Source organism: Brachionichthys hirsutus, unplaced genomic scaffold (genome assembly GCF_040956055.1).
Source record: "Brachionichthys hirsutus isolate HB-005 unplaced genomic scaffold, CSIRO-AGI_Bhir_v1 contig_206, whole genome shotgun sequence".
Lineage (NCBI taxonomy): Eukaryota > Metazoa > Chordata > Actinopteri > Lophiiformes > Brachionichthyidae > Brachionichthys > Brachionichthys hirsutus.
Genome location: NW_027180508.1, coordinates 1586 through 71931, shown reverse-complemented (window position 1 = coordinate 71931; position 70346 = coordinate 1586). Strand labels below are relative to the sequence as shown.

The 70346-nt window shown below is 41.6% G+C and overlaps 6 protein-coding genes across 8 annotated transcripts in view; 4 read left to right on the top strand and 2 right to left on the bottom strand.

Moving 5' to 3' along the window:
* LOC137915716 (angiotensin-converting enzyme 2-like) overlaps nt 1-9790 on the top strand; it is a 9897-nt gene extending 107 nt beyond the window's left edge. The window contains exons 1-18 of the mRNA XM_068758832.1: nt 1-82; nt 202-360; nt 560-653; nt 2721-2864; nt 3053-3168; nt 3260-3365; nt 4124-4218; nt 4348-4520; nt 5267-5493; nt 5618-5762; nt 5940-6038; nt 6549-6671; nt 6744-6922; nt 7473-7531; nt 7656-7753; nt 7863-7979; nt 8790-8984; nt 9068-9790. The exon at nt 1-82 is cut by the window's left edge and continues 107 nt beyond it. Of these exons, the coding sequence (XP_068614933.1) occupies nt 1-82; nt 202-360; nt 560-653; nt 2721-2864; nt 3053-3168; nt 3260-3365; nt 4124-4218; nt 4348-4520; nt 5267-5493; nt 5618-5762; nt 5940-6038; nt 6549-6671; nt 6744-6922; nt 7473-7531; nt 7656-7753; nt 7863-7979; nt 8790-8984; nt 9068-9170 (2314 nt within the window). The 3' untranslated portion in view covers nt 9171-9790. The remainder of the gene's footprint in view (nt 83-201; nt 361-559; nt 654-2720; nt 2865-3052; nt 3169-3259; nt 3366-4123; nt 4219-4347; nt 4521-5266; nt 5494-5617; nt 5763-5939; nt 6039-6548; nt 6672-6743; nt 6923-7472; nt 7532-7655; nt 7754-7862; nt 7980-8789; nt 8985-9067) is intronic.
* Nucleotides 9791-10164: 374 nt separating this feature from the next.
* Nucleotides 10165-13450, bottom strand: LOC137915722 (uncharacterized). Its single transcript, XM_068758840.1, has 7 exons — nt 13439-13450; nt 13231-13343; nt 12686-12779; nt 12001-12370; nt 11492-11617; nt 11245-11378; nt 10165-10576 (listed from the first exon to the last, which is right to left on the bottom strand). Exons 1-7 carry the CDS (start codon nt 13448-13450, stop codon nt 10358-10360), a joined length of 1068 nt encoding a protein of 355 aa, XP_068614941.1. The 3' UTR covers nt 10165-10357.
* A 2461-nt stretch (nt 13451-15911) lies between these two features.
* On the top strand, nt 15912-21647 carry LOC137915717 (uncharacterized). Of its 3 annotated transcripts, XM_068758835.1 has the most exons (11): nt 15912-16120; nt 16198-16423; nt 17493-17668; nt 17753-17968; nt 18978-19045; nt 19133-19380; nt 19497-19618; nt 19709-19948; nt 20087-20248; nt 20340-20429; nt 20526-21647. In XM_068758835.1, exons 2-11 carry the CDS (start codon nt 16216-16218, stop codon nt 20694-20696), a joined length of 1701 nt encoding a protein of 566 aa, XP_068614936.1. In that variant the 5' UTR covers nt 15912-16120; nt 16198-16215; the 3' UTR covers nt 20697-21647. The 3 variants fall into 3 exon arrangements, with proteins under 3 accessions (XP_068614936.1, XP_068614935.1, XP_068614934.1); XM_068758834.1 differs by having other exon boundaries at nt 16216-16423; nt 18978-19359; XM_068758833.1 differs by having other exon boundaries at nt 18978-19359.
* Nucleotides 21648-37725: 16078 nt separating this feature from the next.
* LOC137915721 (cilia- and flagella-associated protein 70-like) lies at nt 37726-48132 on the bottom strand (the record flags this gene model as incomplete). The annotated part of the gene is made up of 26 exons (XM_068758838.1): nt 37726-37803; nt 38179-38226; nt 38456-38557; nt 38811-38900; nt 39057-39218; nt 39684-39836; nt 40087-40229; nt 40340-40495; nt 40842-40957; nt 41053-41186; nt 41768-41896; nt 41968-42099; nt 42241-42423; nt 42534-42594; nt 42790-42881; nt 43030-43122; nt 43880-44017; nt 44162-44252; nt 44685-44779; nt 44980-45162; nt 45256-45447; nt 45534-45560; nt 46474-46556; nt 46675-46767; nt 47432-47618; nt 48079-48132. Coding segments are annotated over 26 exons (3015 nt in total), but the record flags the coding sequence as incomplete, so codon positions are not given.
* A 2920-nt stretch (nt 48133-51052) lies between these two features.
* LOC137915719 (cell surface A33 antigen-like) lies at nt 51053-56205 on the top strand. The gene is made up of 7 exons (XM_068758836.1): nt 51053-51185; nt 51690-51859; nt 52034-52250; nt 53067-53231; nt 53661-53777; nt 53873-53999; nt 54805-56205. Exons 1-7 carry the CDS (start codon nt 51053-51055, stop codon nt 55235-55237), a joined length of 1362 nt encoding a protein of 453 aa, XP_068614937.1. The 3' UTR covers nt 55238-56205.
* A 1669-nt stretch (nt 56206-57874) lies between these two features.
* Nucleotides 57875-69301, top strand: LOC137915723 (immunoglobulin-like domain-containing receptor 2). The gene is made up of 9 exons (XM_068758841.1): nt 57875-57920; nt 59844-60233; nt 61956-62075; nt 65707-65853; nt 65957-66124; nt 66470-66598; nt 66982-67294; nt 67382-68093; nt 69266-69301. Exons 1-9 carry the CDS (start codon nt 57875-57877, stop codon nt 69299-69301), a joined length of 2061 nt encoding a protein of 686 aa, XP_068614942.1.
* Nucleotides 69302-70346: the final 1045 nt, after the last annotated feature.

Genomic DNA, 70346 nt, shown 5'->3' with positions numbered 1-70346 from the left:
GGTCACGCCACAAATCTACAGGTACTCGCTGGCATCATGGGAATACAACACCAACATCACAAAGGAGAACTCAGACAAACTGGTAAGCCTTCAGAAACCTTTAAAATGCAGATCATGTAGTCTTCTTAGACTGGCTGGTGCTCACATAAACACAAGTAACTCATTTACATTGTTTGACATGTGTGTTTTCATTCTATCCAGGCAGAGGAAGGGAACATTTGGTCTGATTTCTATGCTCAAAAGTCGGACGACGCCCAGAAATTCCCTCTCGACAACATTACAGATGCAGAAATTAAATTACAGCTCATTACCTTACAAGACAAAGGTGCTAGTGTCCTGTCCCCGGAAAAATTTGCACACGTGAGGCCATATTAAAGTTTTTTCTCTTTTTGATTTCTGTTTTAAATTGTCTTCAAATATCAAATTCTAATATTGGAAAGAAAACAAAAACAAAAAAAACGTTAATATATAAGATTCATCTTCTGCTATAGTAATGTTCATTTTAATTGTCTCCCATGAACCCAAGCTTTGCAACTTTCTGCTTTTTCTCTACTTGCAGTTGAGTAAGATCACGAGTGATATGAGTACAATCTACAGCACAGCCACAGTGTGTCTCATCGACGAGCCCCTTAACTGCCAGACTTTGGAGCCAGGTAGGCCAACACTCTATTAAAAGAGGAGCAGTAATGGTGCAATGGTCAGATAAAGATGTTTATGATTAACACAGTCACTGAAAAAAGGAAAAAAATACTCTTTTAAATACACTTCCTGAACTGGAATGCACACATTCAGTTATTAAATTCAATAAAAAAAAGTGCTTTAAATACGCAAACTTTCAGTAGTTTTATTAAATGTATACATTTGAAATAGGTCGGCATGGTGGCGTAGTGTGTAGCGCTGTGTGGAGTTTGAATGTTATCCCTGTGTTCGTGTGGGCTTTCTCCGGGTACATCAAATAAACTGACTGAATTTTCCCTTCACAAAACAGCAAAAAAAGCAATAAAAAAAGAAAGAAAATGATTTAAACAAAAATGCGAGTAAGCAAACAAAATGCAAATTGAAAAAGAAAAATAGATTTCTGTGGCACCACTTTGGTTTCCTTTTCCTTTTCTTTTTTACACTTGATGATTCAGTACCCATCTCCACATGAAGCGATTAAGTAGTCAGCGGCACCTTGACCAGCGACAGCAGTAAAATGATTCTTGCACATTGTTGCATCAGAATTATAATCTAATAATTTCGTATTCTGTCGTAATATTAGGTACAGGACATATTTTTTAAACATTTACTGTGCTTACTTTTTATGGTCTGCGTTTTGTTAACTGATATGTTTCCACACCACTCTCATTTAGCTGTGGGAGAGTGCTAGTTTGAAATCGTAACTTAAATATAAAAAATATGTCATTTTTTTTATTTGATTTGTCTGTCTGTCTATCTGTTTGTTTGTCTGTTAGCAAGATAACTTGATGACGTTTTTGGGAAATGTTGGGATCTTACCAGGAAAAGTTGATTAAATTTTCGTGATGATCCAGAAGAGATCCTGGACTATGAATCACTGAAAACGTTTTTTTTTTAACATTGCAGTCAATGGAGCTTCAAAGGTCAGAAAATAATATTACATTTTACTGATTCAAAAATCAGTTAAAAATACACAGCAACAACGATTCACTTTTACTTTTCATGGTTGGTGTATAAAGATACCAAGAACAATTTCAAACATTTTGATGGTGATCCAGATCACCATGTGGACGGTGTAAATCTAATTATGAGGGGAATGAGCTGCTCGGTGGAGGTCTGTGCTCTCAGAGTGCTTTTCTCGTATTCGGTTTGGTTTCCTTCATAATGTTTTACTTACCCAGTACATATAAACAGTATAATATAAGGCATATTAATGCATAAGAAGTTACAGAATGTTATCTAAGCAGAGCTAAAATGTAATATCTTTATATATTTGTGTAAGTTATTTTTAAAAAGTTTAACTTAGTTGCATAGTTAGTCACTTACATCTCTGTGATAGGTGAGTAAGAAGTAGAATAGTTCCCTCTGAAATGCTGTTAATGTGATGGTTGTGTAGCTGCTAGATCCCAAGACGAAGAGACTAAAAATCACATAATACAGTCTTTATTATTCAAAATTTGTACCAAAACCAAAAACACTTCGAAACGTGCAGGAAAAACAGTAACTTAACCGGATGGCATTCCAAACGAAACGCACAGAAGCAAAAATACACAGCCAACAAAAAAAAAGAGGTATAAGATATGAAGTCCAACAGAAGCACTCAGGGTTAAAACTTCCTAAAGCAGCAAACGCTTAAACGAAAGGGCTTGAGAGCTTGAACAGAAGAGGGCAAATGGTCACCCCCAGAACACAGGAGGAGAGAACAGCAAAGTTTCCCAGGCGAGGACAAAAGCGTGCGCTGACAGAGGCTGTTCATAGAGCGCTGGTTAAATTCAGCTGAGATGAGTGTCAGCTGTCTTGTGGTGGAGAGGAGCCAAACTGCCCTCAGCTGTGCATGCTGCCAGGAAGAAACAGGGATAACCAATTAGGGCAAAAAATGGCAAAGGTGGCATGTCCAACCATAACGGTTACCAGTAAATACAAATATATTGTGAGATAATACATACGCAGTTGAGCAAATATAGCTACTGCTGCTCTATCATATATGTTTTGAGGCAGAATTTCACTTTTCCATCCATTTGATAATGACCTTCTCTTTTCAGGTCTCGAACATGTAATGGCTCACAGCAGAAATTACTCTGAGCGGCTGCATGTGTGGGAGGGCTGGAGGAGAGAGGTGGGAAAGAGGATGAGACCTCTGTATGAAGACTATGTGGACCTGAAGAATGAAGCTGCCAAACTCAATGGTGAAAAAGAGAACTGGATATTTGATGTAGACTATTGAAGATGTCTAATATGCTTAATGTGTGAATGCCAAAGAGACAAAACTACAGCCAGGCTGATGAGTTTTAACACTCATGTTGATTCTGTAAGGAAACTGGGTGTTCGCTGATGGATGAAGATAACTCCATCCGTTTCTGACACATGCTTACAGGTTTTGAAGACTATGGTGATTACTGGAGGTTTAACTATGAAACCATAGAAGAAGACCCAGAGTACAAGTACACCCGAGATAGGTTGATGGAGGATGTCCAGTCTATTTATTATGAAGTACGCCCAATAATTGTTTGACCCTCATGTGTCTTTATATCTCATTAGTTACCATACTTATTAACACCATTCATTTCTGCTCTGTTCATAGATCCTGCCTTTATACAGAGAGCTGCATGCCTATGTCAGATCCAGGCTCATAGAGGTCTACCCAGGACACATTGATCCAGAGGGCCCTATACCAGCCCACCTTCTGGGTAAGTTTTTGATCAGAACTGATAATCAATTGAGGAATCGAAGTAGAATCATCACCCTCATTCAACATTCCACACAATTCATTTTCTGCTCTGGTGTCTTTTGACTCATGTGAGTGAACACCTCATCATTGACTTCCATATTTTTTAGAGATTCAAGATTCAAAGACGTATTATCTTGCACAGAGACACAGTTGCATTGTACAGCAAAGACTTGCTGCACTCTCCTATTTTCAGACACATAATAAGATAAATATAAAACTTAAAGGTCTATAAGTTACCAAAAGAACAAGTGCATGAAAAAAGCAGAAATTACTGCTGATATAATTAAAAAAGAAAGGATGTAAAAGAAATCATTAAGTATGAACCCTCAAAACAGGTACTAATATTTATAAATGAGAATACTTGATTGGTAATCAATTACCAGTACTCAGTACCTCCAGATTTATGCCAAAGAATTCCTTGTCTGTGAACATGAGTATGCCTCCATCTGCTGGTCACATTGTATCACTATCAGCAACACTAATAAATACAACTCGTACGGTAAATAAAATGTTATTAGTTCTGTTGTTATAATACACATATTACAAATATAACATATGACATAGAAATACAAATACACATGGACACACACATGCATGAACGCAAAGACACACACACACCCAAGTACATCTGACGATGAAGCGCTGCTACACAGACAATATCCCAGTGTCTGCTTAAGGTACTGATGACCTTTTTTATTTATTTTTAATCTCTGTCAGGTGACATGTGGGGAAGATTCTGGACCTATCTATATCCTCTGACAGCCCCCTACCCTAATAAATATATCGATGTCAGCGAAACTATGGTGGAGATGGTACATTATAATTTATTATATTATATGTGTGTGTGTGTGTGTGTGTACTTTATTAATCCCAAGTGGAATTATTTTTTCCACTAGTATATTACACACTCATACCATCTTAAATGCCAACTTGTATTTCAGGGTTGGGATGAGGAGCGAATGTTCAAGGAAGCGGAGAAGTTTTTCGTGTCTGTGGGTCTATATGAGATGTTGCCAAATTTCTGGAATAACTCCATGATTCTGAAGCCTAAGGACGGAACAAAGGTGGTCTGTCACCCCACAGCCTGGGACATGGGCAACAGAGAGGACTTCAGGTGGGATAAATACACATATTTGCATATTATACATATTTTAATGTAATGTAAATATTATAAATATAGTAATTAAACTCTCATGCCATAAGACAATTTGAAGAAAGAAAACTTTGTATGGGTTAATGTGACTCACTGAGGAAGAAGCACTATTATTGTCATTACAGATTTAAATTTAGACTGCGTGGGCCAACCTTACCCAATGTTCCAAACATGCATATTTTTGATTACAAATATGTACTATATTGTATCTCTTAAAGTTTAAAAAAATTATATATTGTAGGACTTTTTGGACATAAAAGTCTTGCCATTATTTCATGATGATTTTGCATATGGACTTTTGTACTGTCCTGAGACAAGTAACAGATCTGTTGATCAGTATACAACATTATGGCATGTCATAAATATGTCTTGTTGGAACATTAAGATTAATCATAGATACATTATTTCCTGCTGATAAAGATAATCAAAGTCAAATATTAATCCATTTGATCTAAAATTGACTGTTTTGAGTGTTTAAAAGTTTGACTTCTGAACACTGTCCTTACAAAATATCAGCGATTCTCGCATGACTGGATAAAGTATCTTGTTTGATACGATACTATTTGACCTGTTTCCTCAGTTGTAACCAATCATTGGCTTGTTATAAAGATATAATTGCACTTTTATTGGTGTTTAAGATTATGCGATGTGTTTTTTGTCACACAATAAAACTGCTGACAGCAACTCTTCTCCCTCAATGTCCTCAGAATCAAAATGTGCACCAAGATCAACATGGATGACTTCCTCACAGTGCACCATGAGATGGGACACACCCAGTACCAAATGGCTTACCGTAACCTGCCCTACCTCCTGAGAGACGGAGCCAATGAGGGCTTTCATGAGGCCGTGGGAGAAATCATGTCCCTCTCTGCTGCAACTCCTGAACATCTGAAGAACCTGAACCTCCTGCCTGCTAACTTCACTTCTGATAATGGTATGGATGACCTGGTTAAGCCTAGACCAAAGGTGTCCAAAAAAATATAACTTTGTGTATTGTGTGTTTATATGTGTATATATGTATATTCATTAATTAAAAAAATAAAATAATTGTCTTGCAGATACAGAGATCAACTTCCTTCTGAAACAAGCACTCACCATTGTAGCAACACTGCCCTTCACCTACATGCTGGAGAAATGGAGGTGGCAGGTGTTTGCAGGGAACATTACCAAGGATAAATGGATGGAGAGCTGGTGGGAGATGAAGTAAGCCCTGAGACATTGATGTAGAATATGTTACTCATCCACGTATTTGTTTTTGTAGCATTTAGTAATTCACATACAACTTGCGCAAAAACCTCGTATCACAGTCATCACATGCAGACTTGCAGACTTTGCATGATGCGTGACAGCGTCCACTAGTGCTGACTGTTGTCATAACAGGAGGGAGCTGGTCGGGGTGGTGGAACCAGTGCCAAGAGATGAGACATACTGTGACCCACCTGCTCTGTTCCATGTTTCTGGGGACTATTCTTTCATCAGGTAAGCCCCCCCCCCCCCCACTGTACAACTGCACTTTAACATTAAAGCAAAGCTTTTTAACTCGAGTAAAATAGAAACTTGATCTGCTCTTAACATATGATTTAGTCAGTCCAATATATTTTAGTTTATGGTCAATATAGCGCTGTAGGTAGCGCTGTTGCCTCACAGCAAGAAGTTTAATTCTACTTATTCATGACATCCACATACATCACCAAATACTTTGCCCAACCAACCAAAGCTGGAGGGCAGAGCATGAACAACACGTGATACTGAAAGCCATGTCTTCTGACTGACATACAGCAGATGAAAAGACATGCTTCAAATATATTTTAGATTTGTTCATGTTGGCTGCAAACAAGAATCCCTCTTCCTGATGGAGGGTCAGAGTATGGAAATTGTCAGAGATTCAAAATAATGATTAATGATAGAAAAACAAGAGTTGGGTTGAACACAATTCAGCTATAAAAACTAAATCTGGTGTGTTTGTTCTTGTCTTGTCTCTTAATGCAGGTACTTCACTAGAACCATCTACCAGTTCCAGTTCCAGAAGGTGCTCTGTGATGAAGCCGGCCATAAGGGTGACTTGTTTACCTGTGACATTACTAATTCTACAGCAGCAGGTACCAAGCTGAGGTAAGGATGGCTTACTGCAGTATTCATGTAGAACTGATACAGTAATACATCATCATCTTTTTTCTCTATCAGGAATATGCTAGCGATGGGAAGGTCCCAGTCCTGGACCAGGGCTTTACAAAATATATCTGGTGATGTTAAGATGGACGCCCGCCCCCTGTTAGACTACTTTAATAAACTCCACGAGTGGCTGATTGCAGACAACAGGAAACACAACAGGATTGTAGAGTGGAGGACAGACATAAATCCATGTGAGTATGAGACATACAGGCACTAAAGTATGTACTTACCATGAAAGTAATTGTTTTAATGCTTTGTAATTCAGTGCATTAATATGCTTATTTGCCTTCATGTTGAACACTTTCTGATGGATGTAAAAAAAAAAAAAGCTGCCCTAGTGCTTTTTGCCATAGTGTGACATTTAATTACAAAGTCAAAAAGTCCCTGAAGGAGGCTTGAGGAAGTAGAACAAGTGCTGAATGAAGTCACTGGTGTCTTCATAGAAAGTACAGTCAACGTAAAGCCACTTCAATTTAGCAGGAAGTAAATTTCCAAAAGAGAAAACAAGACAAATATTCTAATTTATACATTTACTGTAGTGGCCCCACAAATATTTATTGATGTCTATGCTGTTTTTTGTGTATTTGGCCACAATAACAGATGCTATCCATAAACAAATACCAGTTGTTCCAGATCAGCCTAATATTTGATGTGCTACCTGAGAAGTGTATGTAACAGAAAGGTATACTGGTAAATAAATAAATGAAATTTGTGATTTGTGATTTTTTATATTTTTTACAGATTCAGGTAATGCCATTGGAGTGAGGATAAGTTTACGTGCAGCCATGGGTGAGAACGCTGTGAGTACTATCCATCATTATGGCTATTACTGATGCAAGGTTTCCAATATTAAATCAATGTTGCACATTTGAAGTGTTCTATCATCTGCCATTTCCCATAATAATCCATCAAAATATGTGTCAGTATCCCTGGAACGACAACGAGATGTACCTGTTCCAGGCCAACATTGCATACGCTTTGAGACAATACTACAGCCAAACGAACAAGACCCTCCTTTTCAAGTCAGTATCGTCTGCCTCACAAAGATGTGAAGACGCTTTAAGCTTTGCTATCTTCTGGCTATCTACGTCTTAACATTTACTTGAATGCTGTCTTTGTTTGCACTTATAGAGCAGAGAACGTCATCATTAGTAATGTGACTCCTAGAATCTCCTTCAACATTTTGGTCACTGACCCAACAACTCCCTCTAAATATGTTCCAAAGGATGATGTAAAGGCTGCCATAGAGTGAGTCTCTGGAGTCATTCAGAATACGAGCGTTTTGAATAATGGAAGTCGACATACATGCTTTACCCTGGCGCTTTAACCGCAGACTTCCTACCCAGAAAGCTCATTACCACTCCTAATCCTTTACCGATGTGCTACTAAATCGATAACATTGTAAGCGCACACCCTGACATACATCAGAATGTGTTGCTTGATCTGAAATGGTGTGAGATGTGGCAATTCATGAAACCATTTTTGCCTAAAATTGTAAAGAACTTGTGAAAACTGTCCCATGAGCAATGACCACAGCTCATGGCCAACCTTATTTGGGGACATGCTGGCCTGTTGCAGATCTTCTAAATGTGTGAACTGCCAAATAATTGTCAGTACAAATGAAAATAAGTAACGGCCAGATGCTATCTTAGTTCTTAGTCTGGTAACTCTTAACTCTTCCTGAAGTTCATCTGACTTGGTGTGATTAAGTGTTACATTCATTTTGTTTGAACAGTGAATTTCAGTGCAGATAAATTGTCCTTGTGGCAACTTCCTCTAACTTTATCTCTCAACATTTCCCCATCACAAAGGATGACTTCAATGAGTTCAGTGTTTTAGTCAATTATTAACTGCCTGTAAAAACAAAACAAAAAACATTGTCAGCATTAGTGCTAATTCTCATGTTAGTCTTCCGACATGGCAGACATGTTTAACTCAAGCCACAGATGTGCTGCCACATCTGTAGACTGACTCTATCTGTATTTATCATTTCTAATGTTTGGATGCTTTTCAGAAAGACTTCTTCCAGCTCAATAACTGTTTTAATATTGATTTCAGGTTATCTCGAAGTCGAATCAATGCGGCCTTCCATTTGAGTGATAGCACGCTGGAGTTCGAGGATATCATACCAACACTGGCCGCTCCTGTGCAGCAGCCAGTCGAGGTGTGGCTCGTGCTGTTCGGGGTGGTTATGGGAATCGTGCTGCTAGTGGGTATCTATCTCGTAGTTTCTGGAGTCAGAGACCGCAAAAAGTGAGTCCTGAGACAGAAAGCCACTTTCCACATGTTGGACGTTTAAAATTGTGAGACCTGTCATGTTTCATTTGTGTTTTCAGGAAATCTGCAGGTACGGGTTTGGTGAATCCCTATGATGAAAGCATTGATGGACAATCTAACAAAGCCTTTGAGGACCATGACGGTGAACAAACTGGATTCTGAATCCACCGCTGTTACTGGCGACCAACTGGATGGTGTCTCAAGGCCTATGAACAGGAGAGTCATTGTTCCAGAGAGGAAAGGTAAAAAAAGAAAATTCAAATAAAAGTAAAGCTGGATCCACACTGTTCATGTTCAATCAAACATGAACATAATTTTAATGTATGTGTATGTGATTTGTCAAGGGTTTTTGTCTTACCTTTAAAGACTATTGTATTATAAATTCCCTTGGGGAAAAAATCATTGTTATTAATTGTAAATGTTACAATATGAATTTATTTACAGAGTGCAATTTTGCATTTTTGATATTTAAATAGCTGAAAGATACATACATACTGGAACATTACATGCACTGACCTGCTCTTAATTTGATTTTAGGACTTTAAGTTCTACCTAAGTATATAAATGCAGTATAAGTAAATATATAAAGTAAAAGTTAATTAAAAGAGTAAAGTCTAAAGCACATAAGTGTTGTATTTTATTTTATTTTACTGGTTCTATATTGAATATTAAAACCTAACAGTGTATCATTTGATTTGATTTTGTGCTTTATATAGAGTCCTCTGTGGATTTGTTTATGTCCTCCCTTTTTCTGATGAATGGGTGATGGAAGATCCATTTGAAATGTGATTGGTTGTTTGTGTTATAGTTTTAAATTCAAGTTTATAGAACTGGTAAATAATTTTAACCGAGATAACACAATAGTAAGCAGCTGACCTATTTCTACTGAAATCCTTTTACTTATGTTTAAATTACTTGAGCTAATAAATTCAAATAATTTAAGGAAATCCTTTTCATTGATCTGAACTCACACACCAAGTCTTACAGTGAACATGTGAAATATAAGAGCTCAAACCTAATATGTAAATATTCTATCAATCAAACTTCATGTTGTCTTTCTGAGAAGGAACCGTAGCCTGCTGAACTAAGAAAGTGTCACAATTAACAGTTGTTTTACTCTCACCCTATTTTACACAATTTTAATAACAGCAGAAGAAACAGTTTGGACCATTTTGAACAACACCAGAATTGTTGTCCCATAAATTAGGATTACATACATGAACACATATTTTATTATACATAGATGTATGATACATAGCTACACTCTTCTGCAACTGCAGAGTCTCATTTCTTTAAGGTTAAATTGACTTGACAGAGAACTGGACATACTTCTGTCGGAGGCGTCTTCCTCAATTCTGGATGATGAAGAGAAGTGATTGCTCCTCCGTCCCTCCATCTAAGCGTGCCACCTCCACGAAGTCTGTGTTGATGATATGGATGAACCAGCCAGGATTCACCGCTGACTCGAACGTCCGCTGTTTCGAACGATCCGACTTCATGTAAAAGACGAAAGCGAGGGTGCTCTCGTCGCTCTTTGAGATATGTTTTAGCCTCTCCTTCTCGCATGACTGAAAACACAAGTGAATATTCACCCACTTTAAAGCTGGATGTCGAGCTTTCACATCAATCGGTGGATTTATTATAGGACTACTGAAACACAGCCGTTTCCTATCATAACATATTTAGTTTTTTTTAAAATGACAATTTTGTTTGTGGTGGGAATAAATGCATTCAATGTTACTTCAATCATGTTAGCATTTAGCTCACACCAGCAAAAATAGAGGTTATGTTTTCACCAGTGTTTTTGCTCGCTTATGTCTCGAAAAGTGGTCAGATGTAATTTTCTCCAATATGGTGTGATCGGGCTTGGTTTTTGCATTCATCCAATATCATGAAGTATTCACTCAATCACTTTTAGTTGATAAACTCACATACAAGCCGAGGACCACAGAATTCTAAACGGTCTGAGTAGAGTCCCAGAGTCCATTACTGCATTTGACTTGAGGCGGATCAGGGTAAAGCCAAGTATTTTGAGTTCTTATCAGACTCGGGTTATCTTTACCATACACTACTCGGAATGTATTAATTTCACCATATTAATATTATGTTAATACCTATATATGTATTCATATATTTATTGCAACACAGTGAAATTATTATTTTAAAATCCCGACCATTTTCAATCAGATTTACACTAATTCACACCAACATTAAAGATATGGTACGTCAGTGTCACCTGCACTTTTAGGAGAACCCTCTGTTCTTGTTTGCAGCATCTTAGGAAGCAGTTGGTCTTGCTTAAGTTGAGGACAACAGGCAGTCCTCTGAAATTATCCCCGGTTGATTTGTAGAAGTATATAGTCATCTTTTCTGTGCAAAAGAATCAAATGAGAGCAAAATGTAGAATGAAAGGAGAAAGATTATCTGCGATCATTCTGATATTGCAGGTATTTACATTGAGAATGTGTGTCTGAATAACGCACCTGGATTCGGTGACGCATAAAGGGACCGTTCCGAACAAATACCTCTGAGGTAGAGATCAGAGGCCACCTGTTTGATTTCATAGTCTGACGACTTCTCCAGCTTGAGGCTTCCACTTCCTCTCGAAACTAACAGTGAAACAAGAAACAGTCAAGTAGAAGGGATGTACTTCATAATCTACATCCTCTATGTAAGAAAAAAAAAAACCAGAACGCATGTCCATATCTTTTTTTTTTTTATATGCATAATTTGTTTTAAAAAAAACCTTTGGAGAAATACTTTTTCACAAGAACTAATGACTACCTCTTAAGTCTTCATCAGTACCTGCAGATCATAGAATTAAAGGAGGACATGAGTTTGAAGAGTGGCTCTAACATCTACGCAGCACATTAATCGCATTCAGCATGGAGAGGAAAACCACAAACTAAACGACCAATCTAATAGTTAAACCTGTACCACCTTAAGCCAAGTGAAGTTGTAAAGCTACGACAAAGAAACCAAACTCACTCACCAACCACCAGCGTGCTGGATTCTGTCACCAAGACAACATCATTCAAGCTGCATTCTGTCCCACGACATTCTTCACAGGGGCCATCATCACAGCCTCGCCCACTCACCAAGGAGATACTGGTTTTTGTCATTGAAACAATGAGGAGATCCGGCATGTCCTCTTTCTCCTCATCTTCTTTGCAAACTTCCTGCTCTAGAATCGGCCTCTCTTCCTCATCCACCTCATATTCATTCTTTTTCAAGTCGCCCTCCCTAATCATTTCCATACTGAAACAGAGCAGTGTGGACTCCTTTGAGACAGGAACTAACGTGTCCTCCGCTGGGGGGGACTGCTCTATGTGCTCCTCCTTCCGGTTGTCCTTGTGCACTGTCTGAGGACCGGAAGGATGGGTAAGATGTGGGGAAAGAGAAGAGCATTAGGGTTTATACTGGACATTGAGTCTCTGTCCCTAAGCGTTAAATATAAACATGTTTCTATACATTCAAATTCAATTTGCATTTCTAGATGGAAGGCTGAAAAGGAGAGGCATAGAGGCTTCCTTTTGGTGATCAATTCATGATCCAAGAGGTGTCTTACGCAAGAAACTCTAGGATGTGTTTTTGGGGACATCAGGGTCACAAAATTGTTAAGACTATAATACTGGACCTTGGAAACAGTTGGGACGCTGTGATTTCCATGAACTCACCAGTGTTGGACTTCCCATTGTTAACATTTTTGCCAAATCCTCAGGCATGATATTCTGCAGGTCCAAGCCATTTATTGCCATCAGTTTGTCTCCACTCAAAGATAGAAGAGACACAATTTATAAGGTTTTTTCATTCATATGGGAAACTCAGTTGCTATTTGGCTCATGTATCTTGTTTCATCTATCAGACATGTTTACAGTCTCCTCTCACTGTAGTTGCGTTCCAGGACCCACCACGAGATGGTTATTATATATATATAGTATATATTTACACTTTACGAAACATTTTAATTATGTGTCTATTGCAGCCTGTTTTTTAACCATGTTTATATATACATTTTTATTGGTTGATTTGTTTAATTTTACACTTTATATTACCTACACTGGAAGGTGATATTTTTGCTTGAATGTGGTACATAATTAAATGTTTTTATTCTAATAGTATGATAATATTACATTTTCTAAGTGCCTGCATTTATATTCTACACACTTCATTGAAATAAATGTATAATTAGCATCTGTTAGTGAAAGTGTCTGATGTGTACCTGGCAAATGAATTTAGTCCACTTGCTTTTTCGTACTTCAGCACATTTTCGACTCCATACTGGTGCGTTCCGTCTTGGACTTTGTGGACGATGAATACAGCTCCCTTCTGATTCTGATATGAGGAAATAAATAAATGTCATCTTAATTTGAGTCAGTAAACCTTCATAATTAAAGTTAATGACACACAAAGCGGTTTTGGTCACCCACCTTTGGCTCCATGGTGTGGGACATCTGTTAGCCGATTATACTGAAGACTACAGCTGGAACCAGTGAAAGAGCAAATTCTGAAATGCCCTCAAAAGATTTTTGCTTCTGGTTTATATGAACAGAAGGAGAAGTAAAAGTGACGGGTCATAGACAGGAAACTGTTTTCAGAGGTGCTGATGAGGAAGTCCGTCTAGTAAATAGAAAGGAGGCACAATGTGGCTTGAAAAAACAGAACATACAGAACAAATATGGAAGAATATGTGATAATCAATAAAAGGTAAAGAGCAGCAGCGTAACTAATGCCACCAGATTGGTGAACACAATGACCCCCCCGCCTCCTCCTCCTTCCGACATTTTATTCTGCAACACTACCAACATAGGCAGGACAGTTGAGCCTATACTGAACTACTGAAAGGATGTTACTTTTTCTGTGACAGTTTAACAGCAACAATATGATTGACTGATAACAAATCATGACTGTAATCTGGTTGGTTTATTTATAGGAGTAAAGAAAAACACGCAGCTGGTGAGGAAAGAATCAGAGACAGAGTTCATGAATGAATGAGTGTCAATGATAGAAAGTATGCTATGTATTATTGTGTTCTGTATATCTTTAATACAACAAATTATTCTGTAGCCTCTTCTATAGCTACTATAGAAGATATACTATATTCTATATCTATAACATCATCAGAACACTGACTCAGCCAAGCCTAAGTGCTGTGAAGTTTAACTCAGGTATTTGGTGTCATTGGTACCTAATGTTATTATAGGATTACTGTGTTTACTGTGTAAACGTTGTAAATGTTGTAAATGTTATGTGTGTTTTTTAATTGGACCATTAAAAAAATAAAGATTTGATTGATTGATATAGGCTTTTTAGTTTTATTATCTTAAACTGTGGTGAAGAAGATGAAGAGGACTAAGGCTGAGCAGAGGAAAAAGTGGTGGAGGCTAACGGACGACGAGAACAAGAAGAAAAAAACCCCCAGAAATTTACAGCGAATCACAGGAGCAAGAAAGTCAGAGTAGCTGGTGAAACGCGAGTTCATAATCCGGCAAGGTACAGAACTTTGGGAAAGGCTAGACCGAAGTCGATATAATGATGATGTGGGACAGGTGTGCCTCGTTCCAGTCAGTCCACCCTTCCACAGCTGTGCAAAATAAGCAAACACATAGTAAAGGGAGATGAGATGCAAGGCAAGGCAAAGGCCAAACAGAGGGCATATGATGACCTGTGTGACACGTAGTAAAGGGAGATGAGATGCAATTATTTTGAGGAATTAAAGAATGAGGAAGGAGAACAAAAGGGTAGTAGAGGCACCCGTTGTGTATCAGGAAGTGACAAAGATTAGTGAGGTTGAAGTTAGAAAGGCAATGAAGAGGATGAAGAATTGGAAGGCAGTTGGCCCGGATGACATACATGTGGAGGTGTGGACGTGTCTCGGAGAGGTGGCTGTAGAGTTTTTAGCGGGGTTGTTTAATACAATCCTAGAGGGGCAGAAGATGCCAGAGGAATGGAGGAGAGGAGAGGAGAACAGAGTTGTGGAAACTATAAGGAGATAAAACGAATGAGTCATATGATGATGTTAGAGGAAAAAGTAGGAGGCTAGATGAATGAGAGACAAAGGAAAATATTTCAAAGGCTTTGCAACGCTAATAAACCAAAAGGGGGTTGATTAAAGCAAATGCTTATTTGGAACCTGCCGCTTTTCTTACAATAACATCCCAAAAAAAAAACTAGTTTTCCCTTCTCCTGCTTAGGACTATAAATAATAATAACAAAGCGTTGGTCTTATATAGCGCTCTTCTGGACACTCAAAGATGCTTTACATTGTGCATTATCCATTCACTCCATACTTGATGGTGGTGAACTCCTGTTGTACCCAAAGCTGCCCTGGGGCAGACTGAGTCGACCCTCCCGACCACCACCAACATTCACTCGCTCACTACATTCACACAGGCAATGTGGGTGAAGTGTCTTTCCCAAGGACAATATATATATATATATATATAAATAACCTTTCTCTTTAGTAGCCCCTCGCGACCCACACCCACATAGCTGTTGATGATTCCCAGTGGGTTGCTGGTGCTATTCTCACAGGGTGTTGTGTGTTAGTGTTGAACTCCCAGGTGAGCTGGATTCTCTCATCCGCTCTGTGCTCATCGTCCATCTGTCTACACGTGAAGAACAATCCTTCTGACATGTCTGCTCATGTCTGCTCACAAACCCCCTTAAAGTGTGTATTAGTAGCAGGTGAGAGTGTGTGAACATGGCAGAGAAGGTGCGTGTTTATGACATCATTATTATTTCAAATAAATGTTCTTGATTATAAAGACAGGAAATTAGAACGCTCTAATCCAGTGTGTTGTGTTGTGATGCTGTCATTGGTCAAGCTCTTGCTCTCGCTCTTGCGCATGCACGTACGCATGCACGCGAACACTCGCGCGCACGCACCCCCTCACACACACACATACACAGAAGCTATTTCCAGCTTTCTCTGCCGGGCCAGTAACTCCAGCTAAATGTGTAGAGGCTTGAATTACATGAGAGACTCATGCCGCTGTTGCAAAATGTCCGTTCTATGACGGTATGTTGTCGGACGCCGGAGCTGAGAAAACAGCCACGTTTCCACCTCCATCTCATCTCAGCGGCTGACTGAGGTCGACCATCTAAACCAGGTACTGAACACCAGTCTCTGCATGAGGTGTGTGTCCGACTTTGGCGATTTCTCCACTAACCAACAACTCATAAACAGTCTCTGTCTTCCTGAAAGATGGTGATATTGGATGTGTTAATAGTAGGAGGTGGCCCTCATGCGCTGACCTTGGCCAGCTTACTATTGGGCCCTCCTTCAAACCCGATTCCTGGACATGACCAACTCCTCTCCCGCCCCTGCTCCATCTCTCCAAAGCCCCAGCCAAGACTGAAAACAATCAGCAAGAAATGCTACGACAGCAAGAAGAAGAGGCGGGCACCATCTGGTACAGAAGGAGTTAGATGGCTGATAAGTCATAAAATTAACTGACGAGTGTCTTAAAATCACCTTGAAAATTCCAAATCTGGGGAGACTTGGATGTTGTGGCAATTTATTCTTGAATTACCAAATGCAGAAGGCCACGGGCGACATAAGCAGCAACACAGAGAGCGCAAACCTTCATCAAGGCTGCTCTGTTTCCTGGTTATGTCGTTCCATGTAAGAAGATAGGTCACATGTGCTGTAGTTATTCTCAGGCTCGACATTAGTAACCTTTGAAGATACAATATGTTGAATGTTGCACCTGAATCAGCATGGTTTCAGGTACAATCTGGTAATGTTATCTTGCCATTAGTTGCCTCACATAGTAGTGAACCTTTCATAAGCCTTATCAATTTTACAATTCTGAAACTCCAGATCTGGAATATTACTTTGAGATCATAGTGATCTGTGGTTGATCTTATGCGGCTGGAGTGCTAAAATCGTTGTGAACATTATTGGAAGCAAAAAATGTTGTGAATGTTTCCATCTCATAATGGAAAGGAATCCTTTAAAACAAATCTGGAACAAGACAACCATCATCATGTTCTCTGGGTCCACCTGTTTAAAATTAAAAAAAGAAATAAACACTTGTAAAGGTTTTGAGTAATCCTGCTGACAGACACAGAGCCAGCCAAGCGTTTACTGGCAGAGGTAATAATTCTGACTTCCTTCACATGCAAGTTCTCATTTTGAGTGTACCAAATTAGATTTCTTATCAAATTATTTAAATTAACAAGTTTCAATGTTAAATAGGTTCGCATCTCATTTGGTCCATTATTATTCCAATTCTTATGGTTATGTATTTCCAAATATTTTGGGAATACTTTTTTTTTTCCTGGTCAGTCTTTAATATTACTGTAGGCATTGATATGGATGTCTGTAAGCAGACTTGCCTCAATTTACGGTACTGCCAAAATAAATGTAAAATCAATGGATGGTTCTCTGTCAACATTACCTGCTCGCTCGAGTTGTGCTGCAATCAATGTAGGCTTTGACCTCCTTTCTGTTCATTTGCTTGTGACTCTTCTCTGCAGGGGCGTTGTTGGAGGAGCTACTATCAACATCAGAGAGGGCCTCCTGCCCATTGCTGAGCCTCAGAGTTGTAGATTCATATGGCGAGTGGACCGCACTGTGGGAGAGTCAGTTCACAGCTCTGAACATCCCTCATCTGCGCTCACACGCGCTGGTGCACACAGATCCACACGATAAGGTATGAAGAGCAATAGCTATCCCTGCAGCAGAAATGTGCAAGGAGCTGATAGAAACCTGCACATGTCTGTGATGACCCTGACAGAGAGCGCTGCTGGAGTTTAGTCTGAAGCAGGAGCGTTCAGAGGAGCTCCACAGCCTTCCAGACCGGATTTGCATTCTGGATGAAAATGCATTTTTTAATGACATGAGGCTCGGCAAGAAGGAAAAGAAACGGCTCAACATCACAACAACATTAAAGAAGAGTTTATCCCTCAGTCTGCCAGGAACCAAACTGAGTGTGGATTTCTTCAAAGATCAGGTCGGACAGAGTCGGTTTGGGTGATTGTGTGTGGGGAATGCTATATCTAATATTATTATACTACCATGGCACGACAATAAAAGGCAAAGCATGTCTTTAAAGAGTGTTTGCTTGTCTTGTATGTAAATATGCATCTTAATTTCTAATAATTACAGCTGTATAAAACCATATTCTTGTCCTTGTATCATTTCTAAATAGTTCTTGAAATCAAAATGAATTCATTGAAAAAAGCACAAATCTTTGTTTTGTCTTGTGAACTTTGAAAAATATTTATCAACCACATCCCCAGTTCCAAGAAAGTCGACACTTTCTGTGAAACATTACAAGACGAATCTTGTTGAAAAAGGATGTGATGTAGTGCAATTTTCAATATGCCCATAGTCCAGCTTGATTAAAATTCAGTGTATGCTTTCAAAAAAACAAAGACGTTTATTGTTTTTATAATAGAAATCATGTTTTTGTGCTGTATACAATCATGCATTATTTAAGTCAATCCATTGAATTTGTACCTTGTACCGGATACATTGCAAAATGAAAAAAAAAATGCTTTCATGGAATTAGAGTTTCAGCATTTGAATATTTCAAACCATTATCTCCGTCAAGGTGGTTCTGTTTTTTGATGGCCTTTGTCTACCTGATTATTAGCAGGATTACTAAAAAACTGCTGAATGGATCTTGATTTTTTTATTCTGAAGATGCGTATTGGTCCAACTTAGATCCCATTAAATTTTGAGAGCGATCCGGATACCTGTCTGGATACAAAGCAATCCTGATTTTCCCATTTACTTATAATGGAGGTTTTTTCAAAAAGCATTCAATTCACTCGCCAAAAATCACAGTCATAAAGCGGTCCAATATGCACTATCATGCAAAATATATTCTGGATCTGATGTGTTGATGGTTTGGTCCTGATGGGAATAATGCCAACATTATGATTGAAGCGGCATGAGCACCTATATCTGAGAAATGTAAATGTCTTAATTGTTGAGTCGTGACTTTGAACATACAGGTGGAGAGATACGACCTGGACAAACTTCTGGTGAAGGGAACAGTGGAGAGCATCACTCCTGTGATCGAGCACCAGGAGGAGATGGACGAAGAGACGGATCAGATTAGGGAGCAGGAAATGTTGAGGGGGATGGGAAGGAAGCGGGATGGATCAAGAAAAAGCGTCAAATATTTTCAAGTCAAACTTCAAGAAGACATGATCCTGAAAGCCCTTCAAATCGTTATGGCAACGGGTCCTACACGGGCCCAGATGGCAAATATCCCTTCATGGGTGAAAAACATTGGAGAGAACTATCCAGAGGGGCGTTTGCAACACACGGTGAACCTCATGCACCACCTGGCATCTGCTCATCAGAGACAGCGAGAGAGCAATCCTGCTCACGGTGAGTCAGGTCTCTTCAGCGGTTTATGCAACATCACAATATTGCAGCAAAGCCTTGTGGGTGAAATACGTTCATCCTTTGTCTTCACCTGTGGTCCTGATGCTTCTGTAGACTTCTTCTTTTTGACGTGTGTGCAGTATGCGAGGCCGGGCAGAGAGTAATGGTCATAGGTGGAGGTCTCACCAGCGCTCACGTGGTTGCAGGTGCGCTGCAGGACGGTGCCAGCCACGTGACATGGGTCATGAGGAATCACCTGCAGGTCGAGTGAAAGTGTAACGCTGCCTGTAGGCCAACACTAAGTAATTATTTAAGATGCGACTGAGATGAGTCGTCATAATTTCTTCTCCAGTTAAAGCAGTTTGACGTGGGCGACGTGGAGGGCCTGGCGGGTCGCTACTCCCACACCGAGCACGGTATAAAGATGGATGGCCAAGCCTATCTACGGCAGTTCCACAACGAACGGAGTCTCCACAAACGACTGGCTATGATTTATCAAGCGAGGAAAGGAGGGGCCGTCACCCCGGAAGCCTACGTCCACCTCCAACCGTTCATCCTGTCTGGGCGGGTGGATGTGAAGACATTCTGTGAGGTTTGCATCCTGCAGGACACGCAGTCGATGATGTAGTGGACAGATGAAGTAGAACAAGATGAAGCTGTGTGAGATCATCTCATGACAGAGGATGGAAGCCTGAAACATGAAGTATGTGAAACCTGAACCTTTTTACAGGTGGGAGACACGAGCTGGTGCTACAGGAGACAGGCCTGGAGTCTGTCCCTCAGCACTGGGGACCGCTGGACAGGAGATATGATCTGGCTCGCCACCGGTTGCAAACTGGACGTCAGACAGGACCCGTTGCTTTCTGGGGTGATGAAGGAGTTTCCCATTCAGGTGGGCTGGGCATGTCAATATTTGTTGTTTACCTTTAGTACAAGCGTGCACTTGAACAAAGAAAATCTTTTTGGCTTGTTATTTGCTTAAGGTGATTGATGGTTGGCCTTGCATATCGGAAAGCTTGCGGTGGGCGGAGGAGTGCCCGCTCTATCTGATGGGGCAGTACTCAGCCCTCCAGGTTGGTCCTCTGGTGTTGGTGCAGAAAAATAGGCCTGAACAACAGCGTCAACAGAAACTTTACAGATGATGTGTCTCGTCTTTGTTCCCTGCACAGGTTGGACCTCATGCAGTCAACTTGGCTGGTGGACAGGCGGCCAGCATGCGAATCGCCAAGGACATCGTGCATCGCCAGCAGCCGGACGCTGCAGAGGCTTCTGAGCCAAGGGAGGGGAAGTCAAAGACTGAAGGGTACATCCAACAGATGCGAGGCCTGCTGTGGCTTTAACTTTAGGGTGGAAACAATTCAATTCAATCTGTGAGAAGTCACTTATTTTGCAATTCTGCTCTAAGGTTGCTTTAATAAAAGCCTTGATCAAATGTATTGAGCTAAAATAAATAAATTAGTATATCATGATCAGTTTTTTATCACTGTTTTTGAGTGATGTAAATAAATATTCTACTGAACTAAAAGGCAATTTTTAGATAAGTTGACTCAATAGTCTAAGATTTGAGGGTCTTAAAATCAGTGCTTTGTATTATAAATAAGAAATTATTTATAATACAAAGCACTGATTTTAATCTGGGAAAAACTGACCTGAGTTGACTTAAATCTTGTAGAAGTGATGGAGATTTTAGGTCACATTTGGACGACAGACTCGGCAACCTTTCTTTCAAAGTTGTGACCCTGTGTTAATATTCAACAAAAACAAAGGCATTAAAATCCACTTTCATTCAAATGTAATGTTTGTACTCCAACTTGCCATTTCAATTGTGTTTGTTTTTGTTTTTTCATTAAAATAATAGCAATAAAAAAAAAGTGCGGCAGTCACAGCTTGGCATGAAATAGTAAAAAATAAAACGGGACTGGACTTGTCCTTTTAAGCTTTCAGGTAGGTGAGTTTTCCCATTTTATGTTTTATTTTTATAGGCAAAGCATGGTGGAGTCTTTTATAAAGCAGCCCCCCCCCCCCCCCCCCTAGAGGAGAGAGAAGGAGGCACATGATCAGACGGGGTTTTCGGTGCATGATTAGTTGTTTGTGGTCATGTATAAAACTGGCAGCATCAGAAATCAGCTGGTTAACATCTGATGACTCAGGAGCTGCTGCCGGCCAGTCCCTGCTGTCATCGGTGGAAATATTTTATTGATGAAATCCGGGGAATCCCAGCAGCGATTGCGTAGATATTTGCCATGTTGCAGTATTCTGAACAATTTTCTTCGTGAATAAAACACTGCTATTCTTGAGTTGTCTTTGTCTAATATTTACTTTATTGTGTCCACAAACACATTTATTATTATTTTATAGTTGGTGAATGGACTACAGTTTAGCCTTGTTGTGTATGTATTTCAATAAGCAATGTGAGGCTGTCTGTATGTATGAGGGATACATGGAATCTTTCTGTCCTTTCAATTTGCATTTTTAAAAAAAGTTTGTTGCATCTGATTTCATGGAATCAGCTTTACTTTTATCTTTTACAAATTATTGTATTTTTAGCGACTGTGAAGTTGCTTAACAGACTGTTCAATATATTTGTGTATTTCTCAGAACATCCTGTTTATAATCCTAATAATGCTCAACCCCCTAGTGGTTTTTCTTCTGACTGAAGAAGGGAACGCTTCGTGTTGTTTCAAAGAGCTATCTGCCCAAGGTTGGAGTCTTCATGTCTGGGTGCACGTACACATTCTTATCTGCAGCCTGAGCAGAGATGAAGCCTTTGAATCTGCACTCCTCAAAGAGACAAAGGACTCTGTCATGACCATAGATCATTTTTAATTGTGTATGCCTGACTCCTCAGCAGCCTGTAGTTATCAAAACATTCTTCACTGGTGCTCATTAACTCACCAATCAGTAGCAGAAGTTAGGTCAGGGTTCCTTTGATGCCATTTATCCTTCTTAATTTTACTTTTCATGAAGTATGACACTGCCCCCAGGGTGCGGTGCAGACATGTTCACCATTTATAAACTGTGTGAATCCTGGGAGAGACGAGAGAGTTTCTAGAGCCATGCGTGAGCTAACTACTCGCGCCTCTCGGCCTCTCCCAGCTGCAGCTGTCTTAATAAATCTAATAATCTACAGTTTTGCCTCGTTTCCTCTCTTCGGTGCAAGGCCTCTCTGGGTTTATTCATTTTAGACCCAACATTAATTGGTGCCGAAACCCGGGACCCACATCTGGACGGACGACCGCCGCTGGACCGAGGACACCACGAAATCTGTATACAGCGTCTCCCCATTGAAGGGGACGGGCCTCCCCCTTCCGGCGCCGGCTGCCCGCCCGGACAACGGGTCCCAAGAACCAGGCTTGCATCGGGTGACTACAGGTATTGCTGGTATTTAATACGTAACATTTTTTCCAACTTACTTAAAAACAGGGAAGTGAAATTAAAGCAGGAAGTGTTGTGAGACTGTGCACAAACAGGAAGGGCAGAGGCCCATATGTAAGTCCATGGCTACTAAATAAATGATCCAGACGTTTAAGGAATTACAAGGTCTTATTAGGAGTAATTCAACATACTAAATGTTTTTAGTATAAATAAAGGGATCAAACGTCTGGGTAGAGTAAATTAAGGGATCGGTAAATAAATATTGTATTTGCTGGGATTATGTCCACACACTTCCAGTGGATCAGTGAATAAATATTATATTTACTATGATTATGTCCACACACTTCCAATGCAAATAAATAATCCAGACGTTTAAGGAATTACAAGGCCTTATTAGGAGTAATTCAATACACTAAATGTTTTTAGGTATAATTAAAGGGATCAAACGTCTGGGAAAGATCAATTAAGGGACCGGTCTTTAAAAAATCAAACCGTATTTGCAAAAACGTGCTTTTATTGTTTGAGCATGAATGGAGGTGCACCAGAATGAATGTATAAAGATATTGTGTTGGACTGCTTGGGAGTAATAAAACAGCGGGGTGTGTGTGTGTGTGGTGGTGAGTGAAGCTGATAAGGGCGCGGCCCTGGGATCATATGCTCGCTTGGGACGTGGTCCTGGAATAGTGCTTGTGTGGAGGTGATTTGGAGTTGACAATATGGGTCAATCATTGAGGAGAGAGATCCAGGATCATCCAGATTTAAAGTTTATTGGCGGATTTGACTCCAATGCATGTAAATGGGTGGAGTCATGGGTGAAAAAGTATGAATTCCATCCTTCCCTGAAGGATTTAGGAAATAAGGAGGAAGTGAAGCGTTGTTTAGTGGAAAAACGGAAGAAGTTGGTAAAGAAAGGAAAAAAGACTGAAGAGATTGAAAAACAACTTCGTGCCATTGACGTGTGGATTGCGCAAAGTGTGAAGAGAGCCAAAAGTCTACAAGAAAAAAAGGCAAAGCAAGTCTATCAACTGAAAGTGAAGAGCGATGAAGAGACTGGTGTGAAAATGAGAAAAGGTGAACAAGCGGCCGACCAAAGAGAAAATGACGGAAAAAAGGAAGTGATTGGAGCCCGACCGAGCGGAGGAGGAGCCTCAAGAGACACCCCCATAGACGAAGAGGAGGACGCGATTGGACCAGGAGCAAGCGGAGGAACCTCAAAAATCACTCCCATAGCGGGACACACAAGAATGCAGACAAAGAAAAAACAGACAGAGGCATACACACACACACAACTCTACCCACCCCTGCCTGAAACGGAAACATATCCTATGATTGCAGTAGCAAACCCTGCTTATGGAACGGTTGATGCTGACAATATGCCATATCCAGCCACACTTTTAGTCTACAGGCCTTGGACTGAAGATGAGAAAAGGGCAGCATGTGCCTCTATTCCACCAATCGAAGAAAATGTTGAAAGGTGGGCTGCAGCCGTAAGAGAAACAGTGTTGTCCTATCATCTGAACGGTACGGAAACATTGAGTGTTGTCCGTCTTACAGCTGGCCACCGAGTGGGCAGGTTCCAGGGTGCCTTCCAACCCATTTCTAATGGCATACCGATTCCACCAGGGGATGTGCTGAATAATTCACTGAACACCATGCTGGCAACAGCCATCACCATTTACACAAAACCCCCTGACCTGACAAAGGTCAGGCAAAGTCGGCAAGAAGAAGGAGAAAGTGCCCAAAGGTACCTGGACCGACTCCAGAATGTGATGAAGCAGAGCAGCGGCATGAACGAAGACCCTGCTCCGGGAAGTCCTTTCCAATCCCTACTAAGAGCCACTTTTCTAGATGGCCTCGCAGAGGGGACAACCAATTTTGTGAGGAAACACAACCCAACCTGGAGAACTGCAACTGTGGAGGACTTACTGGCATGGGCAATGCATGCTGAAGACATGAAGAAAAGGAGGGAAAGCACATCTGCAATTCACACACTGACCACCATGATGCAAGGGCTGACTGCATCGCAGACCTACAATTGGAGTGGAGTTGTTTGTTTAGATTGGATGAGTGATGGTGACGTCATTTCCGTTCTACGAATTTCAAACTTTGGCGCCATAGAGAGCTGCTCAGCTGCTCACCAAAAAAGACTTTTTGCAAATCATGCAGTAGTCTGTTGAATCCTGTTAACAACCTCTCCGATGCGCCGCATCAGCTGGAAAGATCCCGCAAAATAACGAAGAACCTGCGACATTCAAGGAAGTGCCGCCAAAAAAACGTCCTCATCTAAGATGCCGTCACTCACCTCTCCGTCCGGCTGCGATCGCTGCCACCATCTGAGTCAGACGATTGCTGAGCTGGAGGGTCGCATTTGCACTCTTTACCACATCCGAGAGAGTGAATCGTTCTTAGATTCACGAGTGACAGTTGGCGCCGCTGCCGCTGCCGACGCCGCTGCCGCGGCCGTCGGGCCAGACCTGGATTCTACCATCCCGGTCGTGTCCCCAGGCGCCGACGATCTCTGGCTCCGACAGGGAGCAAAACCAAGGCGGCCCGTAAAGGCCACATTCACGCCCAACCTATTGATCCATAGCTCCACTGTCAATCACGGGCTCTGGTCCGCTGCGCGCGGGCACAGCGGCAGGAAGAAGTCGCCGCCCGCGCCACCCTGCGACCTGGAGCTCTCAAACCGGTTCACCGTCCTGGATGAGGCGGACTTCCCCCCGCTGCCAGCTGCCTCACACCGCAGTTCCCCCTTACACCGGCGGCCCCGGAGGTCTCAGCCGTCCCCCGTCCCTCGGCCAAGCGACATGCCGAGACGCGCCGCCCGCCAGCCGAGACAAGCCGGCAAAAACATCTCAGCTGGCGGACCTGTCTCCTCCGTGACCCCGACGACGTCCCCTCCCCGCAGGTCCTCGGAGCAGCGTCCCACCTCACTGATCGTTGGGGACTCCGTCATCAAGCACATCAGGGCCAAGCACGCCGTGACCCACTCTCTGCCGGGGGCTCACGTCTCTGATGTGGCGCAACACATCCCGCAGATCCTCACGGATCACCCGCACATCAGGAACGTTATCGTCCATGTAGGAAGCAACGACACCAGCAAGCAGCAGTCGGAGGTTTTAAAACAGGATTTTAAGCGTCTTTTTAACGAACTGAAAGACAGCAGAAAGTCCGTTTTTATCTCTGGCCCCATCCCCACGCTGCACCGAGGCATTGGTCGCTTCAACCGGCTGCTGGCCCTCAACACCTGGCTGCAGTCGGCCTGTCCGGAACACAACCTGGTTTTTATTGACAATTTCAACCTTTTCTGGAATCGAGCTTCCTTCTTCAGCAGAGACGGTCTCCATCCCAGCTTCCAGGGGACACGTGCTCTCTCATTGAACATCTCCCATGCAGTCTCCACAGCTCCCCATCATTGACTGACCGCACCTCCTTATCCCACCACACCACCGACGGCACAGGTCACCACGCCGGCCTCTGATGGCCCCTCTTCCTCCTCAGGGACCTCTCCATCACCGGTCCTCATCGCCAGCTCCCCCTGCTGCCCAAACCCTGTAATCTCCACCATTATCTCCAACCACAGAACTTCAGCACGTGCTTCATCTCGCCCCTCTGCTGCCCATCAGGGCAATTTAATCCAAATCCCTCGGATACCTCCTCCATCTTCTGCTCCTCAAGCCACGCCTATAACCTGTGGTCTTTTAAATGAGGCTGTGACAATCAGTTCTATGAATGCCCCTTGTTTTGGGGAGGATGGATCACAACGGACTCTAAGGAGGCGTGACCAGGTAGCTGATCCTGAACAGAATGTAAACAAGACACGAGTAAACTCAGCAATCACGAAGAACCGTAAGTGGAAAGTCTTTCAGACTGTAAATCATTCAAGAACAGTTTGGGATCCTATAATGAAGCCGAAGGGTCTTTTAGGAGGGCATTTGAATATACGCAGCATTAAATCTAAAAGTGAGCAGGTGCATCATCTTTTGCTGGACTCGGACTTAGACTACCTTTGTTTGTCTGAGACCTGGCTCCAGGAATCTACCCCATCAGCAGCTCTTAATGTACCTAGCTTTAACATTTACAGGAGAGACAGGGTGAGCTCAAAGGGAGGCGGCGTTATGATCTACGTCAAAGATTGCATTCAGTGTCAGGAAATAGAATGGTCAAATGGCAAAGAATTAGAGTGCATTGGCATAAATATAGTTTTGTCACAACAAATGTCATTTGCTCTTATACTGATCTATCGCCCTCCCTCATCAAAGAGTAATTTCTATGAGAAATTTGAGAACTTACTTAGAGAATGTAATTTTAACAAAGAAGTAGTTATTATGGGAGATTTTAACATTAATTGGGAGGACAAAAAATCTAGAAAAAACCTTAAAAAGATTACAGATCAATTTGACCTGGTGCAGCTAGTCAATGGACCTACAAGAATAACCAATTCTTCTAGTACGCAAATCGATTTAGTATTTTGCAATAGACCGGATAGGATTCCTAAATCATTGAACATGTTAACTGGCATGTCTGACCATAACTTCATTATTGTTGTCAGGAAACTAACAAATAAAAGATTTAATCCATTAATAAAAAAACATGAATCATTCGGTATTCCTAAAACTAAAATGGAGACATTAACAAATGCTATTCTACATACTGAATGGGATGACATGTTGCAGGGGATAGACCTGGAAGAAGACAGCAATGCTTTCTCAAAAAGCTTAGAGAACACTATTATAAACCATACTTGTAAATTGAGGCATAGAAATAGGAAAAATAACGTCCCTTGGATAAATGTAGATATCTTAAAAATTATGAAAGAAAGGGACAGGGCCTTAAAAAAGTCAATCAGAACTAAACTTAGCCATGACAGACATCTTTTTGTAATGATGAGGAACAAAGTGATCAATAAAATTAGACAAGCAAAGGCAGATTATTTCATAACTATAATCGAAAAAGCAAGAGGTAATAGTAAAATTGTCTGGAAACATTTGAAATATTTAACAGGAAATCACAATAAAGTAAAGGAATTGGTTGAACTTGAAATAAATGGAAAAATCATAAATAATCCGTCTGAAATTACAGAGGTTCTCAACCATTACTTTGTTGACTCTGTGTCCACGATTGCTCAATGTTTTCCTGATGGCAAAACAAATATCAGAACACTAAGCACAAATGAACCAGCATTCAGTATAAGAAATGTTAGTGAAATGGAGGTTAGGAGAATTATTCAATCGTTAAATACGTCAAGAGCAAAAGATGTCTTTGGTTTGGACACAGTCATGCTCAAAGAGCTCAGTTCATCAATACTTTATCCATTAACCAAAATTATTAACCTTTCAATCTCCCAGGGAAAATTTCCAAGTATTTGGAAAAAGGCAGTTGTGACTCCTATATTTAAAGGTGGAAATCCTCTGCTGCCTAGCAACTATAGGCCTATTAGTATAATCCCGACACTGTCAAAGGGGGTAGAGAAATTGGTAGCAGAACAAATAACTTGCTATCTGAATACTGGCCCGTTTTCTCTGCATCCAATGCAATTTGGCTTTAGGGCCAAACACTCGACTGAAACGGCAAACTGTTTTTTTGTTGAAAGGATCAAATCTTTAATGGATAAAAGTGGTGTTGTCGGAGCAATATTTCTTGACCTGAAAAAGGCGTTTGATACTGTCAATCACAGAATCCTCCTGTCTAAACTGTCTACCTTTAATTTTTCACTGCGCACACTTGGATGGTTAGAATCATATCTATTACACCGTTCTCAGTGTGTTCAACTACAAAACCATCAATCAGCTGTTCTAGGTCAGTCTACAGGTGTTCCTCAAGGTTCTGTCCTGGGACCATTGCTGTTCTCTTTATATGTTAATGATTTACCTTCTGTTTGTCCTGACATCGACTTACAAATGTATGCTGACGATACGGTTATCTATGTTTTTGGTAGCAGTACTACACAAGTTGCTGAAGAACTCACAGACATCATGGTTCATGTAACAACTTGGCTGAAGCAGTGCTGTTTGCAATTAAATCTATCAAAAACGGTCTGCATGTTTTTCTCAAAGACAAAGTGCTCTGGTGCTGACCCAGATGTCTTTGTTTTGGGGGAAAGGCTGCAGATTGTTTCCGAATACAAGTACCTTGGAGTCCTTAAAATACTGGACAAAAAACCAGCATATTTTCATCACTGCCCAATATTAAATAAATACAAATTGTTAAACTGGGAAAATTTGATTAAATATATAAATTCATGTCTGATGTACAAAATTATTAATGGTTTAACATCTCCTCCGCTCGGACAGTTTGTGGATGTAAGAACTGCCACACATCGAGTTTCTAGAGGTGCTGCAAGAGGGGACTGCGTTATCCCACTCAGGAAAAGCAAATTTGGTCAATCTGCCTTTTCCTTTAAAGCTGCACATGAGTGGAATTCTATCCCAGTTATCGTCAGAAATCTTGAGAGCTGTAATGCATTTAAATTTCACCTTAAGGAATGGCTCATTAGCACACAGTTGTGTCGTCACTGAGAGAAACTGCTGTTTAATTTCTTGTTTTATAATGTCACCTGTTTTTATGATTTTAGTTGCTTTATAAAATTTTAGTTAATAGACATTAAGTTTTACTGTTACTTGAAATTGTTTTAGTTGATATAGTTTTTAATTATGTGGTTATTGTATATCTGTATTTTTATTAATTTTATTTCATAAGTATTTATATTTTGGGGCCATGGAATTTCTGTCCAGGGACAACAGATGAAAAATAGCCTTTTGGCTAATTCTGGCACATTGACAGAAATGTTTATTAATGTGCGCTGTCCCTGTTAAATAAATAAACGAATAAACGAATCTGCCCCACCTACTCAAGCATTCTATCAAAACCAACCCAACCGAGGGAGGGGCAGAGGAAGAGGTCGCGGACGAGGACGTCCGGCAAACAGACAAGATATGTGCTACAACTGTGGCAAATTTGGACATTTCTCCCGAGAATGCCGTGCACCTTCCAAACAAAAACCAGAACATCCTCAAAATAACTGGAACCAGGAAGGATGACTAGACTGTGAGACGTCCGAAGACTCCAGGAAGGAAGAAGGAGAACTGGAAGTTGAAGCCACAACTCCGGTCCTAGACCTGTCAGTACTGTTCGGACACACCTCATCCATCGATCCCCCAATTAGATATCTCGAGTTAGGTCCCCTTCATGCAAAACTAAAATTCATAGTAGACTCAGGAGCACAAACCTCAGTAATCAATCGTCTTCCAGAAGGAATTAAATTGTCAAAACGAACCATCATAGTGATAGGAGTGGGAGGCAGACCACAAGCACAGCTATTCACTGAGCCAATCACAGTGATTGATGAGGACAAAACAAAACACACTAAACTGTCTTTTGTTTATGTCCCCGCCTGTCCAGAAAATCTTTTAGGCCGAGACCTAATACACATTCTAAATCTAACCCTCACAGTAAGTGACAGCAAGCTAGTGGTAATCAAAAGAGGTCTAGAGACTCAAATGCTGGTTTTAGAAGGCAAGGGCGTACCTTCAGTATTCTATAGTCTTGACCCAACCACCAGGGGTCCTACCTCAGTAGTCACAGAGTTGAATGCACTGCCAGAAGAACTCTTAGAAGGTTCAGAGTGGGATCTCCAAGACAAATATCCACTCCACTCAACCATCAGATATGCCCCACACAAAACAGACACATCATTTTTTACCCAGTGGGCAAAGGTTCAACCCCTACGGCTCCAGATCAAAGCTATATATTGGAGCACAGATGAGAACTGGATGTTTGCAGCAGTGACAGCCCCGGACAAAGTCCTGGAACTCAGGCTCCTCCCACAATCATGGAACCCGCTGCATATTTCTCTAGCCAAACCAAGGAACTGGAGATGGAAGGATGTGGGAGAGAAAGCTCAAAGGGTGGCATGGAGTGAACAAAGTAAACCAGAGTGGACACCCCATCGGGGAATGTACAAAAGAAACTTCTCCCCTGGGGAGGTCATATGGAAGATGCCAGTCAACTGGACCACAACCTTTGTCCCCACCACCCATCTAAGTGAATGACGTCACGACAGAGAGACCCAGGTCTACCATCTGGAAGCAGACCTGAGTCGAATCCCCAAAACCCTTTGGTCCGCATCCAAAACAGATGTTGGCCTGATGACAACGGCAACAGAAGTAACAATTGAGCCAAAAACGAATTACAGACCACGCATTCGCCAGTATCCACTCAAACCGGATGCAAAAGAAGGTATCACCCCTGTCATCAACAACATGATCGCAGCTGGCATCCTCATTGAAGCACCGACAGTGGTTTGCAACACACCAATATTCCCTGTGAGAAAGGCAGACACATCAGCATGGAGGCTAGTTCATGACCTAAGGGCAGTGAACTCAGCAGTAAAACAGAGAGCCCCATGCGTTCCGGATCCACACACCTTGTTGAACGAGCTTAAACCACACCAACAGTACTTCACTGTTATTGATCTCAGCAATGCATTTTTTTCTATTCCATTACATTCTTCAGCACAACATTGGTTTGGTTTCACATTCAACAATAAGAAGTACACTTACACCAGACTGCCACAGGGTTATGCTGAAAGCCCCACCATTTTCTCACAAGAATTGAATAATTGCCTCAGCCAACATGAACACAAGCCAACCACACAAATACTGATCTATGTGGACGACATCCTGATAGCCAGTCCTACCAAATCAGAGAACCAGGAACAAGCAGTGAAACTCTGCCAACACCTGGCTAAAACAGGCAACAAGGCCTCCTTGAGCAAACTCCAATGGACACAGACGGAAGTGGTGTTCCTTGGACATAATGTGTCAGCAGAAGGAAGAAAACTCACTGCTGATCGCAAGTCAGCCATCCTGGCTGCCCCAAAGCCATCAACAAAGAAACAAATGATGGCCTTCTTAGGCCTCGTGAACTTCTGCAGAATGTGGGTAATTGATTATGCTGAAACCACACACTCCCTAGTAGACATGATCTACCAAGAAGACCTTGCCCTTTCGGATCCAATCAGTTGGACACAAGAAGCGGAAGAAAAATTTGAACAGATCAAACAGAAGATCACAGGTACAGGAGCCCTGGGCCTACCAGACTACAGTAAACCATTCACACAAACGGTGGACTGCAAAAATGGTTTTATGACATCTGTACTCCTACAACAGCAAGGAGCACAACAAAGACCAGTAGCCTACTACTCTAAGAAATTAGATTCAGTAGCCAGAACCTTACCCCAGTGTGTCCAAGCGGTGTGTGCAGCAGCCATGGCGGTTCAACAATCAGCAGAACTCGTACTGTACCATCCAACAACCTTGTTGGTAACACATTCGGTAGATATACTGTTAACACAAACTAAGATGTCATTCCTTTCACCTGCCAGACACTTAGGGTTAACAGCAGTTTTGCTGTCCCAACCCCACCTGACAGTAAAACGGTGCTGCACATTGAATCCGGCCAGCCTGCTCCCCACTGAAGATGATGGCACACCACACAACTGTGCAGAGGCCACAGAAGAAATCTGCAAACCAAGAATGGATCTGTTAGACACACCTCTGACAGAAGGACAAACAGTGTTTGTGGATGGCTCGTCCAGCAAAGATCAGTATGGAAACACAAATACAGGATATGCAGTAGTCACATCAACACAGACATTGAAAAAAGGAAGACTACCTGGCAACATGTCAGCCCAAGCAGCAGAACTTATTGCCCTCACAGAAGCATGCAAGTTGTTCGAAAAACAAGCAGTGACTGTATGGACAGACAGCCAGTATGCTCACTCAACTCTACACATTTTCGCAGCCATGTGGGCACGAAGAGGCATGAAGACATCAACAGGTCGCCCAGTCCAACATGCACAATTGCTCACAGACCTACTAGCAGCAGTGTTGCTCCCTGCCAAGATTGCTGTGTGTAAATGCAAAGCACACACGTCATCTAAAGACTCTGTCTCGTTAGGAAATGCCAGAGCAGACCAGGCAGCAAAACAGGCTGCCACCGAAAAAACTGCCCAACTGGTGGTTGACACAGACAACGACCAGCACCACATTCCAACACAAGTGCTCATAGATATGCAAAACGACGCCCCTGATAGAGAAAAAACATTGTGGTCCTCACAAGACATTGTCAAGACCCAAGTAGGACTCTATCACAAAAACAACAAACCTGTCATTCCCCGAAGCCTATTCCAAGCTGTGGCTACTTTGAGTCATGGGAAAGCCCATGTCTCAACAGGGGGGATGATGGCAGTGGTGGAACAGGCATTCACAGTACCACTGGGCCTACAAACCTATTTTAAAACTTTTTGTAGGTCTTGTATAGTGTGCAGTCGTCACAATGCACAAGGCAATATCAGGCCGCAGAGAGGGAAATGTCCCACTGGCACGTATCCATTTGAAGTTGTTCATATGGACTTTATTGAACTCAACAGGAGTGGCCAGTACAAGTACTGTTTGGTGTTAATCGATTCACTTACCAAGTGGGTAGAGATAGTGCCGTCCAAACATGCAAACGCACTCACAGTGGCCAAAACCATCTGCAAACACATCATACCAGAACATGGCATCCCTAGGATCCTGTGGAGTGATAATGGGAGCCATTTTGTTAATGATGTAGTACAAAACATGGCAACACATTTGGGTATCACACTTAAACATCATTGTGCATACCACCCACAGAGTGCAGGTTTGGTAGAAAGAACTAATGGCACAATCAAACTAAGGCTAAAAAAGACCATGGAAGAAACAAACAAATCATGGCCTGAATGTCTCTCATTGGTAAAAACATACATGAGAATCACACCAAACAACACAGGCATCACGCCGTTTGAAGCCGTACACGGCAGACCGTTCCATCTCCCCTTATGGGAAGGACAATCATGGTCAGACAAACCAGGAGTGGCAGACCCACTAACAGAGTGGCTCTGTACACTGTTTAGAGAAAAAATTGTCTCTAGAACAAATAATCTGCCTGTTGTTTCTGATTCTTCTGTGCAGGAGACGGTGACCCCCGGTGACTTGGTCCTGGTGAAAGTGGTGAAACGAAAGGCCTGGTTGAGCCCACGTTGGGAAGGCCCCTTCAAGGTCCTCATCACCACCCCCACAGCATTGAAAATCGCTGAAAGGGACACCTGGATTCACCAAAGTCATTGCAAAAAGGTCACCGAACTGAACTAAGGTCACACCAACTCCTGCACCCGCAAGGATGTCTCCTCTCCAGATTCTCTGGGGGATCAACCTGTGGCTAATCATCACCACGGACGCCACAAAGACCCAGATTTGGGGCCCAGAGACGGCAAGAAGCGAATGCCCAGCATGGCCCGTCCCCACCACAACACTACAAGCCTACACCTTCTGTGCCCCTCAAGGCCCTGGTACAGCTGACCTGGTCATCCCCTTACAGGGCCTCCAAACAAGGTGCAGTAGGTGTTACTACGACATACCCTCCGTCAGAGTCTTCAGACCCATTATTCATGGAGGAAAGTACAACATCTACCGGTGGTACGTCGGGATCCCCCCCAGCACCTGGACTGGAAACTCGTATGAGAATGGGTGGGACGACGTGTTCCTGATGGTAGGTCAAGGGGTGACGAACTGGAAACTGTCCTCCTTGGCCCAACAATATCTACAGGAAATTCCGGCCGTCACCGGAAATAAGACACACATTGTACTAACTGTGAACACTGCTACACAGGGATGTCTGCAGGTATCCCTCTGCCCGTGGGCGGACGGTCCTGATCCGGTCTTCCCTATTCAAGTTTGTATCCTTGAACCCAAATCAGCCCCCGCAGTCATTGGAGGTAACACTAACTTACCAGAGAAAGAACGCCATGTGACACCCAAAAACTCTAACCAACCGAGCCAGGTGTCACTGTCTGAAACTCCTATGTACACCTGAAACAATCATGCGGATGATGAAGGACATGCGCACCCGCTTGCAGCCAACACTTGGTGGCAGTATGCCAACATGACAGCACATGAAAATAATGTTTCCGGGTGCTACGTGTGTTCACTTTTACCCCACTCAGCGGGGCAACCAGCCCTATATGCCACACCCTTTTCCTACATGAATGCCTTGAATGCTGTAAATGAAACCTTTTCTCCAGCCAAAGATCTGACCCACAAACGCTTATCTGTACTTACAAAAGCCACAATCACAGGTTTTAGAGTAACATTGGACAAAACACACTTAGCTCAGTGTAATGACATTGGGGATGACACGTATTGCTTTCCACTTTGTGTTCACTTGACAGGAACTGGTAACACTCCCATTGCATCAGTAGACAGTAAACATTGTAACCTCACCACACATGTGCCACATGATCAGATTCCTGAACCATTGGATGGAATCTGGTGGATGTGTGGATGGAAAGCATATATGCAACTGCCGACTAACGTCACTGCCATATGTACACCTGTCGCAGTTTCAGATCATACTTACATTGTCACAGCCGTAGTACATCCCAACCTGCCTACACCTAGTAGAACCAAGCGCTTTGTTACCTTTGAAGAACATGATCCGATCTGGGGTAGCAATGTCCCCTACCAACACAGGTATTGGTCTCCAGGAGACCGAGTTACGCATGCTTTCTTCCCAAACATAGGGGTAGGAAAAATTGGCCTTCGACTTGAAACCATAGATTACAGATTCCAAAGTTTCGTCAATGCTTCCATTATCATGAGTGAAGCTCAGAATAAAGTTATTACGGCCACCCGTCTTATGGCCCTACAAACAAGGATGGCTGTTGATTTGGCCTTAGCCCCACAAGGAGGTGTGTGTGCTATGATTGGTGAACACTGTTGCACATATATCCCCGATGAGAACCAAACTATTGTAGACGTAATGCACACCATGAAAAACCTTAGGGACACTATGTCACGGGAAGACAAAGTTGAAGAAGGCTGGTTAGACTGGTTGTTTTCAGGGTCATGGTATCAGGTTCTCCTTAAAATGTTAGGCCCTTTCATTGCCATAGTGTTGATTTTTTTATTTCTCTGTGGTTTCTGTTCATGTTGTGTAATCCCCTTGTCCAAAAGGTTAATCTCACGTATGTTTGTTGCACAGATGTATCAGTATAACCTCATCCAAGTGGATGACTATAATGCTGTTGCTCCTGACGTACAGGCAGACACTGATGTTTAACTGTCTCTGTCTTTTCCCTAACTTCAGATTTGGTCCATTCTCAGACCATGAGGTTCTTGCTACCAAGCGGTAGGGGAGTTGTGGAATTTTTCCTTATTGGAAGGTTTTCGCCACATCCTGATAATGGACAAACTGTTGTTGATTTATTAATGAAGTGTGTACTGAAAGCCATTTGGTGTTGTATTCACGGATGTCTTCCAAATCCACAACAGGGGGGAAATGTGAAGTTGCTTAACAGACTGTTCAATATATTTGTGTATTTCTCAGAACATCCTGTTTATAATCCTAATAATGCTCAACCCCCTAGTGGTTTTTCTTCTGACTGAAGAAGGGAACGCTTCGTGTTGTTTCAAAGAGCTATCTGCCCAAGGTTGGAGTCTTCATGTCTGGGTGCACGTACACATTCTTATCTGCAGCCTGAGCAGAGATGAAGCCTTTGAATCTGCACTCCTCAAAGAGACAAAGGACTCTGTCATGACCATAGATCATTTTTAATTGTGTATGCCTGACTCCTCAGCAGCCTGTAGTTATCAAAACATTCTTCACTGGTGCTCATTAACTCACCAATCAGTAGCAGAAGTTAGGTCAGGGTTCCTTTGATGCCATTTATCCTTCTTAATTTTACTTTTCATGAAGTATGACACCGCCCCCAGGGTGCGGTGCAGACATGTTCACCATTTATAAACTGTGTGAATCCTGGGAGAGACGAGAGAGTTTCTAGAGCCGTGCGTGAGCTAACTACTCGCGCCTCTCGGCCTCTCCCAGCTGCAGCTGTCTTAATAAATCTAATAATCTACAGTTTTTGCCTCGTTTCCTCTCTTCGGTGCAAGGCCTCTCTGGGTTTATTCATTTTAGACCCAACAGCGACTCCAACAGCCTTTAATTCATACATACATTCCTCGAGAGGTGTTCTGTCAGGTGGCTGGAAAGGGTATTTCTAATCTCAGAACATTTTGCTCTTTAAAGCAAAATACTGTACTGACCTATTTTACTTGTTTAATTCAGTTGTATAATTCTCTTTTACATGAGGGTTACCGGTATATACTGAACTAAGTGCCTAGCGCCAGCTGTTTCCTCGCATGTCCAACCAAAGCGCTGATTGTTGAGCAAACACACTTTGACACAAAGCCCCATGTTTATACTAAGTAAACATGTTGGAGGCTGGCATTTATTACCCCCCCCCCCCCCCCCCCCCCGGACACATCTGGGTTGGATTTCCTCATGTCTTGAGCTTTCAAGACTTTCAAAGAATTCAGTGGGAAAAAGTTCTGTGACGTCTCTTTTCTGGGTTTCTATCTATCATTTGGTTTCAGCTCAATGCGTCATCAACCAGTTGAAACATTACAGTAACGACAACCAAAACAACAGGACAGACAGTTACAGATGAATCATCAGTGGTGAGTTGCATCATCGCAAACTTTGAAAATAGGAACCAACACCTGACCGAGTGGAGAAGCAGAAGCTGTTAAAGCAAATGTTTTTTCACCTGCATTCTTTGATCAAGATAACAACATATTTTACCATTTATTCTTTCTATTATTATACATATCTGTTGTGTGTAGTGGACCTCAGCATATCTAAGTGATTCCACTGCAAAAGAACACTTGATGCCCCAGAAAGTTTGTATGTTATAATAGCACCATTAAAAAAATGCTCACAATTAAAGCTAAGATTTTTCAGAGAGAATTGTGTTTACAATGTTAAAAACAAATGAGGAGTAAAATGGCAGACTTCAAGAAAGTTTATTTGAAATGTATTGGAAATTGAATGAGCACATAATCACAACATCATTATGCCAGAATGAAATGCACATGCTCTTTAAAGCCTTGAATCCGCGCTTTCTGCAGAGCTTCATGCCAGATGAGTGCAGGACAACCGGGTCTTCAGCTCATTGAACTCTGTGAGGAGTGACTTCTTCTGCAGGTTGAACTGGATCACAAGAAAAGACAGGTTTTCTTACAGGAGAGGTTTTTTTTATAAGAAATTTAGATATGACTTTCGATTAAATGTTGTATGAGGAGAATATGTTCAATTAAATTAATATGCAGAAGCCAAATGATAAATACTGAAGCCTAGACTTGTTTGTGTGACAAAAAACAAACAAGCTGGGACATCTGTGTGAAATAATATCTCTTCCGTTAAAAACTGATCAAATTGTGCAAACAAATGGTTTTTTGACTCAAGAAATAAAATAAAAAAACATTTGTAGAATAGACATTGCAGCCTTGTTGACTGTAAGAATAATATGCAATTGGCTTTAGTCCCATTATAAATAACTGTAACAAGGACACCAGACCAACTCACCCTCGTTGCACATTTAAAAAACTCCTCTGCATCCTTTCTTCTGCCAGACTGAAAACAAACATTTCATTGCATGGTTAGATCAGCCTCCTCTGTCCTCCTTCAAATATTCCAGGTATGAAAAATATGTCTGTGTTTAACAGAGTCCTGACTGAGGCTTACTTCCCTGAAGGGACGAAGGCCACAAACACGTCGTGTGACTCTCGGTGTTACATCCTTTCATGAATTACTGACTTTTATGGCAGCAGAACAGATTGTGTGTTTTCAGTGCATCGCTTACCCTGAGGTAGATCAGAGACAGGTAAGCCCACACCTCTGGGTTCTGGTTGTTCAAACGGTTAGCCTCAATCATAGCATTCTCTGCAGTGGACAGCTCTCCCAGCTACATGGACAGACACAAATGAACACAACCTATCATGCCCCCAACAAATCCACAGCTGTCAGTAAAGAGTAAGCTGCTATTTGTAAAAATCACAATTTTGACAGTATTTGCCCCAAAGGTTTTCCGATTCAGAAATGAAATAACTGAGCAGGGCAGTTTGGGTGAGCATAGAGCCCCAATATTAATAGTCTCCAACACTATAAGTCACACTCGTGTACTGTAATCTTAATAAGGAGAATTAAATTCATTTTACCTGATAACAAGCAGTTCCCAGGCCCAGCCAGGTCAGGCAGGATGGAGACTGCTCACAAGCCTTCAGGTAGACAGCTGTGGCTTGCTCAACCTCAAATAGAATAATAATAAAAAAGAAAAGTTTAGATACACTCAAAGTGGTTCGAAAGAATACTAAAAATATGACACAGTAATTTAGGATTAGCTGTATTTCTGCCTGCTTCTTAAAGTACCACGCTCTTTTGAGAAGTTGGTCTCAATGTCAAACCTTTCTCTGCTCGAGGTAGATGAATCCCAGGCGGAGGAGGATAAGGTGAGAGTCTGGGGGCTGCTTCAGAAAGTTCAGGCTCTGTTCATAGCATTCCTCTGCATCACCCAAAGCCCCTTGCAGGTAGTGACAGTGACCACTCAGAGCCCAGATGGCTGGATCCTGCACAGGGTGGACACCACAGCAGATCAGAGGAGATCCTGCCTAAATCAGGTTTATTATTATTATTATCATTATTATTATTATTATTAAGCATTCACTTAAACAACCGAAGACAATATGACTTCTTTCAAAATGTCCTTTTCAAAAAACCTGATTCTATACAGCTTGATGGACATAATGGAGGTCTCCAGAGACCCTTTTTTTAATGAAACTAAACAAACTTAGAAAACACATTTTAAACTAGTTTACCAAATCCACTGAAGACAATTGTTCAAATTATTCAAAATGGAATGCATGGCTTACTTTCTGAAGGCAAAAGCACTTTAGATAAACCATTCTGCTGCCACTGTTTGATTTATAAATTATAAATATGCATTAATTGTATACGAATAGCTATACTTTTGTTATACTGTATACAGTACTAGTCAACATGTTGCCACCCGGCAAGAAGACCAGTGCAAGTACCTGCTTGTTATGAAACAGCGCCTCCTTGAGGCTGGTGGCAGCGCTGCAATAGTCAGCCCGAAGAATCTGTAATTGAGCCACGTGATGAAGATAGGAGGCGCTGCGACCCCCATCAGACGCCATCAGCTCCTGGGACAGAGCCTCCTCTGCCATCTGACAACAGAATACTTGTTGATTTATTTTAGCGTGCTCCGGCATCTTAGGTTTTAGAAAGCAAATAAAGCTTTGTCTAAAATGTGTTTTTACTTTTATAATATATATATATATATATATATATATATAATACAATAAAAGGATGTTGGCAAAATGGTGCAACAGCCATATTTTAGACTACAGGTTGCTTTGATTCATATTTAATGAGCACCGGTACGGCGAGCTGCCCGGCCACTGCATGTGCTTTTACCTGCAGGGCACTGTTCTGCAGCAGGAACTGAACCGTCTCTGAGTAAATGCTGGAGGAGAGTTTCACTGGAATTGATCTGGGGCTGATATTCTGTCCTGGATTCACTTCTTTTGCTCCTGAGTCCTGCTTTCCACGCTGTGTATCTAGGAAACAATAATGATAGTCAGATGGTATCAACTGCTCCAGTCACCCAAAAAAAACGAAACCCAAATTAAACACTGCTTTGCAGCCACTTTGGCAGTGGGAGACTGACATGTAGGTATGGCCATGTCTTCTTCTTGCTGGTCTTTCTCCTTCTCCTCTTCCCTCTGTGTTTGCTCCATTGCTTCTCTTGCCCTCAGCTGACGCCCAGCCTCCAGAAAAGCCCTTTCAGCCAGTATGGATTCCTTTAGACTCTTATGAAGTAAACCTAGACAGCACAACAACTACTGTTAAATGACACTGCACATTTTTCCAGTGATGGATCTTCCTGGTTTAATCTCAGGGTAATTTAGGGTGTTTTTGTTATTGATGTCTCAGACGTAACACAGCCCTAACACAAATCTTTACTGAAATCAGATGAGTAAATTATCAGTTATGAAGAAAAATAACCATCCAACTTGTAAATTTGAACTATGGGACACAGTAATGTTTTTTAAATTAATAATGTAGGAAAATTGTGATCAAAAACAACAATTTTGGTGTTAGTAGTCAGTTTGGTGGCAGGAAGACAGCATGCAAATCAGCAGTGAGTTTAAATTTAACTTTAATCTCACCAAGGAGTGTCCAGGCCGCCACATTGGATGGGTCTATGCTGGCAGTTCGCTCATAAAAGCTCTGGGCCTCCTCGTAGTGCTCAAACATCGCTGCCAGGACGCCACACATCATCAGACTGGTGAAACAGAAGGATACAGGACATCCAGCTTCACAGACAAGTGGAAGGTTTATGCTGCATTGACATTTTAAATGTAGACGGGGTGTTCGCACCTAGGTTGGTGTGTCTGCTGGATGGACACAGCATCATGGAAACAGTTTTTAGCTTTCTCATAGTCTCCCGTCAGCATGTAGAGGCCTCCCGACTCAAACACGTGGGAGGGATCACTAGAGCACCGTCCCACCAGCTACAGGACCAAAAATACACAAGTCAATTTTAGTTATGTTGGTAGTCAGATTTTAGTAGTGCATAGAGATTGACACATATCTGTGTGCTAATGCTACTGTGTAAGGCTATGAAGGGGCCCAGTGACCAGAGATATGCACTCTGCCTTGTAACATAATGACAGCATAGTCATGACAACAACTCAAAAAAACGATGTGCAAATAGAGTGAATATACAATGAGTGGAACCTCGGTTCTTGAACGACTCGGTTCTAGATCAACTTGGTTCTCGAACAAGAAAATGGTTTTCGGAATTGGAACACACATGTGTTATCTGTTGTTTAGATAAATGTAGGTACATATTAATATAACTGTAGGCATGTAAATGGAAATTTATCTGATGCATAGACAAATTAATCTAGTTAGCATTATTTCTTATGGGGGAAAAGAAATTGGTTTTCGAACAATATTACGGAAATAATTATGTTTCGAGAACCGAGGTTCCACTCTACTGATATCTGTTATCAGTTGTCAACCCTACTCTCTTTCATTAATGTAAATCAATCAAGTTATGACAAATCAAAATGAATTTTATGCTTTTTACCTCTTGGCGGAACTGAGCAGCCTGCTGGTAATCCCCAGTAAAATGAGCCTCTCTGGCAAAATGTATGAGCTGAGAACAACTTAGCTGGATCTCAAATGGGGGATCATCATCAATGTCATCAGAATAAATCTGGTGAGACGAGGCTATGGATTAACATTAATACACACAGAGTGGATAAATACATATGTGTGGTGTGTTACCTTGTTGAGAGCGACATGCATTTCATCCACCAGGTAGGCATAGAGCTTGCTGACAAATGCCCTGTGTTTTTGAGGGTCTGTAAACGGCTCTCTCTGTTGCATCTTGTCACGTACAACCCTCACGACTGCATGCTGTACACCAAATCACACACACATTAAACACAAATTCAGACAAATAATGGCAGAAGAGCCACCGCCACCACTTAAAGATAAGCCATTGGGGGGTTCCTTAAGTTTTATTAATCTATAAGTGATGCGTGTCTTTGGTCTTACCTTCATTCGTTCCTTGAACACAAGGTATCTCCCAGATTCCTTCAGTGCTCCTATTAATTGAACCCTTATTTGCTCATCGTGACAGTTTTCAATTGGCTTGCTACTCGTTCCAAATATTTCCTCATGCTGGTCTGAAACATGCATCACCACGTTGCCTACTTGCCTGTGAAAATCGAGCACTGCCTGCAGAAGCACACAACCATGAAGATCATTTATCATCTTTTCTCTGGTGTAGGATCATTTTCCATGCGTGCATTTGTGTCTGTGTATTTGTGCAGAGCTGTGCATTTTACTCTGTCTGCTCTACAAGGTCCTGCAGTAAGTGGAGGTCTCGGTGGGACCAACTCCCTCACCCTGCAGGAAAAGGAAACACATCAATGTATATTCATACACATTCCTATTCCAGGCCATTAGAAACAAAAGAGACCCTGATCACTATCTTATTAGCCAGTGGATGCTATTTAGGGCCACATTCTAGTCAGGCAGTGCTGTCAGTGCTACAGGGTCACATTTGTTACCATACGTCCCACAGTCTTTATGACATCATACCTATGGGCCAGCTGTGCTGCAGAAGTTTTGGGTACCAGCGGCTTCTCCAAGGCGATCTCAATCAGAATGTAGGTTCGGGCTTCCACATATATCTGCCATTAATACAAATGAAGATTTCCATAACTACAGCATGACAGCATGCTTTGAAATGTGATGCACAGTGTGTTCGTCATAGTATATTACAGTACTGAAGATGCACATTAAATGTTGCCTGCAGTGTTAATATGAATGTACGCTTACATTTCCCTCTCTATTATTGTGTGAGAGCTCAGTTTCGGACATGCTTTCTGCCCCGCTGCTGGTTGTAGATGCGTTCATTTGATTTCCACGTTGCTAGCAGGATGAAAAACAGGTTAGATCTTAGTCCAAACATCACAGGAACAAGTTCAGACTTCAGAGAGTACATTTCGGAGAAAAAAGAAAAAGAAATACTGTTTTTATACTCAAAAAACCCCAAATATTTTATGAGAAACATAAACAAAATCATGGTTTTGCTCAACTTGGAGAGGGTTTAAAATATTTAAGGTCTTGGTTCACAGTTTGTCTTAACTAATTTTCATAGCTCTTGGAAATTCTGTTCATTAAACATCTGCTCTCTCTCATGTCTGCTCTTCTTGCTGACCTTTTTGGTCATCTCCTTGGAATCCTTCTTTCCTTTGATGCTTACATCCAGGTTCTTCAGCGCCTCTCCCTTGTAAGAGCTTGAAGGTGAGCCAACACGAACTTTGGCCTGCTCCTTTAACACGCTGACGCTTCGTTTACCCTTTAAAATTAATGGAAGACACACTTTGACAAAGGCTTGACAGCAGACACATCACAGAACCAGCATTAGGTTTATTTTTGGGCTTCTATGAGTAAAATCTTTGTGTTACACATGACGCACGGCGGTCTGTGCAGTACATGTGCATCCTATTGTCTATGAGCACTGTTGGATACAGTAGATGAAACTGATATTGATCATTTCATCAGACTGGTAAGAAAACCAACATTTCTGTAAGGCTCTAATCTGGTAGTATTTATACATTGCTTGATTCAAAAGTCAAAAATAAATGAATAAAACTGATTTGGGTGATGTGTGTATTTAGGGGACCTTTTTCTGTAACACAGCCTCGGAGAAGGCTTGGATGCTATATGCTCCTCTGATCCGGCTGATTCCAGGATACAGGAGCCGTGCCATGTCCACAAATGCCACACCATGGAGGGGGATCTCTAAGTTTTCCTCTGAAAACTACAGACACAAAAACACATTTAAATCAAACTATCAAGGAATCACATCAGCTTTGGTTAAAAATAGCTGCAATCTTGTATTTGACAGTCGTGGATGTTGTGTCAAATTTCTGTGTATATAATTTCCTCTGAGAAATTGTCTCACCAGTTTGGTTTCTGATACTTTTGACTGTGGAGCAGACGCCCTCATGATCTCCACTGGCCAGAATCTGCTCTCAGTGATTTTCTGCTGTAGTCTGAAATAAAAGTTTGATGGATAAACAATGTAAACAATCATATATGTCTCATAAGTTCATTTTCTCCTTCCGTTTTGCTGTAACTCCTATTTTCCATATTTGGAACGACTGTGGGTTTGATTCGTATTTTTTGCATGAAAATGGTTTACTTCAGTGTTAACAAAGATCAAGGAATACCAGCACAATCTGAGATTAAATCAGTGAAAAGATCAAGAAATTTTATTTTCATTCCATTTAGACTGAAATGTAACCAACAAAGACAAACAACAAACAACAAACAAAACGTCACGCGCTATTAGTTCCTGAAAAAGAACTTATAAAGTCCAGATATTGCTCCAAGAAATGTTTATCTGCCTTTTCCTTTCAAATAATCGTAAATGCAGGACAAGCAGATAGTACAGTGCTCCAATGGGAGGAGTGAGTTGTGTGCACCTGGTGGTTCCTCCTTCATCCATGAAGCAGTGAGCCTCTGTGTCCCAGCTCAGCCTGCTCTTCGTGGTCTCTGCCTCATTGCGGAACTCCCTGTCCTGTGGGAACATTTGACCTTTAGCCTCAAAACTGATTTATTTACTCATTTTGCCTCCATGCTGTAATTACTTTGGATCATCCAGTCTTCCGTGAGACGAGCTACTACTTCACACCCTCTTTTTTTTTCCTGCATTTTGCCTTTAAAGGGAAGACACATTCAAGCTAACGTAACTGCTGTTACAGTTGGAACTACAGTTACCTTCAAGCTAGTCAGCTCACCGTCCTCCTCTTCAATCGACTCTGCCTGGAAAAAGACACCAGGCAGGAAGTGGTTCCGGGGGACCAGTTTAGCCTGATGTGGTCTCTTCTTCTGCCTACACCTTTCCTCCCTCTGCGACCCCGCCTTCAGCTTGCCTTCACCGAACACCAGCAGCTGATCTTTCTGAGAGCCAGAAAAATGGCAGCATCATTTTTATTCAACACTGTGAGCACCATTGTTAAACATACACGTGTTGTCTGTTTTTTTTACACTAACCTCTGCAGTAAGTGGGACCTGCAGAGCAGCAGTACCGGTATATGTGCAGGGTGCAGAGCCAGACTGCAGCATCCATGCCTCAGGGACGGAGTAGGCTGTCTCCACAGTTACCTTCAGCAGGTTGGAGGTTGAGACTTCTGCCTCAGACAACACTGGATCCGACACACTGACACACACATCCAGGGTTGATTGCTACAAGGGACCAACTCTGGTTAAGTGCACTGTCTGGAAACACTGTTAGATTATCAATGCTGTAAAAGTTGTCAGGTGTGTCTTACCTGAAGTTCCGGATGCCTTTCCAACATCTGGCAGGAAAATATTGAGTTGTTTTATTATTGAAATGTCAAATTTGATTTACAAAGAAAATGTAACTGACTTTCAGACAGAATAAATAACATGAGTTAATAAAATTAAATGTTGAACTCAGCAAAATCAGTAAAAAAACAAAACTAGGAACAGCAATTATTACATTAAGAACATTTATGTATGTACAATTATGTGGACAAGATTTATTAACTTCACTTCCTGATTCCAATGTGAACAAAATGTAGCTCAGCTTGATCTTGATGAGCATTTTAAAAGGAGCAAGCTGAAGTAAAGCAGGGCCCTGCAGAAAGCTTTGACAACACAGACTGGAACACCTCTGTGTAGGTTCTCATTCATCCAGGTCGAGATAAATCAAGAAAAACAACAACAACAACAACAAAAGAATAAACAGGACTTTAGTTTGAAACATTTCAACTCTCATCCAAGAGGCTTCTTCAGTTCAAAATGACCGGTAGAGAGTCCCGACACGGAAAACAACAAACAAGCGAAGCCACCAAGACGAAAGGGCTCCGTTGGGGGCTGGAACATAATTTGACCCACCTGATCCCCCCATGTGGATACAACCTCATGCTATATTATATCTGAGCGGATGCAATTACACCTTGTAATTAAACATTAAAGCATACTCCTACCAGCTTCTCACTTAGTTGTTTCAGATTCACAAAAATATATATGATATGCTGGAAGTCTCTGGAGCAACATTTTCTTTTAAATACTTTTTTAGACTATTCACACACTTTCAGCCGAGTCTACAGAGTTACATTAACCAACTGCAGCTTTTTTAGAAATTGCCCATGGAAAGAAGAGGTCGCTCACTATTGTGCATCAGCTAGCGGGACAGCTCTGCAACTTCCAAAATGATTTGCTCCAAGTTATTTGCTTTGAACCAACCTTGCTGCTGGAGGCATGGCTCTCTTTGGCTGGGGATCTGGTCACTACATTGACCGGGACTGTGAACAAAAAGCTGCACTGACCTAAAGACAACAAAGGAAATCATTCTGGCCTACGAGGAAACGTAGCAGCTGACACTTGTGGAGAGAAACAGATTAGATTTCAGTATAACAACACAAATTTTAACAGAACCAGTTGTACCTTGCAGCAAAGGAAGCAGGTCTACCACAGCTTGACCCTGTACCGTCTTCGCATCGACTTTCTTCTCCTCGGGCAGGACCTCTGTCACTGTCACTGGCCACCACAAAACCCATTCACAACAAACAGTGCTGTGAAAACTGAAGGCTAGTAAAGCAGTGAGCAAATTAACAATATAGTGTGTACAATGAATGATAACTGTCTTGTAGGCAGTAGACTTCACTAGATATACTGTATATATATATATATATTAGCCAATGTAATAACTTACACTGAGGTCACTGTGATATTGCTACATAGTTTAGATAATACATCTAAAGTATATTACTGGTATACAGTACTACAAAACGTTCATGTAAGCCCTCTCTTTTTTTTTTTGGAATGGAGCAACCCTCAGCTTAGTAAACATTTCACAGATATTTATGGTTCACTTTATGTCAGACCAAAAATAGGTAACATCAACTTCATTTTAAATTAACAATATACACATCCGGGGTGTTCCCCACCTCTGCCCATATAGCAAGCTGAGATAGGCTTCAGCAATTCCCGTGACCCGCAGGGCGTATAAGCGTTAGGGAAAGGAATGTTTGTACACGTTAAGCTTTATTAATCCCTGCTGGTGTATCAACCAGCCAAGATACGTGTTGTAACACAGATATATGAGAGCCCAAATAAAAAAACCCAGACAGACAGAAATGAAATGTTCAGAAGGAGCTGGTTAGCTTGAGAACATTGAAACAACATTTAAAACCGAGCTCACATATGACTGGTTTTTGGGCCATGTTACTCAGAGCCTGAGCATCCTTGCTGCAGTGGAAGCTGCAGGTGAAGCTGTAGTCAACACACTCCCTCAGGGGGTCAGCCTGCTTCTTGTCTGACTCTCCCACAACAGCTCCATCATATTCAACCTGCAGGACACTCTGGAAGCTGTCTGCCTTCTTCTCTGTCTGAAAGAAAAGAAATGACAACATGCGAGGTAATCTCTCTCTCTCTCTCTCTCTCTCTCACACACAAACAAATACACAAATCATTCTGCTATAATGTTTACATCAAACAATACAACAAATATTGTATTACATTACAGTATTCTAACCAAAGAATTTAACATATGTCTTTTTTGGGGGGGCTACAAATTAGTACCATTAATGCCCCCCCCCCCCCCCCCCACACACACACACACACACACACACTGGTGAATCATCACAACTGTATTAAACTTCAGCAGACCTTTGAGTCCTGCCTGCAGACAGCAGTGACCAGATTTAGGCTGTGGAATCTCACGGAATGCGGAGCTAACATTTGTTTCGTGTTTTGCTTTGTAGCTTTGCTAGCGCGCACATGAAGTCATGACAGATCAAACACAGGGTTAATTTAACGCCATGTTTTATTCCATCTGCATGAGCTCACCAGGACATTTCCACGGGTGACAGTCACATCTATCGTCAATTCGTTCTCCATGGTTTAAAGTAAATGACGGCCCGAGCAGGCCGCTGTTCGGGAACGGAGGCTCGTTGGGTTCGTGTCTCGTTTCCAGGGCAACGCTGTTGTCTTTTGTGGTGCGTTCAGGAACAATCTGAAATCATTCAGTCGAAAGAGTAAAAGCTCCGTCGTGCAGAATCAACATAATATAATATTTTGCCTAACTAGGCAATGCGTTTGGGAGTCCCTGCAAACTGGTTCAAATGTTCAGCTCCTCATTAAGCTCTCAAGACGTGTCATAATAGTCTATTCCTATGAAGTGGTGTTGGAGCTGGGACACATCAAAACCATGGGGGGGGGCATGATTTCAAATAATGAGAGCCAAGCCAACTCATAATTCTTGCCAGCTAAAAGCACTTCTCTCAGTGGCTCAACAGCAATTTAAATGTTATATTCAGTGAATCAGGCAAACTTGGTCCAGCTATTTCTACTAAATTATTCTGCTGTATTTTTTATTTTATTTCCCCTTCTAATATTTTTAATATTTGCCTTTTTCGACCTCTTCAATTTCCTCATCAGTTACCAGCTCTGCTTTATGTTTCTGTTCCAAAATAGTTAGGTAAATGAAAATAACCCAACAATGATCGATCTTTTTGTGTGTGTGTGTTTGATCACCTTGTACAAAAGCTATTTTCGGATTCATACATGTACACAAGCTACACAGATGTGATGTGGTTTAAATTTGAGTCCTGTATTACAATTCACCCTGAGGGGGGAACAATGGCAATGAATGTTTAATGACAAGCTCTTAAACAGTTGACAGATGCCGTCCACATCAAAATATTTTAAGGATAAAAATCTACTGCCAAATAAAATGTTTGTCTTCAATATGAATAAAGTTGCTCCAGATGAAGTACAATAATTTTGTAAATATTACTGCCACAAGAAGAAAATCTAAATTTGATTAAACTGCATTTGATCTGCTCGAGGTTTCTGCCTGTGAAAAGACGGTTTTTCCTCACCACTGTCACCAAGCTTGTTCATGGTAGAACTGTTAGTTCACTCTTGAAAAAAGTTGTGATGGTTCAAATGTTGGCATTTCATTTTATCAAACTGTAAATGTAAAAAAGGTATCTTTAATACAAAGTCAAAACAAGATGAATCATCTCTATTTTCTGTTTGGATTTACACATTTATATTTCTCTTTCATGTTGGGTAACAAATACAATCTAGACAACAATAATAAAATGACTGCTATAATGTTATTTTCCCAATTCTTGAAGAATCAGTGTATTTTGGACTAAACTGTTTCCATCATCACAGATTAAATACCAGTATGATAAATCATGTGTATTTAAATATCAACGAAAAAAAGACACTTAAAAAACTGCAAACAATAATCGCCATTGGGAAAGTGTTGACACATTTCAGAAAGAGTTCCATTGTTACACAAACTGTAAAACCAGATTAATTAGTGATGTTTCTTTACACCAAAGGAAGAGACAGCGGAACACACGTCACACAAGGCATGTGAACTACCTCTGGACACTATCAGTGCAGCATCACACAAGCCTTTGGTGCTAAATATATTTTCCCATATAAAATGGTGCCTGGCAAAAATCTTGAATACAACAGGAAACTGTTCAGATCTACAGAAAAAAATAATTCTATAGTGTGTAAACACCACTAAATGCCTTAAAATTTGAAAGGATTTTTGGAGGCGGCTTATCTTCTATAAGTAGAAAAATCTTATATTTTCCTGATCTGCATCATCATCAGAATATAATCCCTTCTAGGATATATATGCAAATCTGTTTTTGTGTAATTCTCTTAACCAAACCACTCTTAGAGCCGCTCTTCCTGTTCTTTGAATCACTTGAACTTCTGCAAACAAAAATGCACTCATATGTTGCTATATGTTTTAATTTAGAGTTGGAGCTGCAACTGCATCATTTCTAAGACATATGCATTGTAAAAAAAATAATAATAACATTTTCATTTATACTGTGTGCCATCTTAATTTACTCTGTGCCAGTGACCTGATATTTACACGTGAACAAACGTCAGAAGTGTTCTCTTTATTAAGACACCAAAAATATTCAAATCGAACTCGTATACTTGCAAAGATATTATCTGTTCATTTTATTTATGTCAATTTATTTATGTTATTTTTGAGCAGAGGCCTAGAAAGGAGACTGGGGCTTTATTTTTAAATAGTTAAGATATTATATTATAATAAGAAAATATAAAGCTCCCAAGTATTGACAGTACTTTCTGGCATTTCAATAAAAGTAAGGCACTTCCTGTGACTCGTGGTGGAAGCGATAGAAGGTGCTTTCATTACTCAGGAGTCAGGAACACATTCTGTGTTTTCCTTCAACTGCAGGCAAAGCGATACGCTTTTGTTTTGTTTGTGCGCGCGCGTGTGTGCGTGTGTGTGTGTGTGTGTGTGTGTGTGTGCGCGCGCGCCTCCAGGTGATAAATCCTTGTCAGACCTGTTTAACAGGAAAGGTTCGTCTGTTCCAACAGTGTTTCACGACACCGCCCAAACACTGCTCGGATTTATCAACCGTTCATCTCTCTCTCTCTCTCTCTCTCTCACGCACGCACACACACGCATTAATTAATAGTTTAAAAAAATATTGTAATTTTTTCCTTGGCTTTTTTTTTGTCACCATGAACTTTATGTAGGCGAAAGAGCAAATGTAAAGTACGGGCCATGTAAATAAGAGGATGAGAGGACAAGCCGAAACACGCCAGGTGAGAACATCAAGAATGTTAACGCAACTGCGGAAGCGGCGCTGATTGGTGGGGACTGGTGTCTGTCAGTCATCCCAGGTGCGGCGGCCACGCCCATAGGTGCATCCCGACCAAAGGACCGCCATCAGGCAGGCGCTGGTTCGGCGTTTCATAATTCAGACGGAAACAGGCCTTTGCAGAACAATCAATTCCAGCCTCTGCTATGGAGTTCAGGATTTCCACTTTGATTCTGCTCAGTCTCGGTGAGTCCTGCTGCTTCTCTACGTTTCCTTGCTTGGAGCTGCCACACCTGTTGGCGCAACTTGAGACGGGGGCCAAAGAACCTCGCTGTCTGGGTGACGCTATTTGTCTTTAGGTAGAGCATTTTCCTCTAAACGTAGGATAAGCAGGACAAAGCAGCTGTTTAAGAATTATTTTTAAAGCGATAAACTAAACTTGAGTTTAAATTCACCATGATTTTTCCGTTTCACTATCGCTGAATCTATTTTCATTAGACGAGCTTTAATTTAAGTCTTAGAATATCTTAATTTATTTAAAAAAGAAAAAAAAATACATATATTTGCTATTGCATTACAAAACTCTTGTTTTTCAATCATTGATTGATTCATTTGTTCAAACCGTGGTGTTGTTTTCTGTCCTGTGGGTGAGTGTATGTTGGTTGGAGGGTGTGGTTAAACTTGTTGAAATCTTTGCTACGAAATCAAATTACACATTTTACACGCAGTCTATAATACCAACCGATTGACGCCCTGAGCATTGTGACTACAGTATAAGTGTTTTCCAAATGATAAGCCTTTACAGCCAAATTCTACTCGGTTTTTTCTTTAAATCTCTTACAGCATTGTCAGGAGTTGCTGGCCTCACAGTGAAAATAAGCGATGACGGACTGTTTGAGGCTGCCAGGGGTGACAACATCACACTGCCCTGCACCTTCACATCAACAATACCAAATCCCAAGTTGGTTATCGTTGCCTGGTCTGTGGAGGCGGCAAGCGCAGATGTCGAAGATGTCAGACTTCTGCTATTTGTTAATGTGTTAATTTATTGTATTTTTGATTCTGTATAACTGTCTTACAATAATCTGCATAGACTGCATTAATTATGAATACGAACAATGAGATGTTGACAGACCGTCCGTGTCTTCCTCTTTCAATGTTCCTCTGACGCTTGTGCTCTTTAACAGCTCCGGATCCTGACTTATTTTTCCAATGATGGAGCTCTTGACATCAAATCTCAGTATGAGGGTCGAGTGTCCCTGGAAGTAAATGTTGCAACAGGAAAGGCCAACTTGAAACTGTCCTCCATAACACTTGAGGACAACAAGGTGTTTGTGTGTCGTGTTACGATCCGTGGCGATGATGAGGGAACGCCGGTTGCCTCGGCACGCTTGGTAGTTCTAGGTAAGGATTTGTTTGCTTTCAAACTCATATTCTCCTTTTGAAAGTATCAGGAGGTGGTCAAAGAATCAAGGAGGGCCTCTTGCACGGTTCCATCCAGCACACCAACAGACATTATACAGAAGGTATTTGACATAAAAAAAATTCAAAAACGGTGCACATTTTCTTTTTCAAAAAAGATGTAGATTTCACCATTGGCTTGATAGCTTTTAGCAAGTACACACATCATTGAATATAGCATATTTGAAAATGTGCCTGATTAAGCAGAGGGAGATTTGTCTGCTCAGCCAACAATGGTATATAGCGCTGGACTGATTACACGAACATCCAGTTGGAAATTACAGAAGGACAGACATGAAGCTGGGAAAAGGGAAACACGGACCGGGCAAAATTCCTGATGGATTTTGGCTTGACTGAGTCGTTAATGGTCAGGATGTATTAGCTTTCTGCTACATGCATGTCAACAATTGTATGTTCAGAAAATGCTCCTTCATATGTTCACACAATCTAATGTGGGGAGTCATAAGTTAGGCAGATTTTTTTTTTTTTAAATGATCCTCATACACACCGATTCACAAACAACTGAAACACTGTAGTATTCATGCTCGGGCAGTGATTCACGGGCAAACATTCAACCGCCACAGAATAAGGTCACAGTAGCAGCGCGACAAATATGCATCGGAGGACCATTAATAAGCTTAAAGGTCTCCAGCCCCCCCAAAAAGAGGAACAGTCTGCCATTATCTTCTTGTTGTTGCTCAGTCTGGAGTATGCTGGATCCGTAATGGGCAGGCACAAACATTTTGACTTGTTTTCTAGTTGCTCCGTCCGTACCCGTCTGTAAGATCCAGGGAAAAGCACAGTACGGCCAGAACATCAATCTGACATGCAAGTCTGATGAAGGCTCACCTCCACCTGCTTATACGTGGGTAGAACGCGATGTCAAGAACTTGCCTCGTGCTCCAAGTCCCAGAACAACAGACAGTAAGTACAGATGACATTATTACATAGAAGTGTACCTTCTGCAAAAGACCTATTGTCATGATAATAATCACTTCACTTTCTGCCTCAAGATGTCAATTGTCTTAATATTCATAAAATGACTAGTTTCTAAGTTATTTTTTTCTAGCTCTAGCCAGCTTTAGATAGTTTAGATAATTTCTTTAAGTTTTAAGCAGCCTGATTGGTCAAACTTGGATCGAATTGATCTACCACAGCAAACGGCAGTGGTTTCACAGGACCAGCAGTGTTCATGGTGCTGAACAGAGCTGACTATCAAACATATGAAGAATATATAGTAATCTGAAAAAGCAAATACTGCAATTTATTTGAATTGCATCAAAATAGAAGGAAATTTAAGCACGATTAAAAACAATGAATGTGTATGTGTCTTTCTGCTTACCTGTATTTCAGAAAATGGCGTCCTTTCACTGTTCAATATCTCCAGAGATACTTCAGGATTCTACATCTGTACCTCATCGAACAAGATCCGCTCAGCTTCCTGCAACCTCACCCTCGCAGTCATGCCACGTGAGCTAACTTTTAGTTAACAATATGAAAGTTCTCCTGTTTTCTCATTAAATGTAAACTTACAATATATATCAATTTCATCTTCCTTCCTTCAGCCTCCGTTAACATTGGGAGCACTGCAGGAATCATTGCTGGAGTTGTCGCTGCCTTAGTCGTACTTGTTATTGTCATTTATTGTTGCTGCTGCCGGAAGAAGAAGCAACAGGAGGAATACGCCATGGGGTAAAAAGTTTTTACTTCAAGAAAGACGTGTCAATCTATTCACACACCGAATGAGAAACAAAGTCCTTTTAAAATGATTAAGAGCAGGCAGTCTGTCGTAACAGTGCCTTTAAGTTCATAGACAAAGACATCGACAGTATTCCATCCACCATGGCTCAGACTATATGGCAAACAAAAAAACGGCTGTTTTTTTACTTGCAAGGTGAAAGAGTTCGTCATAACCTTAAAAAAAAGTGACGTTGTTTTTTTGTAAAGCAGTTGAAAATGGAAGCTCATTAGAGAACAGCTCTTCATTAATATTATCAAAGATGTTGAAAGTTAGATATTTTATGTACATCTCAACTTCTCAGAATGCATGCAAAGCAACTTCAGTGGGAAACAAAACATCAGAAGGTATCTCAAAAGCTTCTCTACATGACATTACATCTTCATGTAATGAAATGGATCACTTGGGCACCCGCAAAAAAAGAAAAAAATTGACAGAGGCAGCTAGTCAACGTTGTACATGAGCATTTACAGTATAATTAGTTTCTTCTGCACAGCCATAATTGCTCCTGAAAAATGTGAGTGTTATAGAGCCAAGCCAAGAACAATTAATGTCATTGCATCGTACTTACAAGATTACCGTTAATATCATGACTCCCATAGTTAGAACTATTTAAGCAAGACCTCAATATTCCCAGAACAGTAACAGCGCTGAAGTGGTTTTGCAGCATGGTAAAAAGTTTTGTTCACTGAAAATGCTCTAAAAGGAAACCAATGAAGTGAAAATGAATTCAAAAGATTTTTTTGTGTTGCATTTCAGAGTTCGGGAGGAAGAGTACCATGACAAAGAGCCGGCTCGAAATGGTGACAGTCGCCAGGTTGAGGGCCAAGAGGACAGGGAAAATCCTGACGACTCCAGCGTGAGGAACACGTCTGACCGCTATGAGGATCGGAGTGAGCGCGATTACGACCGCCGCAGGGATCACGATGATCGGCGCAGCGATCACGATGACCACCACAGGGAGGATCGTCCACGCAGCGACTATGATGACCCTCATCGCGACTACGATGACCGCCGCAGTGACTACTCTGCTCGCCGTGACCGATACGATGATCGCTATGACGGAAACGACGACGACCGCCGAGACCGTCGTCACGATGACCGCTACGATGAGCCCTATGATGACCGCCGTGAGCGAGACAGGCCACGTGCGCCAGCCAGTAATCCTCCAAGAAGTGACGATGACTACTAAGACATCCAACCTGCATCGATTCTCATCTTGCATAGCCTGTTTTCACTCCTAGGAGTTTAGTCCTTCATTTTTTTTAAATGCAGATCTGGCATTATCAGGGAATATTCAAACCTTACAACAAAATATGTCAAGCAACTCCTGAAATGATCTCAGAAACAACTAACCATCGGCCAGTAGAGCGTCCGCCTCAGGTTTCATGTGACAAATGTTATGGATCAGTCACAGTTTGGTTAATTTTAGGGACAAAAACTACTTGGTCATGTTTAGAAAAACATTGTGGTTTGAATTCACTTAAATGCGGTAATTTATTAGTCATTAGTCAAGTTGCGCTACGAGCATAATGTAAGTTAAGAGAACTCCAATGTTTTAGTATCAAAATGGCAGTCACCTAGGTCATATGTCCAGAGGGGGAAATTAGTGCAGGATAAAGTGTTGTGAAAGTTTTCTTTGTACTTTTTTTTTAATTTTAAGTCAATACTGAAAGGCCTTGTGTGTACGTGTGCATGCGCTTTTCTTCTATTGTTGGTAGCTGGTGGTAGTTTTTAGGGAGTTACATCCACACTAAATGGGCCTTCTAGAATTGTTTTGATGACTTTATTTAGATGCTGTTTTAGACATGCACATTGAACCAGTCATGTCCTGTTTAATGAGCGCTTGTGTGTTTCTTTTAATTTGCTTTGCACCGTACACTATATAAGAAAACTAGTACAACTGTTATGATTGATAAAGTGCAGCTTTTTTTTTTTTGCGCTTTTAAAATCTTGAATCAGAATTTAGATTTTAATACATGGCCATGATGTTCCCAAATATATTTAGATAGTATATAAAGATTTCTCTGAAATGCATTGAAACAGAACAATTTGCATACTATATTTCAGCAATGGTAGTATTGTAGTTATTCAAATGGATCTATCTCAATTGTGTTATTGAAGTGTCATGAAATACAGTGCAAATAATAAAGTTGATATAAGGAAATTGTTTAGTGTCTACATGATCAAATGATCATGATGCGTACAAAATATTATGGGCTTGACACCATGAACCTATAGTGGAGCATGAGGAGGTTTCATTGTGTAGTTTGGAAAATATCAGCATACAGTATGGTGGGAGTGGTAGGTGTGTCCTCGGCAAGGCAGTCCTGCTGGATAAGTCAGTACATGTCAGGTGAGAACATCTAGGATTTTATTGATTCTGCATGATCTGTTGAGATTTCTGTGCCATCTTAGAGGGAACGCCACAGAGGCAGCAAGGATTATGTTGAGACAGTGAAAGCAAAGTTATGGGTGGTAGGGTTTCTACCTTGACTCTGCTGTGTCTGGGTGAGTGTTGTAAATTGTTCTTTATTTCCTTAAGTGCAATACTTGTGTTGTGGCACACATTCAGAATAGCGTCAATGCAGCTATATTTCATGAAAAATGGTTTCAGCAAATAATTATCAGAAAAATGGGAAGCTTTTTATTCAAATCATCAAAACAAAGGGGCTTTTGACTCAACCAGCTTCCCTTTGCACAAACACAATAGAATGGTTTTGGTTTTGGTTTTGTTAAAAAGTCATATGACACCAATCAAGCTTAACGCTCCAGGAAGCAGTTTGAACATACACAATGCAAAAACCTTCCTCCTTTCTCTTGCCGATTTTATGTCACTTCACAAAGACTTTCCGAGCAAACTCAAGTTGGAACAAGTGCAGAAGAACTTAGTTGCCCTGAGACATGACTTGCTTCATGTGGTCTGCTCATAAAGGTACAACATTATGTAATAGGAGTATAATTTTATCACAGGTATACATAGACATCAGCAATGTGTTGGGTTTATTAATGGATATAAGTTAACACCTTCTTTCATTGTGAACAGTATTTAGTACAGTATTTTTTTCTGTATTCATTTTGTTTCTTTTTATTGTTATTGTGAAACAATTAGGTTCAATTCATTTTTATATATATATTAATATGCTATATTAAAATAAATTTAATAAGAATAATAAAATGATTTCAGTCTCGTGTGCAGATTTATGTTTTTTTAACACTAGATGGCAACATTACAACTGATACGATCACATGAAAGGTCTATGTGCTGTAAAGATTAAAATAGGTTATAGCCAATTAATTATGTTATTAATATCCCTAAATATTTTTTTTAACATTTGGAGGCTTCACACACTGTCTGTGAGTGAAGCCTCCCCGCTCCCATCTATTGTTTTTTAACAAATCCAATATCCAATAGTAAAAGATTCTAATAATAAATAGTCCAATATCGGCTCTTCACTTGTTATAAATTTCAATAATTTTCACCAGTCTCCATTGACATTCTATTAAACGTATTAATTGTGAAATGCTCAATAAAATGAATGCTAATAATATATTCAAACAGCAGTGTAATAAATAAAAACCTAATCTTTCAAACCCCAGACTAAAATATTCGCGTTATGCGTACTGTATTTTTTAAGCTCTTACCGGAAGTATGTACTTTTATTTTGTAAAGGAGAGGATGCTGGTCTCACCGCTGAAGCTCCCGGTCCCGTTATTTGTCCGATGCTCCGTGGCGGAGGGAGAACATTGTCCGAGGATGAAAAGAAAACGAAAAGTAGACAATCCTCAAACGAAAACTTTGGTAAAATTCAAGTTCAATATTTGGAAAATGTTCTTGGTGCTGAAGTGCTGGGTTTCCATCGTTCTTTTGGCAGGTAAGTGAAGCTAAATAGAAAACTGTACAGTGGAGTAACAGGTTGGAGTTAAGCTAATGTAGAATACATCCCAAATCTGCACTGGCTTGTTGGTGATCCAGCATTTACAGACAAATTAAGTGTTTGATTCCTACTTTTTCTTCACATTAGCAAATATATTTTGCAAATCGGGACTGACTGACTCTGCTCCCGAATGTTAACATGCTTTCTCTCATACCAAAGCAGCGTTAGTATCATAATCACACCTAATTAACCTAATTACAGGTTTATGGTCTCTTGCTCGGTACGATAGCAGTGGATTTATTTCGTCCTCCGTGATTAATACTACTAGACTTCGTGTTTTCGAATTGTAATCCAAAAAGATATCTAAAAGGAACATTTTAAACCAAAAAAAACACTGTTCTTGTATGATTTTATTTTTGTGAACAGTTACAAATAGATTGGCTTTGCAATCAGCCTATATATTTTTTATTTGTAAAGAATTTTAGGATTTATTTTTTCTGCACTCGTGAAATCGGTAAAATAGATAAAGTAAAAGACATAAATCTGACAAGCACGGTCTCCTTTGTCCAGTATCCAACCCTTCTTTTTCTTTCTCCTGTTTTCATTTTCTCCCGTGGAGGTAGCTTCTTTGGAAAACTAATAAAGACTGTCCTTGATCACTCCCCAGCCGATGATCCCAGGAAGACCAATCTCCTCTGTTTTTGGTTTTGGTTTTTTTTGCTAATGTTCTCCCTGGGCGATTTATAAATCAGTTTAATTCCTCTTTTATTTTATTCACACTTTCTTTCCAAAACCCCACTTGCCTCAAAATGCAGAATCAGTATTTAATACTAAAAGAGGTGCACATACAAAAGTAAAATACTAACAAGTGGACAGTTCTGAGGATTTCATTTCAGTTTACATACTCTATGTTAGGTTGAATATATATTTGGTGGAATTTTCACAGCACAAGGAAAATAGAACAATTTCAACAGGCCTGGTCTGGATTAGGTGAGGTGCCCTCCCCTCCCATCTCTCACCTCATCGCTGCTCACTGGTCCAGTTCTGTTATACCGCCGACTGCTTTGCCTGAGAAACACACACACACACACACACACACACACATGCAGCAGCACGCACAGATGTTTCTGGGTGTGTTGCTGTAGGTCTGTTTTTCTCACACGTTCCTTTCTCTAGTATGTGTTACTCCTGCATTGTGGAGCTCTGGCTCCTGGGCAGCATGTGACCCAGAGTCCCGCGGCGTCAGAAGCTCCAAAGCAATTTGAGGTCAACTCAAGACACAGTCAGATTTCACTGAGCAGAAGTAACTCGACAAAGGTTTGTTTTTTGTCTCTGGACAGAAGGAACATTGATTCATTACAGTCCACATTCCATAAAAAAAGAAAATGACAACATTGAAGTATTTCTGGCTGTAGTTCATTCGATCATGCCTCTAGTTTTCTTACTCTACAGTTCAGCAGTGTGCAGAAGTCATGTGATTTGTGAGTGGCTATTTTCACCATGAGCGATCAAGAACAGGTGTCTCTTTGAAAATCAACAGCATTTGAATCGCTTGCCTGTTTGTTGCTAATCCTTGAGTCCTCCGTCACACGTTCAGAGTAACTGCCTGTTTTTATTACCAGATCTGTGGGCTTGAAACTATGAGCATCATGTTGAAAACACAACACGGCACAACACGTCGCCATTTAAAGCACACTGGGTTGGTCACTGGCAGTTCCTGTTGGCAAGGACGCCAGAGAGTTTTCTCATTTCAGCACATTTTTGAAGAATTTTAGAAGAATCTAAAAATATTTACGTTGTTTCATGTTTGGATTTGTCTCATTTCATTCTGTTTGTTTTTTTAATCCAGATGTTTTTTAACATTTATTTCTGCTTTCCATTTGACTTATTCATCCTCATTTTCTCCTTGTCCCCTCACAGATGTTTTCCCATCCCGCTGCTCGGGGGTTCATGTCTTCGTGAGGGACGAAAAGCGGTACGCTGCACTGTTCCAGTCAGTGGTCCTGCCGTGTCAGTACAACAGCGTGTCCACCCAGACCCCTGTGGTCCAGTGGGTTTATAAATCGTACTGTCGTGACCGCACACGAGATTCGTTCAGTCTTTCTGACAGCCTGAGTGGGAGCCTGGGAGGAGGAGGGATGATGGCTGGAACTGGAGTCGCTGGTGGAGGAGGATACGAGACAGGGATGGCATCAAGTTACCTCGACTGCGCTGACAGCAGCCGGACGGTTCGGACTGTGGCCTCCATCTCTGGTTCCTCAGTCACGCTGTCAGAATACTACAAGAACAGAGACATCTCCATCATCAGCAGTAAGTAGTCTGTACCACTGCGCCAGTTTCGCTGATGCTGAAAATCATCTCGAGTCTTAACTTTACAAATCACACACCAGATGTGTTCCCAGCAAAACATTTCTTTTTGTATTATCGGCCGGGGTAAAGTTCAGCTAACTCAATTTAGCTCCCCTATGGTTACCGTAATAGTTGGCAGGTTTTGCTGGCCGTCTATTGAAAATGCTATATATTGTGAAAAACTATAGACATGAAAAGGAACACGTCTCAGCGCAGCACAGAGGCTCCCAACCCCAAACGATTATTGCCAAACGAAGGAATATCTGATGATGTTTGGCATCTAAGAATATATTTACCCTGCAACCGGAAAAAAGGGGAAGTTAGTTGTCACACAGTGTTTTAGCTGATATTCCAAATGAATGTAAATTAAATATGCATAAAAGCAGTAGCGTGATAAAATAATGCACCAGAACACAACAGGTGCCTCCAGGAATTCACGTTCACCCTCAGTTCTAAACACCCTTACATGTTTACCACCATGTCATTTAAGGATCACCTAAGGGACACTTTGTGTGTGTGTAGGTGTGTGTGTGTGTGTTTGTGGTTGTTGAAGACAGAAAGGTAGCTTTGTCTGCTGGCCTCAGATTTACGGAGCTCTAACTCTGGCTGAATCGTCCTTCTCTTCACCAACAAGGAACAAGGAACAAAGACAAAAGAAACCGTTTTCATGCTGTCCTTTCATTCATCCTGACCCTCCGTCCTTCCCTCTGATGTCCTTCAAAGTTCTGATTCTATTTTGACTCTAGCTCTCTCTCTACATCCCACCGTCCACAAACTCAGTTCTCTATGTCTTTGATTTCACTTTATCTTTTATCTTTTTCTGTCCCGCTCTACTTCCTGTCCTTAAACAAGTCAGAACAGGAATGTTGCAAATGGACAAAATTGTAAAAGTACTAACTGTGTTGCCTTTGGATATGCCCAGTTATCCACGTAATCCTATTCAGAGTCACACAGAAGCTGGGGTTTGTCCCTACGTGCACTGAGCGGGGGGGGGGTTCTGTTGGTCACACTTCTACAGAGAACCAGTAGGATATAAATGTATTTCAAGATAGCTTTAATGAAAAGAAACTAGACAGTACTGGAATGCTGCAGGTGCTACTTTGTCAAAAAGAGACCGGTCACAGCGGTGCAGCACAGTCAGCCCGTCTCTCCTTTCCCTTCCTTGGCTGACAGGAAAAGGAAGTAAATTATACAACCCATTTCCTGCCTACTGTTTTTACATTTCTGACCCCTGTACAACAGAATCAACAGCCCGGATGTGTTGGATTCTCAGTTTTCAGGGCCTTTCAGGTACATGAAATGACATTTTGTGAGAAACTGGGTTCTATTATTAGAAAAACACAAAAACGGACTAATGTTTCATAACTTTACTCATCATCCTGATCTATTTCGAATGGTCTCTGTAAGAACAATAACAACAACAAAAACTAGTGATTTGAATATATTATTATATATATATTATTATAATATATTAAAATAAACAGTAGCACAATAGATCAAGCAAACCTTCTTGCCGGAATGCTAACTTCCTTCTGACAGGGAAGGTCTTTATGCAGACTGGTTTGATGTGATACGAGTGAAGTTTTAACGGGTCGTTTTTGGCTTCTGAAAATAACATGAAGAATCAGCCGACAAGTTCACAAAAGAAGACATCTCAGTTTCTTTCTTTTTTTTCTACTGCAGAGGCGGACCTGCGCATAGGAGAGGTCCAGTGGGGAGACAGTGGAGTTTACATCTGTAAAGTGGTTATATCTGATGATCTGGAGGGACAGAACGAGGCCTCTGTGGAGCTGCTGGTTCTTGGTAAGCTGCTGTTACATCTCCGTCACATTCACACCTTCCTGTTAGTACCTCACTTGTGCATCGTAGTAAATTCAGTAATGTGCTTCCAGTTTTGTTGCAAGCTTCCGACGGCCCTTGCACCGTCAGACAGACTTTATATTATTGAGTCTTTCATGCTGTATCCCAGCACCTTATTTTGTACACTATTGGAATTGTTGAGTAAAGTCGCTTTCACACCAGAGCTGTTTGGTCCGCTTTAAACGGAGCAGAGTTCGTTTCCTCGGATAGTCCACTGCGTTTGGACAGGTGTGAAAGGTCATCCGAACTTTGGTGCAGACCAAACAAGCGAACTCTGGTCTGCCTGGAAATGTTGGTCTCGGTTTGCTTGCAAGAGAACCCTGGTTCGGTTTGTATGCAGTGTGAAAGTTCACTGGACCAAATACAGGACCAAATGTACGTAGTAACGCTATACGCAGAGCATCGAGGGTAAAGGAAGTACAGCGCGCATTCCAAACCAAAACAAACATGGGAGAGGGAGGGGTTTCCGCTACTACTTTGTCCAATCAACGAGCGCCTCTTACAACCATGTGATGCTGCTCAGAAAGTTTGGTTCGCTTTTGAAATTAGGGTGTGAAAGCAGAAACGAAACAAGTGATGTTGCGACTTTCAGCTCCCCAATCGAACCGGAGTTCGCTTGGTCAGGTGTGAAAGCGACTTCGGCACTGAGGTGAGCCAGACCGGTCCTTTATGTCTGATTAATTGCACATCATTTACTGAAGCATGAATTACCGCAGGTTTCTGTCAGCTTCTCTTTCTTAACAAGGCCGTAGTATTAGCTGATGTATTCATCACCAAGAGCACTTTACAGGCTCAGTAACGACCTGGCAGTCCAGCCTGATCGGTAACCATGACAACTACTGTACATTCAGTCCCACGGTATGTCCCTGTAGATCAGATCGGTTGTCTTTGACTTTCACATCACTGTCCCGATGAAGCCAGAGTGTGCGTGTGTGTGTGTGTGTGTGTGTGTGTGTGTGTGTGTGTGTGTCCCATGTTGCTAAAGTGTATGCGACACCTTTACAGTGTCAGGGTCCGCGTCAGTTTTCACTTACAAATGTTACCATGGCATGGACTGAGAGACTGGACTGAGAGACTATGCTGGTCTGGGCGCTATAATTCTCTCACTGATGCTGAACTTTTGTTTTTCTGGCACTGAGACTTATGTGTATGCACACAACACACACACACACACACAGTAAGTTTGTTTCAGTTTACAAAGAGTTTTGTGCATTCTGTGCTGCTTCATGCTATCTGAGGTCTTTTTGGTATCTAGAGTTCATAATGAAACATACTGTTATATGAGAGACTCATGAGAGTAGAGTTAAGGAGTTCTAACATTTTGTATTTCCCGGTCTTTGTGTAGCTATCAAAGCATGTGAGGCACTTGATGTGTTTCCATAACAACAGTTGGGGCCACTGCAAATGGCTCAGGGGTCCATTGTCTTTTGAGCAAGTGGCTTCGGAAGAAGACTGAAATGATTTAATGATGTGGAGGGAGCACAGCAGAGCACAGTTACAAAACATGGAGGGTGGCGCCATGTGAGACACTTGACTAAAGACCACAACTCTCCTCACTGGCCAGATAATGAAGGGACAAACACAAATGTACAGTTTCACAAAAATGCTTCTCTTGAGTCTCCCTTGGGCTCTGGACATGAATTTGTTGAATCACTCCCGCCTTCCATTTTTACAGCTCCGCACATAACATTACTCACAGCTTCTGCCTGTTTGTCAAGAGAATGACGCCTGTTCCAGTCTGTCATGTTACCAGACAGAAACCGCTCAGACTCCTATCAGAAATCAAATGATCAATCTTCTGACCACTGGTGTTCTCTGGAGGTTTTCTGGAAGAAAACCAGGACATACTCTGGTGGCGGACAACACTTCTGTCTATCTGCTTTCTCTGAATCTCTCTGCTTTTCTCTTCTCTCTCCATGCAATCATTCAAGTTTATATCAAACTCCTCTCCTCTCCTCTCCACTCCTCTATTTCTCTTCCTCTTCCTCTTCGTCTTCCTCTTCCTCCAGGTTTCTCAGGGGTGGCTGAAGATCTCCTACCAGACTTTGATTTGAAGATTATGCCAGGTAGGGGTGTACTGTATTTCCCCCTGGCCTGGTCCCTTCCTTCATACTAACCCTACTTAGGGTACTGCTCTAACATGGGGTGTCGGAGCCGTAATGAACGGTGGTGATAAGGCTGTGAAGTATTCACTGTAATTATAAGAAATTTAGAAAAGGAAATGTAAAAGATGTCTGGTTTCTGATATTTGAGTCTTGGTCTGATAAACTCTGAAAACAAAATGTTAATGTTTCCCCACCATGTTTGATGGTTTCTATACAAACTGCAGATGTTGCCTGTCCGCATCCATTAAGATAGTTTTCATGTTGTTGGGTTCAATTCTGTTTTTGACCCAGCCCACATTCTTTGGGTAATGAGCTGCCCATTGCTCACGCTGAGATGAGCGCTGGTGGAAAGCAGCTGTTATCATCATTACGGCTATTTATGGTTGTGGGCAGCATGTCATCCCGGAGGATTTGGACACTACCTGTTAAAAATGCAGTGATTAACTGAGGGGAGGTTTGTTGAGGTTACATCAAATTCCTATGGCACATACTCAATAATCTTATAGGTTGTGGGAAGTGCTGAATCTGGAAATAGTTTCCAAAACAACAAGGCGTGATTCACCCAGACGGAATGGTTACTGCGCGTTCATCTCTCTCGTTAGTGCTACATCAGTTTGTGTTAGATTAGACTCCCCTGACATGTCTAAATGTGCTGTGCTATCTCCACTCCTTAATCACAGTCAGTGTGTGTGTGTGTGTGTGTGTGGGGGGGGGGGGGTCATAATGATTGTGAATAAGATTACAAGCTAATATGTTGTCACAGACAAATCCTGACTATCTGAAAGAGTGGCATAAACAGTCTTTTTGCTTCCTGTAGCATAAACAAGTTTCATGTTTGTGTATATATATGTGTGTGTGTTTCTCTGTAACTTTTTTTTTGTCAAATCCCATTAATAGGGAAAAAGTAAATAAATAAACAAACAATTTATGTATTTAAAATGTTAACAAAATTAAAACATTTGTACAATACAGCTTTCTCTACCTGACACCAGATATCTTTAGTTATATATATATATATATTCTTATTGTGTTATATATGATTCCGACATACTGTTCTGACTGGCAGCAAGGATGACATATTGAAGGCCTTCAAGCATCTATTCAGGAAAAAATAAGGTGACATGATTCCTTGATTTGGTTAAAATCATTGTTGGCTACAACTAGAACCTTCTTGCCAGTTTTTTAGCTAAAATGTGCTCCATGGTTACTGTTGAGTATTGCTATTATAGACTTAGGTTTGAGGATGTAAATGAACTGGGGGAGCGCCAGCTCCTCCTCTCTTTTGATGCCAAGTTGCATGAGAGGAATGTTGCAACTGCCTGTCTTCACTTTAGAAGGAAAATATTGAATAATGACAGCTGTCCAGTGATCAAATCAATGTATGTGTGTGTGTGTGCTACTTCTATGCACACACACACATGCATAGAAGTTGAAGTTTCTATGTGGGATTCTTTGTTGTGTCCTTCCAGAGTGGGTGTTTGTGGCAGCGGTGGCACTGGGCAGCGTCCTGTTTCTGCTGCTGGTTGGCGTTTGTTGGTGCCAGTGTTGTCCTCACTCCTGCTGCTGCTACGTGAGCTGCTGGTGCTGCCCGGACACATGCTGCTGTCCCCGACACCGTGAGTACACCGCGAGAAATGCAAGAGCTGTCATTCAGAGTACACAGTATATGGTGATGGAGGTGTGGTCTAATAGAAAGTCTGGGTTGTGTTTCTTCTGCAGTGTATGAGGCAGGTAAGGGCATTAAGAGAGGCAGCTCCACTCCTCAAACACTTGCCTACCCTCCATACTTTGTCACTGGTGTTCCAACGATGGTCCCCATCACTCCTCCCTCTTTGGTGGACAAGATGTCTTCCGTCCTGCCTTCGGATGGCAGTCTACTCACAGCAGGTGAGGTGCTACTTTTAAATTAGCAAGCCAATCTGTATTTGCAGCATATCAGCATGCATCTTTTTTTTAAATCACATTAAAACAATCTCCAAAATGTCAAATTTGGAAAAACTGGCTTTAAATCATACATTGGCTGTAATTGTGATAATAAACACGATATATGTCATTTGCAAATAATGTTTTTGTGTCAGGAGGTCTAGAACTGTCTTCAAAAAGTTAAGAGGAGTTCTGCAATTTTAGTAAGAAAATGTAGCGATAGGATGAAAACATGCAGAAGCATCAGCATGGTCTTCACACACACAAACACTTATGCTGATGGGTCAAGTGTGTATCTGCATTCTGCAGTGCCCATGCATGCTGTAGGGGCTCCTTATCGTGTCCCTTCACCTCAGGACCAGGACTCTCTCAGGGTGCTACAGTATGTAGAGAAACAGCTGGCCCACTTCAACCCTTCCAGGTCCATCAGCCAGCAGTGTAAGCTTGATAAACCGACCTGTGGGTTTCCTCTCTGGAAATACTACCTGGATCTTTTGTTGCATGCAAGCAACAGGCAACGCATGCTACGCCACTTTTAATTACCGGCATGGTGCCTTTGAGGCTTTTTGCTCTCTCGATCTTGTCTTTTCCCGCTTTCTCTGCTCCAGCGTTGTGCACGTTTCCTGTAGATTTAAAGTATACTACAGAAGGTGTGCATGCCGATCCACCTGAAATGATTCAACAGTTCTCATTCTAACATAATCAGATCTTGTGTCTGACTTCTTTCTGCAGTGTCTTGCAAGTTCAGTGGGACCTTCATTTGTTCCTTCCTTTGTCCAATAGTCTTTCGCTTGTCCATTCCTTCATTTTGACTCATCCAGCATGCAGCCGGTCGGAGCTGAGCTCGCTCCACGAGGGAGAAACCGGCTTTCGTCAAACATACAGAAACGTGCAGAAGAACGCGCTGCCTGCCATCCCCGACCACGACCGTCAACCCGAACTCCAGCGGCACCGTGACAGTCCCTCCTCACCGCAATGGTACCAGGATGACCCCCACACAGAGAGCCGACACCCCCTGAATGACTCCCTTCCTCCGCGACGGCACAGTGATGACCCTCCGTCCTCCTCACAGCCGCGTAGGTTTGGCCGAACTCAGCGGCAACAAGATCACAGCGTGGAGGGAAACCAAAACAGGTAAACATACTCACAAACAGAGAGAGAGAGTAAAGAATCAATACCCACGACTGTATTGATCTCTTGGCCTCGTATTGTATTTTACAGGTGGAACCCTCGTTCAGAGCATCTGCAGCGAAAGACGTTCCACACCGCAGGACGAACCGGCTCACTGGATGAGTTGGAGGAGTTTGCTGCTTCGTACAAGCAGGGAGGAGGCAGAGGAGCAGAGAAGAGCGAAGAAGAATGGCGAGAGGATGAGATGGAGCTGTTGGAGTTGAGTCGATATCCTTCCTACCAAAACGGGCCCCCTCAGCATTATCACAATGATCACAATGAGGTGACAAACGGCAACCGTGACGATCATCCCAGGCAGAACAAGAAAAGCAGACATTTCATAAGTCCCATTCATTCACCCAAAAAGAGGAGGGGCACATGGGACAGCGAGCACCCAGGGCCACTTCCAGACAGAGTCAGTCCACCGTCGACTTCTTCTCAAGAGAAGGACTATGACGGCACATTCCTGAGCAGCCTGCTCGATCGGAAGGCTAAGCTGCGAGGCGTCGGCAAAGAGAAGGGTGGAACCCGATGTGAAGAAGAATCGGACTCACCCTCTAAGGGCGGTTCCAAGAAGAGCAGCGGGGAATCGAGTCGCCACTGCAGCCACTCGTCCAGTAACAGGCCTGAAGTGGAATTGCTGCCTCCTTTCTCAGAGACGGAGCGAAGCAGGACCGACAGGCCATCTCCACGACCACTTCCAGCAAACACCCACTCCCAGCCAGGGTGCCGAGAGGAGCCCAGAGACAAGGCCCGCAAAGTGGTGAGGCACTTTTGATGTCCAGATTATTGTTGCATTAAAAACTGGTGATGATGTAAATGAACAGAACAGGGTCGTTGTGATGGTAGATATTGAAACAGTTATTTACAGGGGGGGTCGTCGTAACTGACTCCGTCGTAAATCGGCCCATGTTAAATTACTGTAAGTATATTATGCTGCGTCACGATACGGAAAACATCGGAGTAGAAAGAGACAATTTCCTCTCGGTAGACATCGTGGGTGAGACGGCAGAAACTGTCGCACACTCGATTCGCTCACTCGCTTTCCGGTATGTCGTAAAAACACCTCGTAATCAGACAGCAACAAAAAAGTGCGGTCGAACAGACGCGAGTTACGTAGGTCGTTAGTCAACGGCCCCCTGTATGTGTAGTGGATAAAAATATTTATGCTAGGCTACCGGCAAGGTATTTATCACTCATACTTCCCTTATATTATGGGAATGTATCAACGCTTTTGACTGGAGATGAATTTCTATGGTTCAAAAACCTTTTGAGGAACTCAGGAACTTGATTTGTAGAACCAGAGATGATATTTAACCCGACACCCGTTCCAGGGTTGTGTAACACTTAGTCATGTATTGAATTTGAAATTGCAGGATTGTTATGGGTTTTCAAATGTGTTGGAATCACAAGAGACATAAATACATAAACATAATTAAAGTCGAACAGGTATAAAGTAGACGTAAGCACATAAAGAACTTTGACCTTAGATAATCGCAGTAATAATAAACTTCATTTTCAGAGTACTGCAGACATAAATGTCCTGTGTTCTGTGGACATCCATGGAAATAGTCACAGCTCTGTATTGTTGTTGTACCTTTGACAGGTCAGGTTCAGATGCTCCCACAGGGACAACTAGGTAGAAGCCTCCGTTCTGCATCCATTTACTTTCTGTAACAGTCATAACCGGTTGACTCCTCCCTGACAAACCTGGGCCAAAAAGAAGTATTCAACTGCAAAGACAAAACGTAAAACTAATCATCTATCAGTGTTTCTAATCATTTGGAAAATGGAGTTGAAACACAGATTGCCCCAGGTTCTAAATCACCATAATAATAACACTTTTTTTGGCTAATGTTTCCTATTGTATTGTATGTATTTAATATGTTGCAGAACACTTTTTCTGTTGCTGACTACATATTTGATCCTCATCAGAGCACTCTTCTCAGCCGTGATTCCCTCATCATCTGACCGTCTGAGAGCTGCTCAGGCAGAGCGCTTGCAGTGGATGCATCCAAAGCTCATCTGACCCTGAAGGAAGGCCAAATGAATAAATGGACTTACTGTAGTTCCTGTCTGTGACGTCACTGAACGATGAAGTCATCGCTGCTCAGTTTCTGTCACCAGCCGCCTCAGCTGCACTAACACTGGACTGATGTGGGCTGATGCATGACCTGGACCATCCATCTCTGCCAGCAGGTCGCTGTCTGCCCCCCCCCCCCTTTAGAATGGACTCTGGATTGGACATTGGATTAATGCAGTCAGCACAATGAGCACATTCATTCCCAGCAGCTGTAGCATAGAAGGTGTGTGACATCACCATTTCTGTATAGGGTAAACTGTAGCTCTTCAGGCATTCAGTGACTTTAATGCTAACTAAGTAGCATCCATCTGTGTACATGTCGTGTATTCACAATAAGGCTGCATGAAATAGTGTAAACAGGGAAAAGGATAGAGACTCTTAAAGTTGTATTAAGATGCATTTCTAGATTGAATTACATAGTTTTAGTATCTTTTAGTTCATTGTTTTGGTTTTCCTCATCACCTCTGTTTCCAGCAGCTGACTCCTCACTGCCTGCTCAACACCAAACCGCAGACAGACACAGTCAGCCGTCGCTGGTGGAGAACCGACGCATTTGGTATCTAAAGAGCCAGATATTACAAACGGGAGTTGTGATAAAGCCAAATTAGAGCTAAGAGCAAATGTTGGACTTTCAAATTCAAATGTCAAATTCTTTATGTCTACTAATCAACAATTCTCAACAGAAAGCAAATACACCCGATTTAGCTGAAAGGCTCATTTCTATGGGGAGTCCCTTCACCATATAACGCTGCGCTGTCTTTTTGTCGTCCTATTAAGCCACTGTTTGCTAAACCTTCCCATAACAATGTGTTTACGGCTTCTAGTCGTGTGTCCAGTACAAAGCAGCTGCTGTTGTGTGACTCGTACGTAGCATGATTTCCTCGTGCTCCCGTTTGTCAGTAAAGCTTTCTGTCTTCTAGTAAAACATGCCAG

Bases quoted from the DNA above. Each gene is read 5' to 3' on its own strand.
- LOC137915722 (XM_068758840.1), bottom strand. The intron at 12,780-13,230 runs GTACACATCAGA...TCTATCTTTGAG, and splicing joins GGACTAAATTCATTTGCCAG to TGGAGACAAACTGATGGCAA. The intron at 11,618-12,000 runs GTGAGTGAGTTT...TTTCACTGTTAG, and splicing joins ATCCAGCACGCTGGTGGTTG to TTTCGAGAGGAAGTGGAAGC.
- LOC137915717 (XM_068758834.1), top strand. From the start codon at position 16,216: ATGGTGATATTGGATGTGTTAATAGTAGGAGGTGGCCCTCATGCGCTG. The intron at 17,669-17,752 runs GTATGAAGAGCA...TGACCCTGACAG, and splicing joins ACACAGATCCACACGATAAG to AGAGCGCTGCTGGAGTTTAG. The intron at 20,249-20,339 runs GTGGGCTGGGCA...TATTTGCTTAAG, and splicing joins TGAAGGAGTTTCCCATTCAG to GTGATTGATGGTTGGCCTTG.
- LOC137915719 (XM_068758836.1), top strand. From the start codon at position 51,053: ATGGAGTTCAGGATTTCCACTTTGATTCTGCTCAGTCTCGGTGAGTCC. The intron at 51,860-52,033 runs GTCAGACTTCTG...GCTCTTTAACAG, and splicing joins CAAGCGCAGATGTCGAAGAT to CTCCGGATCCTGACTTATTT. The intron at 53,232-53,660 runs GTAAGTACAGAT...CCTGTATTTCAG, and splicing joins AAGTCCCAGAACAACAGACA to AAAATGGCGTCCTTTCACTG.
- LOC137915723 (XM_068758841.1), top strand. From the start codon at position 57,875: ATGTTCTTGGTGCTGAAGTGCTGGGTTTCCATCGTTCTTTTGGCAG. The intron at 65,854-65,956 runs GTGAGTACACCG...TTTCTTCTGCAG, and splicing joins ATGCTGCTGTCCCCGACACC to TGTATGAGGCAGGTAAGGGC. The intron at 66,125-66,469 runs GTGAGGTGCTAC...TGCATTCTGCAG, and splicing joins TGGCAGTCTACTCACAGCAG to TGCCCATGCATGCTGTAGGG.